The sequence below is a fragment of the Nicotiana tabacum genome, chromosome 22 (genome assembly GCF_000715075.1).
Source record: "Nicotiana tabacum cultivar K326 chromosome 22, ASM71507v2, whole genome shotgun sequence".
Taxonomy (NCBI): Eukaryota; Viridiplantae; Streptophyta; class Magnoliopsida; order Solanales; family Solanaceae; genus Nicotiana; species Nicotiana tabacum.
Genome location: NC_134101.1, coordinates 160,733,867 through 160,805,955, shown reverse-complemented (window position 1 = coordinate 160,805,955; position 72,089 = coordinate 160,733,867). Strand labels below are relative to the sequence as shown.

The following is a 72,089-nucleotide window of genomic DNA, read 5'->3' as shown; positions in this document are numbered from 1 at the left end:
ACTCCGTTCCCAGGCCTCGCTTATCCGTCGTCGTGGTTACCAAATTTGGACCAATACATATATATATTGTACAGTTTTACACGGAAATGCAAATACTAGAATTGTTGAACTCTAGGTTTCAATAGTTTCCAAGGATTTAAACGCAATAGTGTTGAAAGTAATTGGACACCAAAAATGTGAAATGGAGAATTTTTGGTGGGACTCTTAAACACTCTAATCCACTCTTACATGATAATTTCGTATTATGTCCATCTACAATTTTCGTTAGCGACTCTAATTATCTAATCCACTAACTATTCTACTAATAAAGATGGTTTAAGCATTAATTTTTTTAATAAAATTAGGCAGACCCGTAATTCTCCGTGACTTACCTGTGATGGTATTCTCGTAAACTAAAATATTATGCTTCCTGATTTATTCACTTCACTCTTTGATCTTTCATTCTATCCCATGACTAATAAGTTTAGTAAATCCAACCCACCAACTCTTAAGGAATTTTAACTTGTTATAGTAATTTTTTTTTACTTTTTTAAGTTATCAAATTAGGCTTTCTATAAAAATACGTGTTACTATAGATTACCTCAAGCTGGCGATGTTAAAAATACATTATCAATGTAAATTATTTATTTAATAAGATGTAAAATAGTTAATTAAAAGTTAAAAAAACTAATACATTTTAAGTGATGATTACGGTAGTCGGCGTGGTGTGTATTAACTATTAAGTATTAACCAATGGAAAGTAAGAGCAAATATTGTGGCGTGGGAACAAAATGGAGTGGTTTGTGTACTGTACGAGACTTTTAGGGGCTAAATAAAGTCAAATCTCCATTAACTTTAATTAACTTTTCATTAAATTGAAAAAAAGCTACTCTGTATTAACATTATAAAATACAGATGATAATGAGAGTGTATGCCACTATAATTTGTATCCACAGTACAAAGTAGAGTTGATTTATATTGGCAAAGAAAACAGAAAAAAGAAGAAATAATAATTTAACCATATAATGGGTCCTATTAAACAGTTTACATTTCATTTCAGCCGCCTGTTTTGTCGTTTCTCTCACCTCCGTCCACAACGCCGTCAGTTTGCGTTTAACTCCACGCCTCCTTTCTCCACTTTATTCTTTTGCCTTGTCATATATGATATCATCATATATTTATACTCAGTCCTTTCAATCATAATAATGGAGTATTATTTTAAAAGAAATTAACAATTTTTATGACTGCAAATTTCTTTCATATATTTTTTTAAATACTTCTAATAAATTTTTTTGTATTAATAGTAATACTATTATATTGTTTTCAATTATGTAATTTAAAAAAAATTAGACTAAGAAATTGATTCTGAATTTGAGACCGTCTCACCCTTGTGTTGCATTCTCATAAACTGAAATTTATTCTTTCAAAGATGAAAATGTTTAACCAAAAAGTGAAATTTCGGTTAAAGACTTAATTTAGAAGAACTCAGGTTACTGATAAATAAAGAATGAATAAAAGAAAGTGATTTTTCAACAATAAGATAATCAGAAGAAAACAAATTAAACCAATGTATTCAGGTAGTATTTCATGTCTTTACAAATGATCCATTTTCTTCCTTTTATAGCTATCTCCAAGTTATACGTTATGCCTTTGTCATAATAAGGCCATTATAAATAATTAAATACATTAAATGCTACGTTACATAATCATTGGGATTCAATACAGATTCCTTAACGTTTTTAGTAGTTAATGCTTATTAAATACTGTATCTGTACTCTCTTGTGTTGTCAGATTCATTCTCCTTGATTTTTGGATTAAATAGGTACGAGCGTTGAGTCTTCTGAATAATCGTTCGTGCCTCTTCATGTGCCTCTGCTCGTATCTGTTGCAACTCGTGCCTCCGCTCGTATCTGTTGCAACTCGTGCCTCTTTGCTAATCATCATCCTTTGACCAGCCTCCATGTCATGACACGTCATCTTTCAATCACTTCAATATGTAAGCTCAATTTTTTCCAATACAGAAAAGTTCAACATACTTGAGTTGTTTTCCGATATAAAATGCAAACTTCATTCTCCATGGAGAATTTTTATGAAAGCTCTTAATTTGGTTCTCGTGGATGGAAATTTGATTTTTCATAATGTATATTTTCTTTTACCCTAATTCTTCTTATGAAGATCGATTCTAACCTCTAATAAAAAGATATATTTTGTTTGTACTTTATCCCTTTAATAAATTTAGAATGAGCATAACAATTCTATTGTTTTGATGAAATAAGAACCTATAGTTAATTTGTCGAGAAATGTTCAGACGAAATATTTGAATGTTTAAAACAGTAGGAGTAATATTTTTCTAATGTAAATAAGGAATGTTAGTTCCCTTAACCAGAGGTCTCGGGTTCGAGCCCGGAGTATGGAAAAATCCTTGGTAGGGAGCGCTTCTTCCCGAATGGGACCCTACGTGGCACGAATTCGGATATAATCGGACTTCAATGCGGGTACCGGACACCGGGTGGGAAACCAAAAAATAAAGGAATGTTAGTATATAATGATATTTAACACTAAGGGGTAGTTTGGTACGTATGATGCATTAGATAAAATAATGCATGCATTAGCTTTGTATATTAATAGTACCTTATTTGTTACATATTTTGAACCTATGCAAATATTATTTATACACCCTATTTGGTATTATCCTATGCATAACTAATGCATAGAAAACCATGTTTTTAACAATGCAATGTATTTTAATGCATGCATTTAACTTAGTTGAAGACAAAATTGTCCTTCAAAATTTATGCTTAATTAAAATATGCTATTATATTAAGGCAAGTTTGAAATAATCCAAATAGTGAGAAATAAAATTATATTCCTAGTAAATAAATAAATACTTAGCATATCTTTTTTATATAAATAAATATTCAGTTATATACTGCAATATAGGTAGACAAATTAAATAATTCTTTTAAAACTTTTTTTCATATAAAAACAATCCTCAACATATTTTCTTTTAAAAAGATAGAGTGATGGGCTGATTTTGAGGGTATTTTTGTAAACAAATAATTCTTTTAGAAATTATGCAATGATTTAATATATCAAACCAAATAATAGATAAAAAATATGTCACCGTAACTAATGCAACTATAATTAATACTAGCATTATAAATACACTCTATTCAATATTATTATTGTGCACCCTACCAAATGACCCCGAAGTAATATGAGTTGACATACTTTAATACACATCAATAAGGTCAATGTGAGTGGTAGGATTAAAACATAACCTCACACATTAATAGAATTAAACATTATGCTACATTTTAATAAGGTTGAAACTATGGCCTCATAGTCTTATGTAGCGTTTGATCGAGTTTTTAAACGTTCTAGTGATTTGTTTTATTTTTCATTTATTCTTTTGCAAAAATAGCCTTAAAATTGTTAATGACGCTGGCTGGCTCTTTCTCTCTCATCCCACTTTTTCTTCTGTTTCTTCACTGTTCTTGTCGTCTTTTTATTTCCTCTCTCTATTTCCCTTTTGGTCTTCACCTATTCCCCCCACCCCTCTCTCTTTCTCTGCGTGTATGTGCGCTTTCCACGCTTTAAGTTTTAATTTTGGGGCTAATATTTTCTCTCCCTCTCTATAGTCTTTGCCTTCCTAGTTGCTGTGTTTTCTGGGGAAGACTCTTGTTATTTCAGAAGTGTCTGTTCTGGTTTTAGTTAACACAAAACGAGGAATCAAAACTCCCTTCACTTACATACAAACTCCTAAACTAGTCAAACACCCCCCTCCCCCAAACACACCCCAACTCCGTTCTTTGGATCACTGCTCTCTATTGAGTCATTATGAACTAATGAACGATTATACACTCATATTTCTGAAGATCAGTGCACCCTTTTAAGCTTCTAGTACAAAGTTTGAGTCTTTAGCAATAGTGATGGCAGGCAGTAACGAGATCAACGCTAACGAATCTAAGGTACTTTTCTTTTTTGAACTTCTTTGGTTTCTTCTTCATCTTTGAGTTGAGCCTTTTCCCTTCGTGATATTTTATTAAGCTTAGCTGGTAATGATTCTGTTAATTGCCAGTTTTTCTTAATTAGATGATCATTTTATGTCTGAAAGTATCTCTTTTTTCTGGTTTGACCTTTTTGTGTCTAAGAAAATTTGAATCCTTTTTTTGAGGAAAAAAGGATGAAACTTTATGATTGATTTTTGTGGATGAGCTTTGATTAGGTAGATGGTCTGTCATTCTTATGTTTCTTTGGCCTGTCTGTACAAAATTTAACCTCCTTTTTACAGAATCACTTTTTGCTTTCCTATTTGCTCTTTTGGGGTTTGATTCTTTCTTTTCCGTTTGCTACTTTCTCTTTCTGGCTATGCATAAAAATTTTGCCAGATATTTCCTTTATTTGTTGTGGCTATTTTTGGATTGTCACAAGCTGCATATTGCTATGATCAATTTGCTGTTAGCACCTCAGAATGGGGAGTGGATATTGGTTCTACTATTTGTACATGTTACTTTTTTAATGACTAGGCCTTATTATGTCCATTTTGGCAGAGAGTGGTTCCACTTAATACATGGATTCTTATATCCAATTTCAAGCTGGCTTACAACATGCTTCGTCGGTCTGATGGCACGTTTAATCGCGATTTGGCAGAGTTCTTGGAAAGGAAAGTCGCTGCAAACTCGATTCCAGTTGATGGAGTTTACTCTTTTGACGTCATTGATCGTGCTACAAGTCTGCTTAACCGCGTCTATAGACCAGCCCCAAAAAATGAGGCTGATTGGGGTAAAGTTGAGCTTGAGAAACCTTTGAGCACCACAGAAATAGTACCTGTCATTATTTTCTTCCATGGTGGAAGTTTTACTCATTCTTCAGCCAATAGTGCTATTTATGATACATTTTGCCGTCGCCTTGTTAGCATTTGCAAGGCTGTTGTTGTTTCTGTGAATTATCGACGATCACCTGAGCATCGCTATCCTTGTGCTTACGATGACGGATGGGCTGCTCTTCAATGGGTGCAATCGAGGCCATGGCTTCAGAGTGGAAAGGATTTGAAAGTTCATGTTTACTTGGCCGGTGATAGTTCTGGTGGTAATATTGCTCATCATGTTGCTGTGAGGGCTGCTGAAGCTGATATTAAGGTATTGGGTAATATTCTACTTCATCCAATGTTTGGTGGCCAAAAGAGGACCGAATCCGAGAAGAGATTGGATGGTAAATACTTTGTAACAGTTCAAGATAGGGATTGGTACTGGAGAGCTTATCTACCAGAAGGGGAAGATAGGGATCATCCTGCTTGTAATATATTTGGCCCGAGGGGTAGAAGCCTCGAAGGACTTAACTTTACAAAGAGTTTAGTCGTCGTAGCTGGTTTGGATGTTGTTCAGGATTGGCAATTAACTTATGTTGAAGGTTTGCAAAAATCAGGGCACGAGGTGAATCTCCTATATCTAAAGGAGGCAACAATAGGTTTCTACTTCTTGCCCAATAACGATCATTTCCGTTGCCTAATGGAGGAGATAACTAGCTTCATCCATCCTAACCATTCATAGAAATACTTAACTTCAACTAAAGGCAGCTATATATAACAGAAGCTTGACATCTCACTCGGGTTTTGTTCCCCCTCCTCTGTAGTGAATATAATGGTGTGTAGTTATATGATTTTGTGTAGAATTACTTCTAATTATTACTTGTCAACTTAATCACATTGGTGATAAGAGTGTCTACTACACCTTCTGGTGGCCGTTGCGGTTGTCATTCTGCATTTGAAGACTACTGTTATTTCTTCTTGTTAAGTTGTGGTGAAGGTGTTTTCTGATGGAGTGTCGGCCTCTCGGCTGGGTGCCTGAGAAATGTGACTTGTGGAAGCATCTTGTTTTGAGCTTACCTTGGGATGTTTTCTAGCAATGGAAGGTGGATGTAGAGTATTTGATAAGGAGAGTAATTTCTGGTGGTTTCTCAGTTGTTTACTACCACTTAAATGTACTAATTTCAGAACATGGATTGGAAAATTCATGATGTTGTGGTCTTACTTTGTAATGTTATAGTTGTGGTTTAGAAAATATATATGTATGTATGTATGTATGTATGTATGTATGTATGTATGTATGTATGTATGTATATAAGATTTTGTTTGTTAATTTCTCCCAACCATTGAACCTCATTTTATTTTTGTTATTTTTCTTATGACGCTGCGCCTGCTATTCTTTCTACCCTTAGATATGAGCTCATAGTTTGATGTTTCTGTTCTCTTTAAAATCAACTCAAGGTACTTTTTACACTAAGAGCGTATTGAATTCGTTGGAAATTGAAAAAAGGAGTAAGTAATATGTTACTACAATTAATTAAACTACGTCGATAGTATAATTAAAGTTCATAATGTACAGGGTTATTTCATTTTCTACAAAGACGGATAGTATAATACAAATTTATAATGTAAAGGGTCATTTGATTTTCTAAAAACGATCTCAGCGTACAACATTTGCTACATAAAAAGTTTACGTTACTAATGTGTTCTCTCATAACTAATACGGCGTTTGATATATAATGTAGAACTTTGCATAAACTGGCGTAGCGTTTGGCTTTTTGGTGTTAAACTTTGCATTACTAAATAATGTAGGATAATACATACATATTATTTTATACAGAATATAATAGGTATATGTATCTTTCAGTTAAAACTTCCACAAACAATTATCGTATTTTGATAGTTTTCCCGCTTATCGCAGCTGCTCTAACCACACATTTCCGACTATCTTGTGCCAAATTGTCACCCTTTTCCTTATTTCGGCATACGAACCATAGTTAGAGAATATTGTATGGGGTCGTTTGGTTAGGAAACAAGTTATATCGAGATTAATTATCCTGTAATTAGCTATCCCGTGATTATTTGTCCCATTCTCATAGGGATAAAAATAATACTACAATTTCGGGATTAGTTATATCGTGATTTTATTCCAATCAAATGTGGAATAAACTCATCTAAAATTTAATTATAAGATTAATTATCCCTTATTCCTCGTACCAATTGAGCCCGATAAGTTAAAAGGCAACGGAGGTGTGGATGGGGGAAGCTTCCTATGTATGCCATGCCATTACTATTAAATATGAAGTGGTTATCGTGCAGCTTAAAGAGGGCAACTAGTGAGTAACTTGGTTTGCCTTTTGGTACCCAAAAATGTAAAGAAAAAAGTCATCTGCTAAAATTAGATGTCATAACAATGCCCTATTGTAACATTATTTGCAATTTTTGTAGTAAGAGTTGGGGATGGGGGGACCATAAAAGGAATCCCTGTTGTCATCTTAGCCTTTGAACCAAAAGGCCAAAGCAAAACCCTATCCATCCAAAGTGAAGGGTACAATTTTCATAGTTGCATGATTGGACATAGATTCAATGCTTTCCCCTCCTTTCTTGATGTTGATTTTTATTCATTTCCTCTTCTTGTTCTATATTGGTATATATTGGCCTTTTTGGAAAATTAGGATACTTATTGAGCATTCAAGAGATTTGCTTTCATTTCTTTGTCATTTGAGAAGTGAGAGGCAGAGCTTATTCACTATTGGCTGGGAATTTTGGATTTAGCACTTGTACTATTACAAAGTACACTTTGTACTATTACACTAGGGACCATCTGTTTTCCGAGTACTCATTGGGAGATGTTTCTGAAATTACTACTTCAGAAATTCCCCATATTTATCATAAATTTCAATGTGTTAAATTTGACTTCATAAACCCTTTTATTTATTTATTTCCCTTTCTTTTATGTAGGATGATGCCAGGATTTTAAAAAGACTTGGTGAGAATCGTTATCAATGATCCAACCGTATATATTTATATGTAATTGACACTTGGTACTAATTAGAACAAGTCTTAGATGAAAATAATGGACAAGATATTTCTATACAAAAAATTTAATGGTCCAGAAGCCTCAAATATCAAACCTTAACAATAAAAGCTTTTAGCTTGAATTAAAACTAGAAATGGAATAATATTAGCAATGGCTGGACGAAGAAAAATTGTCATCTATTTCTTCACATTGACTTGATCTTTTCTATGTGAATGCTTCCTTAGAAGTTACTGTTAGTGACGAAAAATTATACAAGTAGGCACACAGATCCAAACTCAAAACCGTGCAACCCCAATTTAATTTTCTAACAGAAAATCGACGAGGGTTGCGGTGAAATTACACGTACTACTTTATTCTAAATCAGGCATCTCAAGTTCGAGTAATGAGTATGAAGTCGTCTTTATTATGGAGCACTACACACTCTAATATAAGACTTCTCAATTTGAATTTGAATTCGAATTTAATCGGGCGCACTAGGAATACCTTGAGGAAACTAAAATGATAATAGAGATATATAATCATAGCACTACTAAAAAAATAAGGTTTTAGCAATGGACAAATTTTGTAGCTAAATAGAAAATTCAGTCGCTGACAGAATAACGACAAAGTTCGTAGCTAATTCTAATTATTTTTTTTTGGTGGTTGTAGGTGGTTGTTCTCCTATGTCAAATAATTGTAGTTTCTAAGCAATATTTTGGCTTATAGCTAGAGGACCACTCGTTTGTATTATACGTGCTAGTAAATGTCGTATTATGGGGAGAATTTTGTCGCTTTATATGGGATTAACAGCTGTATACTAGAAGGACTTTGTTGAATAAAACGTGGTTTAGGGAGACAAGATGTAGTCGTTGTCATCAAATTGCTGATTTCTTTATAGTTTAGAAAACCCCACGATAATAGACAAAACATATTGCTGTTAAATTAATTACTATTGTCAGCATCTTTCTCTCTAATTTAACTGTTTGGAATTTATCTATTCTGGTCGGTCGTCCGCGGCGCCCTGCCTTTTTCACACCCCTTTGCCTCTTCTTATTTTCTATTTCTAAACCCTAAAAAATTTCTGCAAAGTTATATCAAGAAATTTAAGGAAAATCATCACAAGAGTTCTTGGCAATAATTTTATAGTGATCTTTACACAAATAGCTATCCGGATTTACTGTTTATTTTTTCTAACTGGTATTCATATAACATATATATATATATATATATATATATATATATATATATATATATATATATATATATATATATATATATATATATATATATATATATATATATATATATATATATATATATATATATATATATATATATATATATATATATATATATATATATATATATATATATATATATATATATATATATATATATATATATATATATATATATATTCAGATATTCCAAAATTTGTCCATTGCTAGCCTAATAGTGGATAAGTGGATTATTGGCAAGGGGTGATGGGTTTGTGATTTGATTGGTTGATTGTATTTGATCAATTAGTGAAAATATAAATCTGGTATAAAATTATATATTGGTTAGTCGTATAAGAAAAGATAATCGTTGCATAACTCATGCAGTGTTTTATATATATATTTGTACATCATGCCCTATTTTATGCGAATACTTCACATATTAAGTTATGCGAATATCTATATACTATTTTATGCGGAGTAAAATGTAAAATATATTTTAAATACCACAAAAGTTAATTACAAAATAAATGTAAAGAAATTGTTTTTTTTTAATAAAACTTGTGAGTACAACTCTGTGTATCCCCTGATTCTTGTCTCTAATTTGTTTTCCTTGATTCGAGGGCTGAAGCAGCGTATTTCTCGAGCGCAGGATGATGTGGACCTCCTTGTAATTTACTTGATCGTCAAGAAGAGTTAGTAGCGCTTCAGATTGATCACGAGGGACAACTTCTCTTGATCACTCCTTGTTTTCTTCAATTCGAGGGACAATGTAGTGTATTTCTCGAACGAAACGAGTTCCTTGCATACATATTTTATTCTAGTATCCAACTCTTCTACAATACTAGCCAAAATATGGTGGGGTATTATCACTTTTAGCTCGCGCTAAAAATAATGTATAATCAACTAATTACACTAAACTAATTCTAAGTTTCAAGTTTTATTTGTTATACAGGAATAATAATCTTTGTTTTCCAAATGGAAACACTTAAACTGAATACTGAGATTCAACATTTAATAACTTAAATATAATGTGCTAATATTTGGATGAGTTACACAGATAGATTTTGAATATAGATATAAAACTTACTGTAGAAAAATAAATTTTGAAAAATAACAATTAAATATACATTTGCGAATTACTTCTTAAACTAGCCTGTATTTTGGGCGGTCATAACAAGAAGAGAGGAGATTGTGTGAGCTGGTCTTCTTGGCTCTCTTTCATTAGGGCCTAAAGCTTACATAGTCGGGAGAAATTCAAAAATAGTCAGATTTACAATTGGTCGTTCAAAAATAGCCCAATTTTAAAAGTAATCGAAATTTAGCCACTTTTCATGTAAAGATAAATCTGAGCAAAAACACTATTCAAAACCCGGAAAATACACCAGTATATTATACTGGAGTTCCAGCATAAGTATGCTTGAACTCCAGCATATTATACTGGAGTTCCAAGATAAGTATGCTGGAACTCCAGCATAATATGATGGAGTTCCAGCATAAGTACACTAGAACTCCAGCATAATATACTGGAGTTCCAGCAAGTATAATTGTCCAGTATAATATACTGGTGTTTGGAGCATCGGTGCTCCAGTCTCTAGTATATTATACTGGAGTCAGCAAAGTATACCGGTCCAGCATAATATGTTGGAGTTCATACACAGGTGCACTGAACTCCAGTATATTATGCTAGACCGGTCTCTGTTGCAGCAAAATAGTGGTTATTTTTCATTGACTTCGAAAACCTGGCTATTTTTGAATGACCAGTCCGAAAACTGGCTATACCGTGCTATTTTCCTGACCAAGTTGGGTCGTAGGCCCTTTTCTGGTAATTGATTGGAAGGATTGATATTGAGAAATTTTCATAAAGCACTATCTTTTAGTGGTAATTAGCTATCTATAGATACCATTTAATATATTATGGATTGTAGATACGTTTTCTGTTGTTATAAGATGTATTAGATGTATTTAAGTTACTGTATTCATGAATACAATAGCAAAAATAGGCATGAATCAGGGAAGTCCAGCTAATCAGTTGTTGTATTTGAGTATATTCGACTGTATTCATGGCGTGAAACATGGGATTACAGCTGGATAAATTATTGTATTCGACTGTATTTACGGCGTGAAACAAGGGATTGCACTGTTTTTAAACGGAAAGTGTATCAATTAACATAATAGACTCCTAATATAACTCAACAAACTCAATTATAACACACAAAATTTGTATTTCCGGTTATTAAAAAGATTCTCAACCGAAAAATACTCCAAAAATATAGCAATTTTCAGAGAAATTATATAATACATCTGAATACATAAATTTTATTAATTAAAAAAATATATGAATACATTCATGGTATATAGCGAGACAGTGAATACAATGAAATACATAAAATACAGCGGGATACATTGAAATACAATGAAAAAATAGATAGTGAATACAATGAAATACATGGAATACAACGAGATACATTGAATTACAATGAAATACATGAAAATATAACGTGATACGTTGAAAATACATTGAAATATATTAACAGAAAATCAAGTTGCTCAGCCCCAAACTCCATCGTCTTTGTTCAAGAACAAACCCTAATTTCCGGCAAATCCGCCGTCGAGCAATGGTGGCAGAATAAGGAGCTGTTAATCACAATTAACGAGCAGATGATTAACAACTTTTGAAGCAGCAACAACATAATCTTCATATAAATCAAACCTGATGAGGATATGCCTTCTCGCTAACCACCCAATCAAGCTACGACCTTGAGTTCCAAGTAGTTTTGGCAAGAACTTTCGAAGTTCATTCATCTCCAATCTCTCAAACGAAAATTTTAATACTAGAGCCTGATGTAGGCCTTCTTCAACAGTGAACTTTCCAAGTTCCTCAATAGTAAACACAACAGTAGATTCTCCATGAACTATTTCATTAGGTTTAAGAATTGTTTTTGATGGATTTTGAGCAGGTTTGTTTGTGAGCACTCTCGAGTCTCGTAGCGTATGTAATGGATGGGTTAGGGTTTAAATTCGTCTCTCCCACAACGGCATGTATCAAAGTAGAGAGAGAAAGAAAATAGTGTAACTGAATAGCGTATTTAGTGGCTTAGGGGTAGGAGGTAACCAAGATTAGATATTTTGCTATAAATATTAAAAGGTATCTATAGAATATAATTTTTTTAAATGGTATTTATTTAAAATAAATAAGGTGTTAACCTTTGCTATAAGAGGTAAAAATTCCATTGATATTTGAAGAAGGAAATTTTACCTCCTATAGCAAAGGTATACACCCTATTTGTTATAAATTAAAATTATTTTAAAATATTATTTTCTATAGCTACTTTTTATATTTTATAGCAAAATAAGTATTTATGGTATATACTACCATTGAGGCATGAAAATAAGACATGAAATGCGCCATTATATTTTTCCTATCTCTTAGAAAGTTGGACATACCTATTTTTAAGGTGATTGCCGTTACTGTATTCATGAATACATGTCGCGAATACATATGAATACATGCGCGTACAACTGGACTGCCCTGAATTTAGTCGCTTTATATTATTGTATTCATGAATACAACAACGCGAATACATTTAAATACATGCGCGTACAGCTGGACTGCCATGATTTTAGGCGTTTTTTACTGATGTATTCATGAATACAGCAACGCGAATACATGTGAATACATACGCGTACAACTGGACTTCCTTGATTTTAGGCACTTTTTGCTGCTGTATTCATGAATACATGGCGCGAATACATGTGAATACATACGCGTGCAGCTCGACTACCTTGCTTTTTAGGCGCTTTTTACTCCTGTATTCATGAATACAACAACCCGTATACAGCGAATACACTACCGTAACAAATGAATAATAGCTATAGAAAGTAATTTTATATATGGTACCTGTAGGAAGTTAATACCCACTAAACAATACTAGTTTCTGAAAATTCCTCTTTGAAGAAGTAGGGTAAAGTGCACCCAATAGCCATTTTTAAGCCCATTGTTTAAAATACATCCACAATTTGTAATGTATTTAAAGAATAACCAATTCACCTATAACTAAGAATCCTGAATTTCTGAACTACTAATTTAAAATTCAGGACATAAGATTCGAACTTCTGGACACAATTTTCAAACTTTAGGACACGATATCCTGAAGTTTGAACTTTGAGGTTTAAACTCTAGGACGCCCTATCCTGAAATTTGAGCTACTTGGTAAATATTTAAATATATTGTAAGGTGGATATATTTAAATAGCATGCTTAAAAGTGGATACCTGGTGTCATTTCCACGAAGAAGTAATAGTGTAAAAATAGCATGGTATAACCAGTTTTCGAACTGATCATTCAAAAATATCTAGCGTTTGTCAATGAAAAATAGCCACTATTTTGCCGCAACAGAGATCGGTCCAGCATAATATATTGGAGTTGGTGCACCTGTGTATGTACTTCCAGCATATTATGCTGGACCGGTATACTTTGCTGGTTCCAGTATAATATACTAGAGACTGGAGCACCGGTGCTCCAAACTCCAGTATATTATGCTGGACCGGTATATTATACTGGATCTCTAGTATATTAGACTGAAGTATTTTTTCGGATTTTGAACAGTGCTTTCGTTCAGATTTATCTTTATATGAAAAGTGGCTAAATTTCGATTACTTTTGAATCTGGGCTATTTTTGAACGACCACTTGTAAATCTGGATATTTTTGAATTTCTCTCAGTAATAGTAGAAAGCATGTTTACATAAATAGCCATCCATATTCACTATTTACTTTTTCTAGCCGGTATACATATATATTATATAATAATTATATACGATTATACACATATAATATATAGTTTGTACATATATATTATACATCCGCCAATTTTTTTATAAATTTAAGCGGTTAGAGAAGCGGCTATATTTAAGTTAATTCTTCATAAAAGTTCATAGTCTATGACCTAAAATGGGTCAGTGAGCCCAATTACTGAAATTGTTCTCAACACATTTTTGGGCCGCTGGGATTTGGACCTACACAACCTAACAACCAAGTTAAACAAGTAACTACTCCGTTTCGATATGATTGACATTTTCGTTTATCGAGCATCTTGACTGCCTTTTAGAATTAATGCGGCATAAGTTAATTAAATTTTGTAGAGGAAATAACACTTTTAGTCCCTGTAATATAACTATATTCTGATTTTAGTCCTTGTGTTATCCAACTTACCACTACTAACCTTCAATTATATTATGTGAGTGATTTTGATCTTTCAACTAACAGACCTAAATATTTTTAACGGAGAGTTTACTACTAAAAGGGGCAATTCAGATATTTCAAAAATTGTTGTTTTGAGAAATAAAAAACATAAAGAAAAATCAGTCTCTTGTCCTGGACATGACGTACCCTAGTTGAACCCTAGTTCTGTAATATTTAGACGTTTCTTCATTGCAAAGAAGTCCTCGATCTATTTGATCTGGAAGCAACGATGGAATTGCGCTCTAAAAGTGGGTTACAATCCACCTCATCATGTGAGTACTCTTTGAGTTAATTAGTTTAAGATTTCATGTGACAATCACAGCATACATACTGGAATACTTATAATTATTGGCTTGATGATGTGCAAATTATTTGCATATGTGAAAAATGAGATTCTATATAAACTACTTATATACTTCAAGCGACAAGACGAACTCGATTTTAAACACTTTAAGGAAACCGTATGCTAACACAAATATATTCAATTTCTATTAGAAATTGAAAAAGTTTCAACGAAACATATTTGATGCATTTGCCAAAAATACCACATACATTTAATGCTCTCAATTGTATCTTAGAATCTGCATATGTCCAGTTTATCTTAAATAATTCGACCTCGATTGCTACCACTTTTTTTTCAATTTCTCTAGCCAAATTGTTTCTCCTTATTATATGTTTGTGTGAAAGAATGGATTACTGATTACCAGTGCGCTCTTTTTTAAATGGTTGTTGTGTACAAGTGACCATCTCCATGTATGTCTATGCAATTGTTGAGTTGTCTGCTTGCCAAACTCATGGAATCATCATAATTTTCTTCAGATCCTTTTCTTTTCATTTTCTGTCTAAATAAAAGGGAGATGGAAAATGAGTTTTCCCTTGAGATATGAACAATAAATTGAAGGTTAATAGAATGTCTTTAGAAATTTCTTTGTTGAAACTATTACTAAACAGAAAAATTACATCAGATAATAGGAATTTAGTTCAGATAATGGATTATGTTGGTGGACAAATAGGTTATTATGACTACTATAAGGGAGATGAAAACTCTATCATCCAAATGAGACAATGTATGAAGAAGTTGAATGTTGATGATAGAAAAGTAAAATTTTGGTTTAAGTTTGGACCTCATTTTGAGACAAGTATAAGATTGTTAACAAATGACTCATATATATATATATAATCTTGTTAGTGAAATACCTGTGAATAGAGAGGTTGAGATATTTGTTGAGCAAACAAATAAGGATCAATGGAGCTATGATGTTGTGACTGATTTAGAGGGCCAACTTCATAATGAAGAAGGCTTCATAGGTGTGAATATAACAGAGGGAGGTAATGATAGTGATGCTACATGTGAAGATTGTGAGTCATTCCATGACTCTGACTATCCTGAAGAATATGATGACATGATTTTAGATAAAATTAATAATTCTATTACAGAGTCAGCTAGTGTCACAGGAAAAAATAAGGATAACTAGATTTGTGGAACTAGGAAAAATATTGAGTTTGGGTTTGTCTCAAATATGCTAGCAGACTTTCCTAGTCAGACTCACGAAGAAGATTGTGTTCTATCAGACGATGAATTAATGAGTTTGCATGGAGATTCAGATGATGATAGCCCTAAAAGATCCATTGTTTTTAATCCAGGCAAGGACTTAGAGGACCCAACATTTGAATTTATGATTAATATGATTTTCAGTAATAGTAAAGAATTTAAGTGGGCAGTTGAGGGACATGCCGTGATGAAGAAGAAAGACATTAAATTTCTAAATAATAAAACTAGGAGGTCAAGAGCAGTTTGCAAGGTGCCAGAATGCAAATGGTTCATCTTTGCATCAAAGGCCAATCGGGATGAACCTTTCAGGATCAAGACAATAGGCCCTGATCATTCACGTGGCAACCAAAGAGACAATATGACTATTGATTCTGGGTTTTTGGCTAAGAAGTAGATAGAAGATTTTAGAATTAATCCTAGCTGGGGTGTGAAGGAATTTCAAGCTCATGTAATGAGCATGTAATGAGAACTCACAAGTGCACACTTAGTAGATACCAATCTTATAGGCAAAGAGAAAGGCATTGAAATTGATTACAGGAACTAAAGAAGAACAATTTAACATATTGTGTGACTATTGCACTGAGTTGCATAAGAGTTGATGTTTTAAGCGTCAATACCACACAAGAGGGGGGTGATTTGTGTGGTACCCAATTTTCGATCTAGAAGAACCAGGTTCTTCTAGGTGTTCTAACTACTACTATTTGCGGAATTAAAAGTACATAAAATAAAGAACACAAAGATTTTTACATGGAAAACACCCAGCTCAAAAGGTGAAAAAACCATGACCTACTACTTAGTAAGATTTTTCCCAACACTTCACTAAATTACTGAGCCAAAACAATATTTACAAAACTCTTTGTAAACCTAAGGATTACCTCTAATCCCATTGTAGCAACCAACCTCTAACTATTGCGACAACTTCAAGTTAACTCTAACTTGAATACTCAAAGTACCTATTACAATTGCTTCTAGATAAATCTGAAAGGTACAACTTTAAACCACCTACTACAATTGAACTAGAATAAGAAAAAACACAATAGAACTGGTTCTTCTATCTCGTTCAAGTAGCTTCAGGAGTGCACACTCAAATCTCACATAAATTGCTTGCAAAATCGCCTTGCTCTTTTACTTTCAATTTAGTTTAACTTCTACATATGTGCAATATTTGTAAAAGAGATCAATCACTGTCATTTAATAGGTTAGTAATCAGATTTTGATGGGGATCCAATTTCTGATCTTCTATCGTAGTTGAGTCCTTGACGATATCAAACTCTAACACTCTCTTTATCCGGATTGTGTTCTCTTCATATAAGGAGACTTTCTCCCCTTATCCAATATGCAACCTTTTCGATCAGATCAGGAGATATTGCTGCTTGATCAATGAGACTTATCTCTTTCACGTGCATCTCACATGTATAGGTTGATCATGATTCATGATTGTGCTTCATATGATGGACCTGATCCATGACTGAGTTCATTTGTCATTCTTCAAAACTTCACATGTTCTTGGGCAACAAATTCTCCCTTTTTGATGCTGACAAACTCTGTACTTTTTAATGATTAAAAGACCTGTAAGAACTCAGCTTAACCATCAACACTAGACTTAGAAAATTTACTTCTCATCAAGGACCAGGTTAATTAAGTTATAAATATCACTTATTCAGAATAATGGGTAAAGCATTATATCTTTTCCCTTTTGGCATCATCGAAAAGTTGCATACTTAATGTGAATTCCAGATTTTAATAAGTACTCATGGCCACTGGGATAACTGCAAGTGAAAACATGGTGTAATTATCAATAATCAACAAATATATTTAAACTATTAAGGTCAGAATCATCATAGAACAAGAGAAAATAGTAGTTGTCATTGATCATGCTATGTTTCCATTAATAGTCCACAAAAAGAAAGAAAAACTTTCAAAACATGATCAAAAACAGAAAAATCCCTAATCCGGGTCACTGGGGTTCACTGGGGGTGCTAGACAGGTTCAGAAGACAAGTGCTAGGAGACCTAAGGCTTGGAAGAACTAGAGGGTTGAGTCTGGAGAAGGTTCAGTATATTCTGAAGGATTTCATTACTCTTCTCCTTTTCTTTTGCTAGCTCAATTCTAAGGCCATCCCTCTTAGTTTCCAATTCAGCCACACGAGCCTTGAGCCTAGCAATTTCAGCATCCTTAGTTCCACATTCCTGAACCAAAGTCCTAACCTTGCTGTTGATGGGTGTCTTCAGAGATGAACCAGGTTCAACTGGGATGGCATTGACTAGATAGTCACAAGCCAAAAGAGGTTTAATGCCAAGATGTTCCTTGCTTGATGCCATTTCCCATTTCTTCAAAGGCACATTCAGCCTGTCCAGAACAGTGGTCAGTATGAAGCCATATGGAGTAGCATGAGCCTTGGAGCCATTGATGACCCTGTCTAGAAATTTTATAATAAGAGCAGGCCAATTGATCTGCCTTCCTCTCTCAAGGCACTCCATAAGAACTAGGTCCATGTAATTTGTAGTATGTCTTCTCTCTTGTCTGGGCAGTAGGCACTTGTTGACAAACTCAAACACAACCTTGTGCTCAGCCCTCATCTCAAACACAACCTTTTGCTCAGATGAACTAACCCCTCAACAGCCTCCCCAGACCCACATCCCCCTGACTTCATGCCACTCTCTTCTAATCTCTCTTGTGCAACCCCACATATAGCAATGACTGATCCCTTCCCATTTCCCCTCTCTTCACCACATGCACCCTCTCTCTTTTTTTCTTTTTCAGATTTCTTTTTACCTCCACTCCTACTTGTCTCAGCCAACTTAACATCCCTAATGGGTCCAACCAGAACAAACCTAGTTTCTAAGTTTTCAATAATAGATGAACTTACCTCAGTAAGGAATTCTTGAGTCTTCTCAGAGTCAAAAGACCATTGTCCTTCCCCCTCAGTCGCAGATTGAAAGGATTCAGACTCAGAACTGGAATCAGAATTTGGAGCTGGGCTTTCCTTCACTTAGCTAGCTTTCAACTTTTCATTTAAAACCTTTCTTAGAGCCCTAGATGCTACAGATTTTGAGTCAACATTTTTTGCCTTCGAAACCTAGGTTTTGGGGATTCACTAGGAGGAGTAGATGAGGATGAATTTGAGGGGGATGGTGGTGGAGGAGAACCAGGATGATATTGTGGGTTAGACATTTTTGTTCGTTTCTTGAGTTAATTTGGGAATTTTAGAGAAGAGAGCAATTAGAGTTGAAGAAGAGAATTTTTGACGGTTTTAGAATAATGAAGAAGATTAGAGATGTGGTGTGTATTTAAATAGAATTTGACATTAATTCAGTAACGACAGCTTTTCAGGGGTCAAATAGAAGTCTAATCAAACTGTAATTCCAAACTTTTAATGATTATTTGGCTTCCCTAGATATTAGGTAAAAATCACGGTTTTAGAGTTCTAAATAGACAAAACTAGTTCAATGCTTTAACGGATAGAATTTTCTAGGAATTTGGCAAGTATAGGACTTCTGCTCATGATTGAATTTTTAATCTTTCTAATTGTGTAAAGTATTGAAAACATACCTGAGCTTTCATATGAACTCATATTAATGAACCAGGTTCTTCATTTAGAATTCTCTTGAACATGCCTTAAATGCCATAATAGAAAAAACTTTTTAAGAGATCAGTGAGTCATATATACACATGTCACAGGAGTATACTAATTAAAGTATGAGACTAAGTAAGAATTAATCTAGATATTTACACAAAGTTAGAATTCCTAGCCAAATTTTTTTTTGTATTCTGAGCTGGACCTATTACGTGATCTTAATCATCCCTAATTCCAACATGTTTCTCTCAAAGTTTTCTCTACTCAGTGCTTTAGTGAAGATGTCAGCAATTTGCTTATTAGTAGCACAAAATTCTATGGAGATCAGACCTTTCTCATAGTTGTCTCTTAAGAAATGGTGCCTAACATCTATGTGCTTAGTCCTTTTATGATGAACAAGGTTCTTTGTCATACTTATAGCACTAGTGTTATCACAGAATATAGGAATGCAACCTACTTCTATACCAAAATCTACCAGCTGCTATTTGATCCATAGCAATTGAGCACAACAAGAAGCAGCAACAATATATTCAGTTTCAACAGTTGACAAGGCCACGAAGTTTTGCTTTTTAGTATCCCATGACACAAGACATGAACCAAGGAAGTGTGCCATACCTGAGGTGCTCTTCCTATCCACTAGAAAACCTGCATAATCAGCATCAGCATATCCTACTAGATTGAAATTGCTACCTTTGGGATACTAAAGACACATATCAGTGGTGCCTTTCAAGTATCTTAGTATCCTTTTGACATCAGTCGGGTGGGACTCTTTAGGATTTGCCTGAAAGCGAGCACAAAGCCCTACACTGAAAACAATGTCAGGTCTGCTAGCAGTAAGATACAAGAGTGAACCAATCATACCCCTATACAACTTTTGATCAACTGATGAACCAGGTTCATCAACATCTAATTTAGTGGCAGTTGAAATGGGTGTGTCTATTTCTTTAGATTCTTCCATTTTAAACTTTTTGATTAGCTCCTTTGCATACTTCTACTGATGGATCATGGTTCCATTTGAACTTTGTTTGATCTATAAGCCTAAGAAGAAGTTAAGCTCACCCATCATGCTCATTTCAAACTCACTCCCCATTAATTTTGCAAAGTCCTTACTTAGCTTATCAGTAGTGGCCCCAAAGATTATGTCATCAACATATATTTGTACAACAAGGAGATCCTTACCTTTTTCCCTTAAGAATAAGGTACTATCAATTTTACCTCTTTTGTAACCATGCTCCAGCAGGAATTTGGACAATCGTTCATACCATGCTCTTGGGGCCTGCTTGAGTCCATAGAGAGCCTTGTCTAACTTGTACACATGCTCAGGATATTCCTTGCTCTCAAACCCTGGAGGTTGTTTCACAAACACTTCTTCTTTTAGGTAGCTATTCTGTAAAGCACTTTTGACATCCATTTGATGAAGAGTGAATTCCATGTGTGTTGCAAAGGCTATGAGGAGTCTGATTGCCTCTAGTCTTACAACTGGAGCAAAGGTCTCATCATAGTCTATGCCCTCCTCTTGGATATAACCTTGGACCACCAGTCTTGCCTTGTTTCTTGTAACTGTTCCATCTTCATCGGGTTTGTTTCTGAAGACCCACTTTGTACCAATGACTGATCTGCCCTTGGGTCTTGGAACTAGATGCCAAACTTGCCTTCTCTCAAACTGATTGAGTTCATCTTGTATTGCAATCACCCAGTCTGCATCCTGCAAAGCCTCAACAACATTTTTAGGCTCAATAAGAGATAAAAAGGCATAAAAAACACACAGATTCTTTAATTGTGATCTAGTTTTGACTCCAGATGTTGGATCAATGATAATGTTCTCAATAAAATGAGAACTTTGATACTTGTGAGGTCTCACAACCAACTGGTTTCTGCTAGATGTTTCTCCCATGTTCTGTTGCTGAGGAACAGGGTCATGAACAAGTTCTTTTAGGGGACTTATTTCAATTCCTCCTTGATTATTCCTCCTATCAGGTTGCCCTGGATGGAAGAACCCATTCCATCACCTGTTCCTTCTTTTGGTGACACTTTGACTTATGCTGAGGCTTCAGTCAGATCCTTTACCAATCCAATGGCTTCATCTTCGTGTTCGTGTCTCTCAGACATAATGTTAGTTTCATCAAATACTATATATACACTTTTTTCTGCACACAAATTTCTTTTATTGAACACTTTATATGCTTTACTATGTGAAGAATATCCCAAGAATACTCCCTCATCACTTCTGGGATCAAACTTACCTAGGAAATCTTTTCCATTATTGTGCACAAAACACTTTCTACCAAATGCCCTAAGATGGGATATATTTAGTTTTATCCCTTTAAGTAACTCATATGGAGTCTTCTCTATAAGAGGTCTAGTCATGCATCTATTGATAATGTAACATGCAGTGTTTACAGTCTCTGCCCAGAAGCTATAGGGCAATTTACTAGAAAGAAGCATAGTCCTAGCCATGTCTTCAAGAGTCCTATTCTTTCTTTCAACTACTCTATTTTGTTGAGGTGTCCTAGGGGTAGAGAAGTTATGATCTATAAAATTTTCATCACAACATTCAGCAAACTTAGCATTCTCAAATTCAGTTTCATGATCAGACCTAATTGATGCAAGTTGATTTCCTAATTGTTTCTGAGTTTTTCGAACAAAGGCAGTAAACATGTCAAATGCTTCATCTTTAGATGTTAGAAACAGTACCCAGGTAAATCTAGAATAGTCATCAACAAGTAGCATTACATACTTCTTTCCACCTCTGCTCATGGTTCTCATTGGACCACATAGATCCATATGGACCAGTTCCAACGACTTAGTTGTGCTTACCATTTTCTTGCTTTTGAAGGATGATCTTACCTGTTTCCCCTTTGCACAAGCCTCACAAACTTTGTCTTCCTTGAACTTGATGTTAGGTAACCCTATCACCAAGTCCTTAGAGACCAATTTGTTTAGCTGATTCAGACTGGCATGACCTAGTCTTTTGCGCCACAGGAGGGGATCATTATCCAGCACACTTAGGCCGGTTAGTTCATTTTCTGAGAAAGTGGACGAATCTATAATGTAAATATTTGTTAACTCTTATTCCCTGCAAAACAATCTTGTCAATGGTAAGATTAATCACAAAGTATTTAGTAGAGGTGAATGCTACAAGGTTATCTCGGTCACACAGTTGTGACACACTGATAAGGCTGTATTTCAAGCCATCTATCAAGTAGACATTCTCAATGGAGTGAGAGTCTGTCTTACCGACCTTTCCAACCCCAATGATCTCACCTTTCTTTCCATTTCCATAAGAGACATTGCCTCCCTTTAAGTCCTTAAGTGAAAGGAACTGGTTCTTGCTTCCAGTCATATATTTTGAGCAGCCACTATCCACGTACCGTATTTGGCTGCTTCCCTTTACTTGGACCTACAAAAAGAAATCAGGGGTTAGTCTTAGGAATCCAAACTAGTTTGGGTCCCTTTCTATGGGCAAAGGGATAAATCAGATTCCTTCTAGCCCACCCAGGCAGCCTATTTTTTTCTTGAATAAAGGTTTTGTTCTTGACTGGCCTTTTCTTTTGCATTACATTCATTTTTGTAATGGCCAGTCTTGCCACAATGTGTGCAAATTTTGTTTTTAGGAAGAGTGAGGTACTTGCTTTTAGGATCCCACTTAGGTGCTTGAGTTCCATAACCAAGTCCTTTTTTTTTGCTACTGTGATGTTCGTGTAGACATGAGAGTGCATCAGAAGCCTTGTTCCATTTGCAAGTTCTGTCTAGTTCATGTTTTACCTTCCCTAGATCTTCTTTTAGTACTCTTATCTGCTCATCTTTCCTGTATAGCTCATCCTTCATTTTTCCTAAGTTTTCTTCTAGGGTGAGATCAGTATGATCAGCTTTCTTCTTTCCCGTTCCTAGTTTCAGTTTTAAGTTCTCAGACCTAAGTTCTAGGACACTAGTGTCAAGTTCAAGAACCTGGTTCTTCAACTCAGTATTTTCACTTTCACTCTCATTAGCCCTAGACTCTAGATTTTTGCATTTGTCTTTTAGGATCATACATTCCCTAGACAGCTCTTCCTTTTCATTGTTAATTATCTCAAACTCATCAATGAAATCCTGCAATAGCTCAGACAACCTTTCTTTAGACATGAATTTAATTTTGTCTTTAAGATGAAGAATATTTACCTCTTGTTCATCATCTGATTCTCCTATGACCATAAGAGTTTATTCATCTCCAGCTTCATCTTCTGATTCCTCATCTGATGTTTCTCCCCAGGTAGCAACCATAGCCTTTGTTGATCCTTTGTTCCTTTTTGGTTGAACCTGTTCCTTCTTCCTGCTCCTTCGTTCAGCCCTTTCCTTCTTCCACTCAATTTCCCATTGAGGGCAGTTATTGATCATGTGATCAGTCTTACCACACTTGTAGCAGCCCTCATTGGTCTGTTTCTCAGGAGCCCTAAGTTTGTTGAAGGTTGTACCTCTTGAAGACCCCTTTCCTCTCATCAAGTAATTTTTGAAATGTCTAGTGATCATAGCCATTTAATCATCCTCCAGATCTTAACCTTCAACAATTTTGAGAGCCAGACTTCTTTCCTTCTTGGGTACATCCATTTTCATGGTCTGCCTTCTCAGTTCATAGGCAGTAAGGTTTCCTATTAGTTCATCCAGCTTGAGAGTAGCAATGTTCTTTGATTCTTGAATAGCAGTGATTTTGCTTTCCCAAGAGACTGGCAGAACCCTGGTCAAAATCTTCTCAACTTTGTCTTCTTCGAGAATAATCCTTCCAAGAGATTTAAGTTCATTTATCAGTGTGGTGAACCTTGTATACATCTCTTGGATGGTTTCTCCTTCCTTCATGGTGAAGTTCTCATACTGGGAGTATAATAGTGTTCCTCTGGAACTCTTCACTTGAGGTGTTCCTTCATGAGCCACTTGCAAAGTGTCCCAGATTTTCTTAGCAGTGGTACAACTTTGAATTCTACTGTACTCATCTGGACCTAGTCCACACACAAGCCATTTCTTGGCCTTAGCATTCTTCTTCCGCTTCTTCAGGTCTTCAGCAGTGCAGTCAGCTCTAGTCTTTGGCACATCCACTCCTTCAGCATTCTTCTTTGTAGTTGCTAGAGGGCCATTAGTGACTATGTCCCAGAGTTCATAGTCTTCTCCTATGATGTGATTTCTCATCCTGTTTTTCCACCAAGAATAGTACTGACCGTTGAAAAGTGAAGGCCTAGTAGTGGATTGCCCTTCCTAGTTTCCAGGTGGTGCACTCATGTTGATCTTTTCCTAAGGTGTTAGCCTCTTCAAGGATAACCTGCTCTGATACCAATTGATGTTTTAAGCGTCAATACCACACAAGAGGGGGAGGTGATTTATGTGGTACCCAATTTTCAATCTAGAAGAACCAAATTCTTCTAGGTGTTCTAACTGCTACTGTTTGCGGAATTAAAAGTACATAAAATAAAGAATACAAAGATTTTTACATGGAAAACAACCCGCTCAAAAGGTGAAAAAACCACGACCTACTACTCAGTAGGATTTTCCCTAACACTTCACTAAATCATTGAGCCAAAACAGCATTTACAAAACTCTTTGTAAACCTAAGGATTACCTCTAATCCCGTTGTAGCAACCAACCTCTAACTGTTGCGACAACTTCAAGTTAGCCTATAACTTGAACTCTCAAAGTACCTAATACAATTGCTTCTATGAAAGCTGGAAAGGTACAACTTTAAACCACCTACTACAATTGAACTAGAATAAGAAAAAAACACAATAGATTTGGTTCTTCTATCTCGTTCAAGTAGCTTCAGGAGTGCATACTAAAATCTCACATAAATTGCTTGCAAAATCGCCTTGCTTTTTTTCTTTTAATTTAGTTTAACTTCTGCGTATGTGCAATACCTGTAAAAGAGATCAATCACTGTCATTTAATAGGTTAATAATCAGAGTTTGATTGGGATCCAATTTCTGATCTTCTATCGTAGTTGAGTCCTTGACGATATCAAACTCTAACACTCTCTTTATCCGGATTGTGTTCTCTTCATATAAGGAGACTTTCTCCCCTTATCCAATATGCAACCTTTTCGATCAGATTTGGAGATATTGCTGCTTGATCAGTGAGACTTATCTCCTTCACGTGCATCTCACATGTATAGGTTGATCATGACTGTGCTTCACATAATGAACCTGATCCATGACTGAGTTCATTTGTCATTCTTCAAAACTTCACCTGTTCTTGGGCCAACATGAGTAATCCTGGTACTACATGTATTTTGAAGCTAGATGATAATCCAAACACAATGGTCAAAGGCAAAAAATGATTCTTAAGGCTCTATATTTGCTATGCAGCTTGTAAACAAGGGTTCTTTGCAAGATGTAGACCAATTATAGGGGTTGATGGATGTCACTTGAAAGGACATCAAAAAAGTGGGCTACTATTGACTATTGTAGGTGTTGATGGAAATAAAAACATGTATCCAATTGCATATATTGTAGTAGAAGGTGAGTTAAAAGAAAAATGGTGTTGGTTTCTCACTCTTCTTGATGAAGACCTAGAAATCTCACAAAACCCTTTTGCATGAACTTTTATATCTGATAAGCAAAAGGGTCTACTTCCAGCTTTTGATGAGGTACTTCCAGATGTTGCACACAGTTTTTGTGCAAGCTTTTGATGAGGTACTTCCAGATGTTGCACACAGTTTTTGTGTGAGTCACCTGCACGACAACTTTAAAATTGAAGGTTTTGGGGGACAAACACTGAAGGACGTCCTATGGAAAGCTGCAAGGGCAACTACTGAAGCTCAATTCCACAATTATATGGAAGAAATGGAAAAGTTGAATTCAGAAGCCCCTCAATGATTCAATAATAAGCCTCCTATTCACTGGTCCAGAGCTTTTTTCTCTTTCTTTCACAAAGTGTGATATGCTATTGAACAATTTATGTGAATCGTTCGATACCGTATTATTGATTGCTAGAGACAAGCACATTTTGACAATGCTCGAGTCAATTAGGTTGTACATGATGTCAAGATTTCAGAAGAATAGAGATAACATGATGAAGCATAAGCACAAAATCTGTCCAAAAATCTTGCTGAAGTTAGAGCAAAATAAATCTAAGGCTGCTGAATGTATTGCCACTAAAGCTGACCAGTTCCATTACCAAATTGAGGACATTTATCTTAGACTATTCTCTGTTGATCTTAAGGAGATAACATGTTCTTGTAGGAGATGAGAGTTAATTGGAATACCTTGTCATCATGCAATTGTAGCTGTATGGGTTAAAAAGGACGAACCAGAAATGTATGTCCATGAATGCTACATAACTGAGCTGTATATGAAGAGTTATGGACCCTCAATCCTGCCAATTAATAGCTATGAAGAGTGGCCTAAGACAGGAGTAGAACCAGCGCTGCCACCTATTTACAAAACTCAGCCTGGTAGACCAAAAAAATTAAGAAAGAAAGGATCCGATGAAACATCTTCAAAAGAATCAGATCATAAAAAGCATAACTCGTTAAAAGCATCCAGAAAAGGAAAAAAAGAAGAATTGTGGTACATGTGGAAAAATAGGACATAATAGTAGAAGATGTCCTATTATCATGCAGAACCACCAAGAAGATGTTCAACAACGACTTGGAAGAGAAGACCCTTCTAGTGAACCAAGCAATATAACAGAAGTAAGTACTCCAAATGTATTCTTTTATTTTATTTTTGTATTCTTTTCATATGAGTTGGTTAAATTTATTAAGACTGAAACCACGAAATATTTTGTTTGCTGTAGGTTACAAGTATTATCGATGAGAGTCAAGCATCAATGCAGTCTAGTTCCTCATTTGTGACTAAACAACCAGTAATTACACTTCTTTAATATTTATATTTAGGAATGATATTTTTTAATATCTATGTGATAAATATTGAATCTTTTTTGATTATTAAGTGGTAAATATTAAAACTTACCAGCTGCCTTATGTTCTTTAATACATATGTCAGATCAATTAACTTAGCCAGCACATGGCACAACCTAGAGAGCAATGAAAGAGTTCGATATTCATTTTACTAGAAATTGGCGAGGACTCTAGGAAAGGTACAAGCTCACTCTTCATCACGAGGGGGGAAAGACAATATGTTCCACCATCAAAATTACAGGAAGTACTTTCTCAAACTAGCAAGAGAGGAAGAAAGGGACACCTTAAGAAGAGAGCTACTGGCTCATCATAAATATAAGAAATCAAGAAAATGATGAACAAGGAATGTGTGATTTCAGATCTATTTCTTCTGCGATGACTTTAAAGTTAGTTATATTCTTGGTGATGGATATGTATTTTAAACCAAAAATCTTTACCAACTCTTATGAGAGCAACGATGGAGGATACTGCATCAGCACAATGATGCCAAGCATTGACTTTTATTAGTCCACTGCCAATCTTATCCCACTCTCTTTGTTATCCAGTATAATCTACAAGAAAAAATTATATAGAAAGCATATGTAGAGGGACAGAATAGCAGAAAAAGAACTATTTTTCCTAGAAAAGATATATTAAAGAAATTATTAGACGCATATTATACAATAGCTAGTACTATCCCTGCATCTGAAAACAAGTATGGCGACTTCATTGTTCACTTTTATAATCACTACAAAGCAATTGTTTTTCATAATAATAAAATTACTTCACAACACAGGATCCCAGTTGTACACAATATAACTCAGCAAATATATGTGCGTGTACGTGTGTGTATATACACGATAGACAAACTTCTCTAAATATAGGAGTACAATGAAAATATGTGCTCAGAACAAATGGCAACAAAGTTAATTGTCCCTTTTTTTTACATATATTGGGGTTCTAGCGGAAAGTCCAATATAAGTTTTCTAATGCTAAAGGGAAACAGAGATCTCCCCCTACAGTATCTTGCAACAATCACTAAACGGGAAGCTTGAGAGAATCTCACAATCACCACTTTTTGCGCTGGTATAAGATGAAAGTAATGCTCAGTGAGTATTTTGGAAGAACTCTGCTTATCTTCTTTTTTTTTAATAATAAACTAATACAAATATATATACTTTTTTTATAATATTAACCTACCAATTGCTATGTCCTTAACAATCTTAGAAAAAGATAGAAAAGGGAACAAGTTATCTTTTTTTTTTTGGTTGAAGGTGAAAATGACTATACCCTTCTTTAACAGCTAAGAGTATAGTCACATTCAAAGCAAGAATAGGGTGATCCATATCAATTCTATGGTAATGTCCACCATGATGTTGCTCATTCACGTGCAAATGGCTCAATGACCGATTAACAACTTCAGGCGCGGTAGACCATAATCTCCAAAACATAGATGCATAGAGATATTGAATACTAGAAGTAGTACAATATCATAAAAAAATCTAAAGCATGCCATCCAATACCTCCAACAGTAGCCAAGAGTACACCAGAAATTCTAAGAGCTCCAAAAGTACCGCTGCATACAACTTGATCTTTTCAGCTACTGCTTTTGTAGCTTATGTGGCTAGCACTACTTTCACTTCTAATCTTCATTAATCAAGCTATACCCCTATTTTCTAATGAATTTTACAGGCTTGTTCCAATTTTTTATTCTAGAAATTCCTAGAATCTAAAGTTCTAAAAAACACGAGAAAGCCCAGAAATCAGACAAGATATCCAGGCAGCAACTTAGATTTTGCAAATTAAATGATGTTGGAACCAAGAGAGTAGTGTATTCACCCAACCTAGCTCAAAATTGCGAAAATCGAGAAGTGACAACGAGAGTTAAATAAAATCAGAGAAATATACACAGAATCACGAGTACACTATAAAATCTTCGCAAGAACAGATGGGTTTTGTTCAAATGTAGCTTAGATGAGCTCGCGTTCGTCGGATAGAGAGAGAAAAAGTACATAGATAGAAATAGAAACAGGCATCAGATCTAGCTCAAATGAGCTTGTTCTACGAAGAGAGAGAAAGATAGAGATAGAGAGAGGGAGAGAGAGCTCTAGCAGAGGATAGAAGCAAACGAAAAGTGTAATACCAGATCTATCTCTCGATTAAGCGATCCCCGTTAAAAATATTTAGGTCTGTTAGTTGAAGGATCAAAATCACTCACATAATATAATTGAAGGTTAGTAGTGGTAAGTTGGATAACACAAGGACTAAAATCAAAATATAGTTATAATACAGGGACTAAGAGTGTTATTTCCTCAATTTTGTAATATTAAACTTTATATATCGACAAACTATAGGAAAAGTACAACTAGGTTATGTTAGCAGCATTTGTCATCTTTTAAAATGGTTATTTTTGCTCCTCTCATGGAAATGCATTTTAAGTAAAGAAGTTGCTATAACTTTTTGTATTATTCAATAAACTAAAGATCCAGTTATTTGCATTAAGTAGGATGTCACAGGTTATCGAATCAAACCGAACTGATTATTAAAATTTTCTTAATAAAATTATAGGTTTCGATATTTTACACACACACCAAATAATTAGAATAAGTGTTTATTTTTCGAAAAAGGAATGTAAAATATACCAACCCGAATCTATACCTATATCTATACTATATTAAAAGTGGAAAGACCTTAAGTGAAAAGTTAAATTACTAAAATGCCCATCTTATTAACCTAAATACCATAATTAATAGAACAAAAAAAAACTAACGTCTACAAAGTCTAGGTACCCCTTCACAACAATCACAACCATTTAGAAAAGTAGCAACCACGTGACAATCTTTGACTAGAACAAATGGATATTATTTCAACCCATTTACCTTATCCGATCCATTTACAAAAATGGGTAGTATCTATCACACCCATTCCCACTCATCTGATCTCCCCCTTTCTTCTTCTCCAATTGGGATACTGCATAAACACAATAACAAATTAATTAAAGAATAGATAAAACCCAAAATCAAATAACCCGAAATTCAAACCAGATTCTGAAATTTCTCCAATCAAACTCAGGATAAGTATTGAAACTCTTAAATGGAAAATCAACGGATACATTTGGGTTGTTAAGTAAGAAGACAAAGATCAAAACAACCAAAAATCTGAAACAAAAAAATTGAGCCCAAATCCTAAAATTGTCCAAATATATCAATCAAATGTAGGAGAAATATTGAAACTTTGAAAGGGACAAGTAGTGAAAATCTTTGGATTGTTCATAAGAAGATAAAAGAGCCACAAAATAACAGAGAAAAAATAACTACATATAACTGATACAAGCACACAAGGAAATTGAAACCAAGGTGCTAAAAACTTGAAATTATCACATTCTAGGATAAAGATTGAATCTATAAAAGGTAAAAAAAGAAAAAGTAAAGGGTTACCTTTGGGATGTTCATAAGAAGAAGAAGAAGAGGACAAAGAGCCATGAATTGCAGATGAAATGAAAGCCAAAGCCATATTTTCAAACACAAAGATAGATTTGTTTCAACAAAGAAACGCTAAAAATTCTTTGTGAGAAGAGAGTGCGTGAGAGTGGGTGTGCTGGGTGATAAGAAAAAAGAAAAGAAAAAAAGCAAAGAAAAAGAAAGAAAATAATTAGGCGGGTCAAATAAATAGGGTCAGACCAGGTAAATGGGTAAAAATAAGACCTATATTTGATTCTTGGTCCAGTCAAAGATTGCCACGTGGCCCAATTAAAAATCACCACGTCATTAAATGAAAGAACCACCAGTTCTGCCGTTAGTCGCGGAAGTATTTTTGTTAATAGAATTAACTTCGTGTATATTTTTGAACGGATAGATAGACGGAGTGTATTTTTTTGAACGGATAAATGCAGAGGCGGATTTATATGGAAGGGGGTGGGGTACGTGCACCCATGCTCCCCTCCCTAGCCTATGTATAAACAGTACCAATTTTAAATTTTTCTATATAAATATGTTTGTGACCACCCATGCTCAAATGACTACCTTGGTGCATTGGTAAGCTGGTGCCCCTGCATGACTGTCTGTGTTGTCCCTCAGGTAAAGGGTTCAATCCCTGTCAGTTACACCTTTTTTTTTGTAATTATATTATTTTTTTTAAGTTCCTATTGGCTAAAAATATAGCCCACATCTTTTATGGGGAATTTGGGTATATATAATCAATAATCAAATCCCTAAAAATAAAATACACTGTCTCTCCCTCTCAACTCTCTCTCTCTATCGGCTGGAATACTGGATTCTTCAAGAAGACAAGAAGGCAACAATTTCTTCTCCATGTTCCTTTAAAATTCTCAGGTATGTAACTACTCTCTCTCCTTGCTCTGTATTTTAATTCACTAGCTGCAACTTTCTTCTCCTCTTGCTATTCCCCGTTTTCTCTTTTCCCGTTCTGCTCAGACACTCAGTGCTTAATGTTTGAATCACTTGCCGAGATTTTTTCTTGTTGATGCCTTGATGGTGATTCTGATGTTTATTTCTGAAATGAGAAGTTGTTGCTATTTCTAGTGCGAATTTGGGAGAGCTAGGGCTTGAAGGTCTTGAATTTTGATAGTTTATAGAATTTGTGCACATATTATGTTTGGGAAAATGCTTAGCTGAGTCAAAGATTGAAATCCATAGGAAAAAACTATATTGTGATACTTCCTCTGAGAAGTGAGAAGCTAATGTCAAATTCCATATGCATTGTGTAATTTGACAGAGGAGAAAATAAAATTCTAATAGCCTATTAAATGAACAAGTGAGCATCTACCCCCAGAATATATCATCTAAAAAGAAAAATTAAAGTTCCTTTCCTTTAGGTGGGGAAAGAATTCACGCCCAGTGAACCTCTTTTAGGATAAAGTACAGTTATTGATATTAATCTCAACTTCGAGGAACTGCATATACTATTTGAACGAGGAACTGCATATACTATATTGTATATCTATGATAACAGTTCTTCGTTTAATTTTGTAGGAATGATCCATAAGATTATAATGGATAAATTTCTCACCAAGCCAAAAAATGGTGAATCGAGTTCTAGTGCTAGTTGGTCATCCAAGAGTTCACAAATCGCTCCGGAAGTTCAAAAGGATACAAATCCTTCTCTGCTTTCAAATGTAGATAAAGTGCTTGATTTGAAATCTTTTGAACCGTATCCCAAAGAAAGAATGCCAATTTCGGATTATGGTCCTAATATTCGAGATGAAGTGAGGAGATATTATATAAACAAAGGGCCTTATCAACCGATTGGTCATGCCTTTCCTAAAACTAAGATTGGAAGTAAAATGCGTCAATTTAGTCCCACTTGGTTTAGGGGACCATATTCTCAATGGTTGGAGTATAGCATAAAAGGAGATGCGGCATTTTGTTTGTGTTGTTATTTGTTCAAGAATGAACTTGAAAGCCGTGGAAATGCAGGGGATGCATTTACAAAAGATGGTTTTAGGGGTTGGAACAAGGGTGTGGAAAGATTCAAAGCACATGTTGGTGAAGTAAATAATATTCATCACAAATGCTTCAATAGGATGTTAGATTTGAAAAATCAACGTCAATCGATTCAATCTTCTTTTGATAAGAAAAGTGAAAAAGTAAAAAGTGATTACCAGATGCGCTTAAATGCCTCAATTGATGTGGCAAGGTTTCTTTTAATTTCGAGATTTCCATTTCGTGGACATGATGAAAGTGAAGAATCTGAATATAAAGGTGGCTTTCTTGAACTTTTAGAATGGCACGGAGATCGACATCCGGATCTAGGAAGAGTAATATTACGTCATGCTCCACAAAATGATATGATGATTTGTCCAACAATTCAAAAGGAGATTGTGGAGGCTTGTGCTAAAGAAACAACTAAAGCTATCATTGAAGATTTGGATGGTGATTATTTTGCAATATTGGTTGATGAATCAAAGGACGTCTCGCATAAGGAGCAAATGGCCTTAATTTTGCGATATGTCAACAAAAGTGGAGTGGTGATAGAGCGATTCTTGGGTATTGTCCACGTGGGTGATACTTCTTCCTCATCATTACAAAAAGCAATTTATTCTTTGCTTTTGGATCATTCATTAAGTAGATCCAAGATACGTGGACAAGGCTATGATGGAGCTAGTAATATGCAAGAAAAAATAAGTGGTCTCACGTCTTTAATTTTGCAAGATACTCCCTTTGCATATTGTATTCACTATTTTGCCCATCAATTGCAACTAGCACTTGTAGCTCTTTCTAAAAAGCATTTGGATGTGGATAATTTCTTTTATGTTGTTACTAATGTTTTGAATACTATTGGATCTTCATTTAAGCGCATGGAGTCACTTCGTCAACATCAAGCAGATAAGTTGGAAGAGTTGCTTAAATTTGGAGAAGCCTATACGGGGCAAGGTTTGAATCAAGAACGTGGCCTCCAACGACCGGGTGATACTCGTTGGGGGTCTCATTTTAAAACTTTAGACAATTTGGTGGTTTTATTTCCTTCCATTGTTAATGTGCTTAAAGATATGAAGCGTGACTGTCCATATCATCTTGATAGATTTGCAGCGGGAAATCTTTTAAACCAGATTCAAGAATTTGGATTTATTTTTATGTTGCACTTGATGTTTAAGGTGTTGTTATTTACAAATGAATTGAACAAAGCCTTACAAAATAAAAATTAAGATATTGTTAATGCTATGGGAATGCTTGACCTTGCAAAGAAAAGATTGCAAATGATGAGAGAAACTGAATGGAACTCTTTGTTGGAAGAGGTGTGCTCATTTTGTAGTAAACATGATATTCCAGTTCCCAAAATGGATGAAGACTATACTCTAGGAAAGTCGAAGCGTAAGAGTTTCGGAGTTTCATATTTACATCACTTTCGTGTGGAAGTGTTTCATACGGTTATTGATTTGGAATTTCAAGAGCTTAATGATCGTTTTGATGTTGTGACTACTGACTTACTACTTGGTATGGCCAGTTTGAGTCCGGTTGATTCATTTTCTAATTTTGATAAGGACAAGATAATGAAGTTAGCAGGGTATTATTCAAGTGAATTTGGTGATAACAAGCTTCGAGAACTCGATTTCCAACTTGATAGTTTCATTGTCTATGCTCAAAAGTGTGATAGCAGATTTCTTAACCTGAAGGGGATTAAGGATTTTGCTAGAGTGATGATAGAGACAAAACTGGATCTTACTTGGCCACTTATTTATTTGCTTGTGAAGTTGACTTTGCTTATACCTGTTGCTACCGCAAGCGTGGAAAGAGCATTCTCATCAATAAAGTACATCAAAAATGATCTACGAAATAGGATGGATGATGATTTTCTAAATGATTGTTTAGTTTGCTATATAGAACGTAAGATATTTAAAACTGTAAGTAATAATGCTATTATCGACCGTTTTCAAAGTATGAAAACTCGTCGAGGACAATTGTAAAGTGAATGATGTTTTTTGTGAATATAATATTAATATAATTGAAGTAAATTTTCGGTTCCCCCATTCCATTTTGGACTCTAACATTTCATTTTGCTTCAGTGCCTTAGCCAGGTTGCTTCAGTGCCTTAGCTAGGTTAAACTTTAACATTTTATTTTGCTTATTGTAGTGAAATTATCAAATCTCAATAGTTTTTGCTTTTCAATATTTCCCCCCCACTCTTAATTAATGGGTATGTTGCTTTTCTTTTCCTGTATTGGGTATCAAGAACATTTCATTGTATAGTTTCCAGACAAGTTTATTTGGAGTTTGTTTGTTTTTCTGCTTATCTAAAATATTTATGTCACTGCTTGTAATTTCCAATAGTTCAACCTTGAATCTTTATTGGATTAAAAAAAATATATTAATATAGTTTGCTCGTCAACTCGTTATCACCACAAATTTTATATAATCGAATCACACATTTGTCTTAAAGATAATGGTGCACCCATGTTATTAAAATCCTGGATACGCCTCTGTGCAAGACACGTTTCATATCTATAAGCACATTAACAATGGAAGGAAATAAAACCACCAAATTGTCTAAAGTTTTAAAATGAGACCCCCAACGAGTATCACCCGGTCGTTGGAGGCCACGTTCTTGATTCAAACCTTGCCCCGTATAGGCTTCTCCAAATTTAAGCAACTCTTCCAACTTATCTGCTTGATGTTGACGAAGTGACTCCATGCGCTTAAATGAAGATCCAATAGTATTCAAAATATTAGTAACAACATAAAAGAAATTATACACATCCGAATGCTTTTTAGAAAGAGCTACAAGTGCAAGTTGCAATTGATGGGCAAAACAGTGAATACAATATGCGGAGGGAGTATCTTGCAAAATTAAAAACTTGATACCACTTATTTTTCCTTGCATATTACTAGCTCCATCATAGCCTTGTCCACGTATCTTGGATCTACTTAATGAATGATCCAAAAGTAAAGAATAAATTGCTTTTTGTAATGATGAGGAAGAAGTATCACCCACGTGGACAATACCCAAGAATCGCTCTATCACCACTCCACTTTTGTTGACATATCGCAAAATTAAGGCCATTTGCTCCTTATGCGAGACGTCCTTTGATTCATCAACCAATATTGCAAAATAATCACCATCCAAATCTTCAATGATAACTTTAGTTGTTTCTTTAGCACAAGCCTCCACAATCTCCTTTTGAATTGTTGGACAAATCATCATATCATTTTGTGGAGCATGACGTAATATTACTCTTCCTAGATCCGGATGTCGATCTCCGTGCCATTCTAAAAGTTCAAGAAAGCCACCTTTATATTCAGATTCTTCACTTTCATCATGTCCACGAAATGGAAATCCCGAAACTAAAAGAAACCTTGCCACATCAATTGAGGCATTTAAGCGCATCCGGTAATCACTTTTGACTTTTTCACTTTGCTTATCAAAAGAAGATTGAATCGATTGACGTTGATTTTTCAAATCTAACATCCTATTGAAGCATTTGTGATGAATATTATTTACTTCACCAACATGTGCTTTGAATCTTTCCACACCCTTGTTCAACAACAACCACAACAACAATTCAGTATAATCCCACTTAGTAGGGTTTGAGGAGGGTAGTGTGTATGCAGACCTTACCCCTACCCTGGGGTAGAGAGGCTGTTTCCAAATAGACCCCGGCATCCTTCCCTCCAAGAACTTCCCACCTTGCTCTTGGGGAGACTCGAACTCACAGCCTCTTGGTTGGAAGTGGAGGTTGCTTACCATCAGAGCAACCCCTCTGTTTCCACACCCTTGTTCCAACCCCTAAAACCATCTTTTGTAAATGCATCCCCTGCATTTCCACGGCTTTCAAGTTCATTCTTGAACAAATAACAACACAAACAAAATGCCGCATCTCCTTTTATGCTATACTCCAACCATTGAGAATATGGTCCCCTAAACTAAGTGGGACTAAATTGACGCATTTTACTTCCAATCTTAGTTTAAGGAAAGGCATGACCACTTGGTTGACAAGGCCCTTTGTTTATATAATATCTCGTCACTTCATCTCGAATATTAGGACCATAATCCGAAATTGGCATTCTTTCTTTGGGATCCGGTTCAAAAGATTTCAAATCAAGCACTTTATCTACATTTGAAAGCAGAGAAGGATTTGTATCCCTTTGAACTTCCGGAGCGATTTGTGAACTCTTGGATGACCAACTAGCACTAGAACTCGATTCACCATTTTTTGGCTTGGTGAGAAATTTATCCATTATAATCTTATGGATCATTCCTCCAAAATTAAACGAAGAACTGTTATCATAGATATACAATATAGTATATGCAGTTCCTCGTTCAAATAGTATATGCAGTTCCTCGAAGTTGAGATTAATATCAATAACTGTACTTTATCCTAAAAGAGGTTCACTGGGCGTGAATTCTTTCCCCACCTAAAGGAAAGGAGCTTTACTTTTTCTTTTTAGATGATATATTCTAGGGGTAGATGCTCACTTGTTCATTTAATAGGCTATTAGAATTTTATTTTCTCCTCTGTCAAATTACACAATGCATATGGAATTTGACATTAGCTTCTCACTTCTTAGAGGAAGTATCACAATATAGTTTTTTCCTATGGATTTCAAGGATTTCAATCTTTGACTCAGCTAAGCATTTTCCCAAACATAATATGTGCACAAATTCTATAAACTATCAAAATTCAAGACCTTCAAGCCCTAGCTCTCCCAAATTCGCACTAGAAATAGCAACAACTTCTCATTTAAGAAATAAACATCAGAATCACCATCAAGGCATCAACAAGAAAAAATCTCGGCAAAAGATTCAAACATTGAGCACTGAGTGTCTGAGCAGAACGGGAAAAGAGAGAACGGGGAATAGCAAGAGGAGAAGAAAGCTGCAGCGAGTGAATTAAAATACAGAGCAAGGAGAGAGAGTAGTTACATACCTAAGAATTTTAAAGGAACATGGAGAAGAAATTGTTGCCTTCTTGTCTTCTCGAAGAATCCAGTATTCCAGCCGATAGAGAGAGAGAGTTGAGAGGGAGAGACGGTGTATTTTATTTTTAGGGATTTGATTATTGATTGTATATACCCAAATTTTCCATAAAAGATGTGGGCTATGTTTTTAGCCAATAGGAACTTAAAAAAAAATAATATAATTACAAAAAAAAGGTGTAACTGACAGGGATTGAACCCTTTACCTGAGAGACAACACACACAGTCATACAGGGGCACCAGCTTACCAATGCACCAAGGTAGTCATTTGAGCATGGGTGGTCACAAACATATTTATATAGAAAAAATTTAAAATTGGTACTGTTTATACATAGGCTAGGGAGGGGAGCATGGGTTCACGTACCCCACCCCCTCCACATAAATCCGCCTCTGGTCTTGCATGCACGATATGGCTTGGAATACCTAAGGTTATTATAGTAATAATCTCTATAACCAAATAAAATTAGTTTGTTAATATTTTTTTTGGAAAAAATATGCAAAATATTATTTTTAAGGTTATAAGACATGAATAAAACTTACAATAATACTTAATAATTATCTTGAGATATAAAATAATATATATGAAGTACTTTATTGTGGATTGTATATATACCTGAAAACTATTATAACTATTTGAGATAAAGATGCTTTAACTTGGGCATAAAATATTACTAATGATTTGGGCATTATAATTGCCAACAATATGATTTAGAGTTGCCCGTATATAGCATTTAAAATATTTAAAGTATGGGATATTAGGCTTATGATTAAAAGTCAATATTAAAATTAGTGGCTAATATTATTTTGAAGAAGTAGAAGCAAAACAAGATTAATGAAAATCTAAAATAGATTATCTGTTTTGTAAATTTTTTCATGGCGCTCAAGTTTTCTCAATTATAGCTTAAAGTGGAGTAATGGAGCAGTTGTGGGACACTCTGGATGAGATTATTTATACATGCAGTAAAAACAGAGGTTACTTTCAATGAATTTGATGATTAATCCCAATGTATTTGCTAAAACATGATAGAGTACAAGTCCCATATTGAACGACGCCTCATTACAAAACGAGAATCAGGTTCCGAAGTTTCAAGGCTTGGTTAGCTACTTTTAGGGGCATTTGCATCTAAACTCGCTTTTTGGGTCACGTTTTAACTTGTGCCCGCTTTGCAAAAAAATTTACAAGCGTACCCACTTTTTCGCGTAACTTCAGCATACGGGGCTGAAGTAGCAAAGGCAATCACGCAAAACTTCAGCATTCTAGTAGACGAGACTGAAGTAGCATTTTTGTTTTTGTAACCGGCGAACTTCAGCTCTAGAGCTGAAGTTTTTGTTTTGTAAATGGGTTTTTGTTTTGTAAATGTCGAACTTTAGCTCTAGAGCTGAAGTTTTTGTTTGTAACTGACGAACTTTAGCCTTCTTAGAGTTAAACTTAAGCCTACTACATTGTGAATGCTCCATATATCTTTCAGCTTGCTGGAAGGTTTGTCTCTTATTTATATCTTTTTCTTTTTCTGTATACTCTTTTATCAATTATTTCTTGCAAATTTAGTAGAGATTACATGTGTTGAATGACTAAATTCTCTAATCTGATGTAACATATGAATTCATTAGGTCGTCAAGCCTCTGTTGTAGGAGAGGACAAGAAAAAAGCTGAAAAACTTTGAATTAAGGGCGGATATAACTTTGAGAAGGGGAAGGAGGAGGAGAAAAGGAGCTGAAGTTGTTTAAAAAGTGGGTACAAGTTAAAACTTTTTTAAAAAATAGGTATAGGTTAAATGGGGGCGACCAAATAAGACGCCCCGTGCAATTTTTACCTCCTTGTTTTATGCATTATACAAATACTCAATATCTTCCTGCCTTTAGTTTGATTTAATATATTAATTATTATTAAATAATGAGTGGGCAATTGTCATATAATATATAATAGTAATATTTATAAAGGAGTATTTAATTATGATAAAAATACTAAAAAAGAAGGTGTCTTTTCTGAGGGTTGCGATGCTTCCGTTTTAACCAATTTTTTAAATTTCCCTTTAACCATTGGCTACCTTTAAAATAAAAAGACACATTTATATAAAGGCTTTTTCCTCTATTAAGTCAATACTGAGAAAAGTCATTGTTCTGAGCTAATACTATGACGAAATTTTCGTAAAAATTGCACGGGGCGTCCTATTTGATCGCCTCCATAATTTTCGTAAAAATTGCATGAGCTATTTGGTCGCCTCCATTTAACCTATATCCATTTTTTTAATTTTTTTTTAATTTGTACCCACTTTTTAAACAACTTCAGCCACATTTCTTCTTCTTCTTCTTCTTCTTCTTCTTCTTCTTCTTCTTCTTCTTCTTCTTCTGCTGCTGCTGCTGTTGCTGTTGGTGCTGCTATGAAACTTCAGTTCATGGGATGATTGCCATAAATATATTTATCAGATTATTAAAAAATAAATTATAAATAATTACGTAAGTTAGTAGACAATAATTTGTGAATATTTTCACGTACGTAAGTTAGTAGATAATGATAATTCTGTTCTTTTCAGGTTTATTATTTCCAAAATTTATGATTTAGATACTGTTGACAATTTGATTATTTATCTAGTATGTTAGAAAGTTTTTTCAAAAACTTCAACTTATATAGTGCTGAAGTTTTTACAAATGAACTAAATAACTTCATTATATTCTGCTGAAGTTTTTGAAAAAGCTTTATGACAAAACTAATGAATCCAGGACAAAAAAACTTGAGCTTTTAGTACTGAAATTTTTACAAATGAACTAAATAACTTCAACATCTTTTGCTGAAGTTATTGAAAAAGCATATCCAGGACAAAAAAACTTCAGCTTATTTAGTGCTGAAGTTTTTATAAATGAACTAAATAACTTCAGCATCTTCTGCTGAAGTTTTTGAAAAAGCTTAATGACAAAACTAATGAATTCAGGACAAAAAAATTCAGCTTATTTAGTGCAATTACAAACAAAAACTTCAGCAAATAGAGAACAAAACTTCAGCTACTATGCTTAAGTTTAGCAATTACAAACAAAAACTTCAGCACATTTGGTTCAGCACACTTGCTACTTCAGGCCCGTCTACTAGAATGTTGAAGTTTTGCGTGATTGCCTTTGCTACTTCAGCCCCGTATACTGAAGTTACGTGAAAAAGTGGGTACGCTTGCAATTTTTTTTCCAAAGTGACCATAAGTTAAAACGTAACCCAAAAAACGGGTATATATACAAATGCCCGAAATCTTCTTGTCATTCCTACAAACGTTGAAAATATATTGACGTTTCCTTTTCCTTCAATCTTCTATTCCAACTTCTAATTTTTGTTTATTAGGTTGAGTTTTGTATTAGAAGAAATTTAAAAGGACAATTTTAATTTTTGAGTAGGCACTATACTTGAGGGTAGAATTTTTATTTAACTACTTACACCATGTGGGGAAATTACTATCCTAAATATAATAGTGCACATTCATTTTGTTTGTTTTCTAAAATAAAAATCTCTTTCATCATGTCACATATATATTCAATCGTCTTGACCTCGACAAACAAGTTAATATTAGACGATTCATATTGATTATTCACATAAACTTGTGCTTTATTCTTTCATGTATAATCGATTACTCAAGAGCTTTATCTTAATAATATTATTGATATTATTTTACAAAAATATATAATACATGACTTGACACACATGTGCAACGCATATGTCGAAAAACTAGTATATACAAATATATGATGGGCAATATATTTTTATCGTAGCTAGACAGAGACTACTTAACGTGAAATTGCATAAATATGAGACAAAAGCAAAGCGTTAGAACCTATATAGCCCCCTGGAGATCTGCCTCCGCCGCTGCCCACATACAAGCTAATTTGTAATAATGGGTAGAGATTACTTATTACACAAAATCTTGCGCACGTAACTGAGTTTGCCTTGCGTTGTTACTTTCCTTGAATGATCTCAAGACCTCGTCTACGGAAATTGAGGGCTTCGTAATGTTCAATCAAACATCACATGTGTGTACTCATCATTTCAGCTTACTGCTTAGGCCACTTCACTGAAATGTGATACCATCGGTAATTTTCATGTATTGAGTAAGGGGAAATGTGAGTGTTAACTTTAGTTAGATAACATCATATATAAAACGCATTTATTGGGAAATTAAATTCCAGATAAATATGTAGTATAGAGAAGTTGAAACTCAATAGTAGATCCAATTCATGTCCTAACTTCTTCACATTCCTTTATAGAAACCCTCAGTTTAGGCTTTGCATGTGGTTTTGAATGGGGATTGTGGAAGAAGATTCATTGCGTTTGCACCTTGTTAGTATATAGTCGGTACAGTTTTTTACACCATTACTTTCAAACAAGTTAATATATATACTAGGTTAATTTATTGTTAATTTATTTTCAAAGTTAGAAACTTTAAAACATTTTACCAATTTTTATACTAAGTTCAATCTTATTGTTATAAACAAATAATTTGATACATGTTTACCCGTAAAATAGTATAGTTGAATCTGTAACATGATTTATATAGACACGTAGATTAGATTGATCCGAAAGTATAAAGTAACAAAGAATAAAGTAAATAAAAAATAAAGACAGTTAAAGAAAAAACAAGCTTGGATTTTAGAATGTTTTCCACGGGATCAAGAATAATTGAAAAATCTCGACAACACTTGAATAAAGCTTGAGAGAAAGAATATTAGTCTTTTGCTATCAGTATTTCTTGATGTCTTACATTAAAATGAAAGCCTCTATTTTTACTAGAGCTATGGGGTGTATAATCTACAAATTATGCCCCATTAATTATCAATAATAATGCTACAATAAAAGGTAATAAAAATGATGATAAAAAATAATAAAGCTTAATAAAGGTCGGAGGAATCTTGGGGTCTTCTATAACGTTTCTGTAACAGTTATATCTTGAATTGCTTCTTATCCGATGACAGATTTGTATCCGTGTCAACATCTTATCCGGCCATAGGTTTGTAATCGGTGTCATATGGGATTGAATCACTGCTAACTGGTAATCCTTGATACGTGTTGCTTCCTAATTCACCCAACTTCTAAGACCGATTTTTATCGTATACTGACTGCATTTCGGTTACTCACTACTTTTCGGTTACTCACTGCATTGTGACCTAAAAGTTGAAGGTTTTATCCTTTCCAACCTTGCCACTGCTTATTAATAACCTTGCCGGAAAAATTCAATCGGGACAAAAAACGGGTGAAGGGAAAAAGAGTACAGAACTTAGGGATTCAGATGACAATTTCGCTACTTATTTTTCTTTCGTCAATGATCGATTGGTGATGAAAAAGTACCACCATCACATAAATCTTGATCTCGAGTTTTTAGTATTCACCCGAAACTTTTAATCTTTAAATTTTGACATTTGAGTTTCTAGTTGTACCCGAAACTTTTCTTTGAGTTTTGACTCTTATGTTTTTAGTTGTACCCAAATCTTTTATAACCTCATTGCCTTAAAGACTAGAGATATTAATGACCAGGAATTTTGTACTTCTAATTTTGATACAATCAGATATTCAATGATTCCGATTAACTTTATGACCGGAAAACAAGACATTCGACCTTTAGCCATTTGATTGGATGACTTCATAAGAGAGGACCCTTATGTTTACGGTCCTTATGAAGAGGACGTCTCATGTTCATCTGTGCACAATTGTTCAGATTTTTAATCGTGTTTTTAAATGTGAGCAAATTTTAAGAACAATTTTGTTCATTCAGACATACGAGAATATTTTTGAAGTGAAAGTTTTGCTTTATTACATTCCTTGAACGTACACAAGTATTTACAATTTGCATATATGACAAGTTACAGGAAATGAGCAGAAATTCATTTCAAGAGAATTGCGGCACGACTGGCATTTATTGGGTCTAGCCGGTTCTTTATTATGATTTTTTTCTTTCCGATGCTGATATTGTCATGATCCTAAACTCAGAACCGGTCGTGATTGTAAGCACGTAATTTTTGACCTGCGCAAATTTTAAAGTTAGTTTTAGTATTTTAATATTTTTAAAATATTTACTTGACTTTATTTTAATATAATTTTAATCTTTTTACTTTTAGTCCTAAGACATAAAAAAAACATAAAATAGTTTTATTTATTGTGTTTATCGCTTTTCTATATTTTTATCTTTAGTTTAAGATCAATTAGTATATTTTTATTCATGGTATCTTAATTTTATCATGACTTTAGTCTATTTTCTTTACTTTTTACTTTATTGTTATAACATTTAAAAATACAAAAAAAAGTAGTTTCATTTTTAATTTTTTTTATTTACTTAACTAAGTTTAATTAATATTTTGGTAGGATTTTTGAGTTTGTCTTTGTCCAACAAGAAAATTTATAGGCCAAAATGTGTGAGTCCATTTTCTTTTAACTTAAACCCAATTATTCTTAGCCCATTCTTCCCAACCCATTAGCCAATTTATGTGCAAGATTTAGTTCTAGCCATCTATTTCCTTCTAATCTAATGGTTAGCATCTCTTCCCACCTTCATATAAAAGACCCAATTATAGAAATCCTAACCCAAGTTTTCAATTCCTAGTCTTGAACTAAAAAAGGGGAACCCAAAAAATCAGCTGGTAAACATCACAAAATCCATCGTCGATGAAGGTCTGTTCAAGCTTTTGTTGAGTCCCCATCGCCGGCATCAAGGTTCCAATCCTTGGTCCCTGTTCGCGTTGCTGTTTGGTTTGGGGAATGGTCAAATTCGGAAATCTACGACCTTATTTTGCTGTACTGAAAGCTGTTAATTATTAACACAGTCAAAAGGATTATTACACCTCCCTTAAGGTCCATTCTAACCCCTTCTTAGTTGCTTCAGTGCTTTTGACATTTTCCAAATTGAATCTCGAATTTCCCTTGCTGGCTTGTTTTGTTTCGTTGCCTTTTTTTGTTTTGTTTTGTTTCGGTTTAGACAATTTAGTAATGTTTGTCTCTTCGTTTAGTTTTGTTCTTTTCTTCGTTAATTCTGCTCTTCACCATGTGGTGTTCCTTTGAATATCACAAATAGTTGATGCAAGTTAAATAATCAAAATAGTTAAGTCATATTGATTTAATTTGTATCGTCCAAATTAAGAAGAGTTATAGATCATGGGGTTTGTGGGTAAAAATGAAGTATATTTGGCCGAAATGATATTGGGTTCGGTGAAAATTTCAATTGGATTTTGTTTGGTACGTGACATTTTGGGTTGCATATGGTTTAGATCTTGTTTATTGATAGGATTTTATGACGCCAATAGCATGATTGTTGAAGTTTGGCAAAATGCCAAAGTCCCACATTGGTTGGGAGTTAAGTTTGGGGGGGATTTTTCCCCTATAAAAGAAGGCATAATGTTTAGGATTGAAACACACCTCTCATTTGCCTTCTCATCTGTTTAAGGCATTTGTATCTTCTCTCTTTAGTATTATTTCACTTATATTTTTGAGTGGAATAAAATATTGGTTGTGTCCGAGGAGTAGGCAAAATTAGCCGAACCTCGTAAATTCTGGTGTTCCCTTTATTATTGCTTTATTGTCTTATTTATTATTTGGTGGTTGTCATAATTTTTGGTATAGTAGTTGTGACTTATTCACACTCTATACATTTGGCTTCCGCAACAATTGGTATCAGAGCCAAGGTACTGTCTAAGTATGCTCTGTGGTTGCAGCATAGTCTGATCTTCCACATCAGAAAAGATTTATCTTGGTAACTGAGTCAAAGTTCTGTCTGAGTATGCTCTGTGGTTGCAGCTTAGTCTGATCTTCCACACCAGAAAGGAAATAATCTTGATTTGTGTCGTCAGCTATTAAATAATATTTGTGTCAAAGATGGGAGACAATAAACAAGAAGAATCTACATCAAGTGTCAACAATACGTCATCATTGGCATCTTCGCTTATGACAAGAATTGTGTCAAATGCGAAATTTGCGGTCGAAATATTTGACGGGTCCGGACATTTTGGGATGTGGCAAGGCGAGGTTCTAGATGTCCTTTTTCAACAAGGGCTAGATCTGGCCATTGAAGAAAAGAAACCAGATGTTATTGGAGAAGAAGATTGGAGAATTATCAACCGTGTTGCTTGCGGTACCATTCGATCCTACCTTGCTAGAGAGCAGAAATATCCATACACAAAGGAAACTTCTGCAAGTAAATTATGGAAAGCACTGGAGGATAAATTTTTGAAGAAAAACAGTCAAAATAAATTGTACATGAAGAAGAGACTGTTTCACTTCACCTATGTTCCTGGTACCACGATGAATGAACATATCACCAGTTTCAATAAGTTGGTTACAGATTTGCAAAATATGGATACAACTTATGATGATGGTGACTTGGCCTTGATGTTGTTGGCGTCACTTCCTGATGAGTACGAGCACCTTGAAACTACTCTACTCCATGGAAATGACGAAGTTTCTCTCAGAGAAGTTTGTTCGGCTTTGTACAGCTATGAACAAAGAAAGCGAGAAAAACAGAAGGGCGGAGAAGGAGAAGCACTATTTGTGAGGGGTCATCCTCAAAATCAAACGAGGACAAAGAAGGGAAGATCCAAGTCAAGATCCAGACCCAGCAAAGATGAATGTGCCTTTTGTCGAGAAAAAGGGCACTGGAAGAAAGACTGTCCGAAGTTGAAGAATAAGGCCAAACATAACAATGGAAAGGCTATTATGGATTCAAATGTAGCTGATTGTGATGATTCAGACTTCTCATTAGTTACAACAGAGTCATCAACATCATCAGACATATGGTTGATGGACTCGGCTTGTAGCTATCATATGTGTCCCAACAGGGACTGGTTCGTGGAATTTCAAGAAGGAGAATATGGAGTCATCCACACAGCGGATAACAGCCCTCTTACCTCATATGGCATTGGTTCAATACGATTAAGGAACCATGATGGAATGATCAGAACATTGATAGATGTTCGATATGTACCGGATTTGAAGAAGAATCTCATCTCTGTGGGAGCCCTAGAATCAAAAGGGTTCAAAATCATTGCAGAAAATGGAGTGATGAGAGTATGCTCCGGTGCACTAGTGGTAATGAAGGCTAATCGGAATAATAATAATATGTACCGCTATCGTGGCAGTACAGTTATTGGGACAGCGACAGTAACATCCAGTGACGACAAAGAGGCAGAAGCAACCAAGCTATGACACATGCGCTTGGGACATGCTGGAGGAAAATCCTTGAAAACTCTATCAGATCAAGGATTGTTAAAAGGAGTAAAGGCTTGCAACTTGGAGTTTTGTGAGCATTGTGTTAAAGGGAAACAGACAAGGGTTAAATTTGGTACAGCGATCCATAATACTAAAGGCATTTTGGATTATGTACACTCTGATGTTTGGGGTCCTTCCAAAACACCTTCATTGGGTGGGAAGCACTATTTTGTAACCTTTGTTGATGATTTTTCTCGAAGAGTGTGGGTGTATACAATGAAAAACAAAGATGAAGTGCTGGGAATTTTTCTCAAATGGAAGACGATGGTGGAGAATCAAACAGGCAGGAGGATCAAGTGTATTCGCACAGACAATGGAGGTGAATACAAAAATGATCATTTCAATAAGGTCTGTGAAAATGATGGCATCGTCCGACACTTCACTGTTAGACATACACCACAACAGAATGGAGTGGCAGAACGTATGAACCGGACCTTGCTGGAGAAGGTACGGTGTATGTTGTCCAATGCTGGCTTGGACAAAGAATTTTGGGCTGAGGCAATTACATATGCATGCCACCTCATTAATCGTCTACCATCTGCTGCTATTGATGGCAAAACACCATTTGAAAAATGGTATGGAAAACCTGCTGTAGATTATAACTCTTTGCACGTGTTTGGCTCAACTGCATATTATCATGTGACGGAGTCAAAATTGGATCCAAGGGCAAAGAAGGCTATTTTTATGGGAATTACTTCTGGAGTCAAAGGATATCGCTTATGGTGTCCTATGACAAAGAAAGTAATATTCAGCAGAGATGTTACCTTTGATGAATTTGCTATGGTAAATAAGGTAACAGAAGATACCAAACAAAATGAAGGTGCTTCTAAGCAGGTGGAGTTTGAGGGAAAATTTATTTTTCCTACACAAGAAGCAGAGGAGGAAACAAATGAAGATTACCCTCTGGAAGGAGAGCCAGTAGAGGAGATTCCAACTCAGGAATCTCAACAACAACTTGAATCAATAGCAACCAGCAGGCCAAAAAGAACAATAACGAAACCTGTTCGTCTCATAGAGACGGTTGCTTGTGCAACCTCAATTGTAGCTGATGATGTTCCTACTACTTATAAAGACGTTGTTCAAAGTTCAGAAGAAGATAAGTGGAGGATTGCCATGAATGATGAGATACAGTCCCTTCATCAGAATCATACATGGAGATTGGCCAATCTCCCGAAGGGAAAGAAAGCAATTGGGTGCAAATGGGTATTTGCAAAGAAGGAAGGATTTCCTAACCAAGTAGATGTTCGCTACAAAGCAAGATTGGTGGCCAAAGGATATGCTCAAAAGGAGGGAATTGATTACAATGAAGTGTTTTCTCCAGTTGTAAAACATTCCTCCATTAGAATTATGTTGGCTTTGGTAGCACAATTGGATTTGGAACTAGTTCAGATGGATGTAAAATTGCGTTTTTACATGGAAACTTGGAGGAGGAAATCTACATGACTCAGCCAGAAGGATTCAAAGTTGCTGGAAAAGAAAATATGGTGTGCAAACTTGAAAAATCGTTGTACGGATTGAAACAATCTTCTAGACAATGGTACAAGCGATTTGACGAGTTTATGTTGCGGCAAGGGTACAAGAGAAGCAAATACGATCATTGTGTGTATTTGCACAAGCTTAAAGATGGTTCCTTTGTATATCTTCTCCTATATGTTGATGATATGTTGATTGCTTCCAAGAATTCGGAAGAAATTGATAAGTTGAAGATTCAACTGAAGGAGTTCGAGATGAAGGATTTGGGTGAGGCAAAGAAAATTCTTGGCATGGAGATAATTAGAGATAGACGTTCAAAGAAACTCTGTTTATCTCAAAAGGAATATTTGAAGAGAGTACTTCAACGTTTTGGCATAGATGACAAGACTAAGCCAGTTAGTACTCCACTTGCTTCCCATTTTAAGCTAAGTACTACTATGTCGCCAATGGATGAAGCTGAACGAGAGTATATGTCAAAGGTACCATACGCAAATGTTGTTGGTAGCTTGATGTATGCAATGGTTTGCACAAGGCCTGACATTTCACAAGCTGTTGGAGTTATTAGCAGATATATGCACAATCCAGGGAAGGAGCATTGGCAAGCTGTGAAGTGGATTCTACGGTATATTCATAATACTGTAAATGTCGGGTTAGTTTTTGAGCAGGAAGACAATCAGTTTGTAGTTGGATATTGTGACTCAGATTTTGCGGGTGATATGGACAAACGAAGATCAACTACTGGTTATGTGTTTACTTTTGCAAAGGCACCAGTTAGTTGGAAGTCTACTTTGCAGTCAACAGTTGCTTTGTCTACAACAGAGGCAGAGTACATGGCTATTACAGATGCTGTGAAAGAGGCAATTTGGCTTCAAGGATTGCTAAAGGAACTTGGTGTTGAACAAAAAGGTATCACAATTTTTTGTGATAGTCAAAGTGCTATTCAATTAGCGAAGAACCAAGTTTATCATGCAAGGACGAAGCACATTGATGTTCGATATCATTTCGTACGAGAAATCATAGAAGAAGGTGGAGTCACGGTGAAGAAAATTCATACTACAGAGAATCCTGCTGATATGCTGACAAAGGTGGTGACTGCGGTCAAGTTTCAACATTGTTTGGATTTTGATCAACATTGTTGAACACTGAAGATTGAAGATGAAGACACAACCAAAATTTGTTATTGAGAGAGAATTGAAAATGTGGAATTTTGCCAAGGTGGAGATTTGTTGAAGTTTGGCAAAATGCCAAAGTCCCACATTGGTTGGGAGTTAAGTTTGGGGGGATTTTTCCCCTATAAAAGAAGGCCTAATGTTTAGGATTGAAACACACCTCTCATTTGCCTTCTCATCTGTTTAAGGCATTTGTATCTTCTCTCTTTAGTATTATTTCACTTGTATTTTTGAGTGGAATAAAATATTGGTTGTGTCCGAGGAGTAGGCAAAATTAGCCGAACCTCGTAAATTCTGGTGTTCCCTTTATTATTGCTTTATTGTCTTATTTATTATTTGGTGGTTGTCATAATTTTTGGTATAGTAGTTGTGACTTATTCACACTCTATACATTTGGCTTCCGCAACAATGATGAGGCCGAAACATTTGGGTAAGCAAGTCTTAGGATTTTTATTAGTTTTTGTGGCGAGAGGTCGTTCCCTTAGTTAAATTTATCCAGGGAATGCCTCGAGGGATTTGTATATATTTATCCGGGATATGCCCCGTAGTATTTGTATTCAGAGACCGAAAAATAGAACTTGTAGTATTTTGTTTTATTTTCATTTTTCTTTTCTTTTATTAGGTGGGGACGACCTCGAGCCTTTTGTGTGTTTATTTTTCTGTGTTTATTTTACCTCAATTCGAATATTCTAAAAGCCGATTAGATCAAGTGTGCAACCGTACTAGTTACGGGACTTGGGAAGTGCCTAACACCTTCTCCCCGAGTCAAATGAACCCCCTTATTCGAAATCTGGTGCGGACTTAGTTTTGAAGTCCAAGTGTTTTAAAGGAAAAATTATTTTTTTAAAAAAAACGGTGACCTGACACACCGAAATCAAGGTCAGGTGGCGACTCTGAGTTATTTCCTTTTGAACACAATTTTGTCACTTTTTAATTAAAAACCCTTTTGGGCTTTACTAAATCTTTTTATTTATTTAAGAGGGTTTAGTGAAGTTTGGTTAAAAATTGGTGTGATATCTCTAGCGACTCTGCTGGGGAAATGCAGGTTCGAGCTAGTACTTGATCTTGTTGGCTTTTTAGGATATTCGGTTGAGAGTTTTATGTGTTTTGTTTGCTTTATTTGATTTTTATTTTGTTTATGTCATTTTATTATTTGCTAGTTGCTTATTTGCTTACACTTTTTCCTTTATGTGTTACTGCTTTATAAACTGTCATCATATTCATTACCCAGTCAATTCTTTCTGCAACAAGTCTCGGAGCATGTGTCGCGTGCACGAACTCTTTGTTGAGTCACCCTTGATTTATGAGGGGGCCATCGGACGTATGGAGTGAGTGGAAAGCTTGAGCAGCCACCATCGACCATACGCTCCCCCGAATTGCCTTGTTAGTGAACTCCAAACTTAGGTCAGCCTTTAGGTCATTTTTATTTGCATCATGTCATTTAGACCTAGTAGGGCTCGGTCCCAGGTACCGTGTCCCTTTGTAGGAAGCCTGTCCAAATTTTGTCAAAATGGGCTCGTGGCCCAAAATGACATTTAATCATCCGATATGCTAAATGTTGCATCTGTGAGGGTAAAAAGGTCATTTAGCGGACCGATGCTTGGGAAAAAAGGGTGAAAATGAAGAAAGTAGGGCCCATTCACATTTTTTTTCTCATAGTTTTCCAAAAATCACAATGAAAATGAAAAATCCAAAAAAAAAAAATATTTTTCAATTTTCATCAAAAATACAAAAAAAAAAAATGATTTTTCCAAATTAGTTGCATTTTTTTTAAAAAGGCTTCCTCCCATGTTCAATCTTCCCGAACTACGCGAACCTGATTCTCGTCTTCCGGGGCGGGATACATAGGCAACCCACATAGGGTCCGGTCTTCCTAATAGGTCCTAGGTTCTTGGCTTCTGGGGTCGTAGCCCAATCTTGCATGTATAGCCATATTTGGCCACATTGGCCATTTTTGCAAAAATAGAAGTATTTTCTCAATGTAGTTTGTTATCTCTTGTCTTAGGATCTTGAGTCTACAATAAAGTGTCCTCTTAATTCTAAGGTTTATTCCTGTCAAATTTGCATGTCTAGCCACTTTTGGCCACATCAACCATTTTTGCAAAAAGGGTCCATTTCTGCAAAGTAATTTTTAAGACCATGATTGTCGGGATATTAGAGTCATGTAAGCTTTGAATGGAGTATTTCTCATGCATTAGGGGGTCAACTTTGTCAAGTTTGCGCTAATAGCCACTTTCAGCCACTTAGGCCATTTTGCAAATATAGACAAGTTGTGTCCTGCATTTGTCGACTAGGAAATGTGGTTGGGTCACGTAGTGTCCCGAGTCGCTAACCATGTTTGCTTCATTCAGGTATGGACCCGCTGATTCGATCCAAAGTGCTGATGGTAGTAAAGATTCCTAGGAAGTTGATCAAGTGGTGGAAAATGTTTTCATCGTTAGAGCAGCATGAGTTAATGCAGAAATTGGGCACCTTAACTTCCCTTCTTGATATCACACCCCGCCCAGACTTAGTGGAGGCGATGCTGACTTATTGGGATCCGCAAAATTTGATTTTCAAATTTGGAGATTGTGAGATGACTCCTACCTTGGCGGAAATGTCTGGTCTCACTCGTTTAAGCTATATAGGCAAGGACATGATACATCCCCGAGACCACTCTAGGACAAAATTCCTCAGCGACCTGGGCCTGAAAGATAATAGGCATTTAAAATGTCTTGAGCAGTCCTGGATATCCTTGGATTATTTGTTTGCTAGATTTGGACCACATGATAGTTTTGATATCTTTTGGGATGAGTTCTGCACGACCAAGGCAAAGTGGCAAAGACGTCGCCTCGAAGCTTTCAGCCTTGCTTTGTTGGGATTATTGATTTTTCCATTAGATGAGAGGCACATTAGTACCCGTCTACAGTCAGTGGTAATGGCACTATTTCATGAGAAGCAACGCAAAACCGTTACCGTTGTGCCTATGATCTTAGCAGAGTTGTACCGAGCCCTGAGTGAGGTTAGGGGAGGTGTCAGCTATTTTGAGGGAAGTAACCTTTTGCTACAGCTGTGGATGATGGAGCATTTGCACACCGCTTCCTTACTTTGTCCCATCGACCGTGCCTTGAGGGATCGGGTGGTATGCATCGAACACAGGATGAAATCTCCTAAGTTTACGTACCCAATAGGCGTCATGGCTTGGATTGAGTTCCTTGGTTTGAGGACAAATGGGAATGTTTTGTGGGCTTGCCTTTGGCTACCTTTGGATGATATCTTGGTAGCGTGCCTCATGCAGCCTTTCCTGATGCTGATAGGACTCAAGTGTGTCAGACCGTACACTCCCGATAGGGTAATGCGACAATTGGGCAGAAGACAAGAGGAGCCTCTAACTTTGAATCTTCGGAGGCTCATAAATTTTAGCAAAAAGGCGGCTGATGAAATCAAGTATGTACAATACTGGAACAATGCAAAGAGGATGAAGAAAAATACATTAGTAGAGGACGTCGGCAGGCCCGAGTGTACTCAGGAGTACTTGAATTGGTTACAGTCCGTCCCGCCAGGGGTCAGCACCCCATTGCCAGCATAACTTAGGGGTCGGGCAGTTCAGACAGATGATTTTGAGGAGGCATCAGACCAAGATCCTTGGGATAAGCTTGAGTTGATAAAGTTTCAGTTAGCGGGATTGGCAGAAAACGTGGAGCAACATGGCCAGTATTTGTTTGGGGTCAACCTTCAGGATACGGGGGCACACGCCAGGGCCTTTATTCCCAGTATCGGTGTTTCTTTACGAGGCATGTTACAGAGTTTGAGCATGACGGACAACCCAGGATTATCCCAGCTAGGACCGTCGCATTCAGGAGCAGCTTGAGGAGTCATTCTATTTAGGTGTTTGGAGATTGTCGTATGTTGTCTTTTACTTTCGTGTCTTATCTAGAAGTACTGAGTCCTTTAGGTAGTGTCAGAGTCTGTCGTAGTGTAGTTGAGTCTGTCGTGTCTTTCATTATCGTATTTCCTTTTGCATTTTAATATAGAAAAGTTTTAAATGAAAAATCCCAAAAAGATTTTGTTTTCAGTTTATTTTCCACCACTTCTACAGAACTACGCTTGGTCTGATTCATGAGGGACATGATACGTAGGCAACCTACATCGGCTTCGATCAAATCATTTTTGGTTCAAAATAAAAAGAGAAAAAAAGAAGAAAAAAATGATAAGAGGTGTCAGAAAAGAAAGAGAAGAAAGGATTGAAATGAGCAAATTGGGATGATGCCATATGACCCTGCGACCCTCAAAGCCATTTTAGAACCGTTGATTGTTGCTAGGTGCATTGCACACAATGTGATATTATTATTTGATAAATGCTCTAATGCTAACATGGTGGTTTTGTGTTGTTGTCCTCTGTTATCTCTATTAAGTTTCAGGAAGGTGGTTAGTTTGTTGGCATCCTGGCAAGTCATCCATATAACACCCGATCAAAGCGTCAAACAGTCATGGCTAGCAGAGAAACAGACACTGGAGTTGTAGACCCACCAAGGGAGATTGTTGAGTCAAAATCAGAACTGCAAGAGGAGGTCCGGAGGTTGAGGTAGCAGATGACAGAGATGTATCAAGCTTGGATTAAGGGACACCCTCCGCCCTCGTTCCCCACTAACTACACAGAAAACCCTGCTTCCATTCCACCACTCTCTCAATCCCAGATGCCCAATATGTAACGACCCGACCGGTCGTTTTGAGCTCCGACGCGTCATTCAGTAGTTTGAGGCCATGAGCGACTTCATCTCAGGTATATTGACTTGTGTGTATGGTCAGAATTAAAATTCAGGAAGTTTGGAGTCAAATCTAAATGGAAATTCTCATTTTGAAAGCTTAAAATTGAAGAAATGAACTAGGATTGGAATTTTGAGTAAACGACCTCGGAATTGGGATCCGAAGGTTCCAGCAGGTTCATATGATGATTTCGGATTGGGCGTATGCTCGGATTGGGTTTTGGATAACCCGGGAGTGTTTTGGCGCCTATTGTGGAAGATAACATTTTAGAAGAAATTGCATCAGTTTGGTTTAAAATGCATTTCAGTGTTATTGATGTCCGTTTGGGATTCCGAGACTGGGAGTAGCTCCGTATGGTGATTCTGGATTTGGGAGCGCGATCGGAAGTGAATTCGGAGGTCCGTAGGTCATTTTGGAGTCGTTCGGCTAAAGATGGAAAATTGAAGGTTTTTGAGAAAATTTGGCCGGAAGTGGAAATTTTGATATCGGATTCGAAATGCGAATTTTATGGTTTGGATAGCTTCGTTAGGTTATTTGGGACTTAGAAGTGTGTCCGGAATATCTTTGTGTTGAAATATATGAATTATGGGAAAAATTTGAAATTTTTTGATATTTAATATTGTTAAAGTTGACTTTGGTCAACATTTTTGGTAAACGGATCCGGACCTGTGATTTTTCGGTCTCGAAAGGTCCATAGAAAAATATGGGAGTTGAACGTGTTTTCGGAATCGAATTCCGAGGTCCCAGGCCCGAGAAATGAATTTTTTCGTGAAATTGTTTTCTAAAAATGTTTAAGGAAAATGAAAATGAAATTTGATCAGAAAGTAATGGTATCAGGCTCGTATTTTGGTTCCGGCGCCCGGTATAAGTCATATATGTTGGTTAAGCGCTTCCTGTAAAGTTTGGTTACAAACGGACGTTGTTTGACGGGTTTCAGCCTTAAATTGGAAAATTTGAAAGTTTATGAAATTTGAAAGAATTCTTGGATTTAAGGCTCAAATCATTGATTTTGATGTTATTTTGGCGATTTGATCGCTCGAGTAAGTTCGTGTAATGTTTTAGAGTCAGTGTTCATATTTGGTTTGGAGCCCCGAGGGCTCGGGAGTGTTTCGGAGGTATCTCGGAGTGATTTCGGACTTAGGAAAAATTGCAGAAAATTCTGCTGTGCCCAGAAAATTTTAGGTGCGAGTAGTCCAGTTTGGAAGCTCATATCTTGTAATCTATAAGAAATCAGAAAAAGTGCAAAACACGAAAGTTGTAGCCCATACATTCTAGTTTCCGGAAAGTTAAACCATTTGCGATTTGGATATCATTTCAGAAGGTTACGATGGATCGAAAAGGGCTGCTGGAGCAATTTCGGCAGAATTTACGATGCACTTTAGAAGCTCATATCTCGGGATATATAAAGAGTTATATGGTGTACAACCTATAAAATTAAAGATCTTTGACTCTAGTTTCTAAATCTTCAAACCGTTTGTCATTTGGATATTTATACAAGACGTTATGGGTGTTTAAACAAAAGGTGTCCGACAAGGAACAATTTTAATAGGATGTACAACTTGTAAAGCACAAGTGCAAGGTACAACTCGACGAAGCACAGACAGATTCTTTTATACACGGATTTAACTCACTTTTCTTCATTTCTTCAAAGTATGGACGATTTTTGGGGAGCTTCAAGAGAGGATTTTCATCATTAATGTGAAGGTAAGTTATCCCCACCTATTTTGAGTTAAGTACATCAATTATGTATAGATTTGAGCATGAAAATTGTAGAAAAATTGAGGATTTAGGCCTAGGGATTTGAAAATAAGATTTGGTGATTTGAGGGGCCAAATGAACTTCAATTTTGGTAAATTTTATATGTACGGACTCGTGGCGAGACGAGGAATCCGGTGATGTGACTTTCGTAATTTTTCGAGAAGTGGGCCCGGGGCCCAGGTTTTGCAAATTTCGTGATTTTCGATATTTTTCGAGTCTTTTCGATTGGGTTATATTCCCTTAGCCTATTGTAATATATTCCTTGTGGTTTTGGCAAGATTCGACGCGCGAGGAGGTTGATTCGAAAGGAAAGGGCATCGCGGAGTAGACTTTTGGCCATCTTGAGGTGAGTAATAGATGTAAATGTTGTTCTGAGAGTTTGAAACCCCGGACTTTCACATCGTAACGCTATATTGAGGCGTGACACACACTCCATGGCGAGTGCGGGGTCGAATACTATTGGGGATTGTGACTTGGTCCATTCCGTGTGATGTTTATCCTATACTAGTGATTGATACATATACTTCATTGATATTACTGGGCTTGATGCCATGTTTGGGGCCTTGTGCCAATTTGTAAAATCCTTCGAGGATAGATATTACTGCTTAGCATGATTTGCATATCATTTAATTTCAGTCCAAGGTTTTAAATGCTGTTTTGCAAACTCAGCCATAATTCTAAGTGTTGAAAACTTAAATGATATTTTTAAATATATTCCGGGCTGGGAACTTCTGTTTTGTAAATGCCCAAGGGGCTTATTATATTATTTTCTGGACTGATTATAAAGTGACTTGAAATAGTGGTAACAATGACACTGTGTGATATACTTGAAACAGTGGTAACAATGACATTGTGTGATATACTTGAAACAGTGGTAACAATGACACTGTGTGATATACTTGAAATAGTGGTAACAATGACACTGGATGATATACTTGAACAGTGGTAACAATGGCACTGTATGATATAAATTGGTCAGGTAACAATGGCTGACCGGTCAGGTAACAATGACTGACCAAGATATTGTGCTTGGGCTGTAGGAGACCCTCCGGAGTCTGTACACACCCCCAGTGAGCGCCGTCGACGATAAATAAATATGGATAGCTCGGGCTGCACGCCGTAGTGGGTACTGGAATGTACCATCATATGCATTGCATTGCATTCATGTATTTGTATTTATACTGGTGTTTAGCTGCTCAGTTCCAAATGTTGGTGTATATTCGGATTGTAGCTTACTTTGTGTATTTACTGGATTTTCTTATCTTCGGACTGTAGTTACTTTTATTACTCACTGGGTCGGAGTACTCACTTTACTCCCTGCACCTTGTGTGCAGATCCAGGGCAGTCTCAGGCTCAATAGATCTAGTTGATCAACAGATCCAGCCTCTGGGAGTATCGAGGTAGCTGCACGGCGTTCGCAGCCATTGATCTTCTCCCTCCTATCCTATCTCTTTATTTCCGCAGTATCGAACTTTGGATATACCGTGTATTAGGATGATATTCTATATTCTAGAGGCTCAGATTCGTGACACCGGGTCCTAGTGAGATTATATTGTGTATTTTGTTAAAATCTTCAGTATTTTAATCTTGCTTAATTGATATTTGTTTCTGCTATTTTTGATAAATTGGGTTAAGTGTTGAATAATGGTCGGGCTTGCCTAGTTGTGTGCTGGGCGCCATCACGACCGGGATTTGGGTCGCGACAAGTTGGTATCAGAGCCTAGGTTACTTGGTATCGCGAGTCATGAGCCAGTTTAGTAGAGTCTCGCGGATCGGTACAGAGACGTCTGTACTTATCCTCGAGAGGCTGCCGAACCTTTAGGAAAACTTCACATTCTTGAATTCTTATCATGCGTCCTTGATTCATCTTGAAAAGAAACTTTTGAAATTCCTTCCGCGTGATTGTATGCACCAACGGGCGCTCAGTATCAGATGTGTCTCGATGGCTTTTGATTCCCCGATCGAGGGGCGAGGTGTAATCTCTGTGAGTTTGAAGTTAGACTAGTCTGGAGGACTTGAGGCCAAATCTTTGCCAATGGCTTGAGCACCGAGGTGCTGATTTTGTGAGCAAGTGTTTTGAACTCATATGTTCATTATTGTCCTTGTTAGCTGGAATGGCGGTTGGATATCCACGTGATGAGTATGTTAGTGTTGCGAGGTATATTTATACGACTTGGTAGTGGCGAAGAAGCCTACTGGATAGTAGATGAACTGTTAAGTGATTCGTTTCTTATTGTGATTTGTTGAGTAGCCCGAGTTATGGGCGCGTGAAGAATATTTTTCGTGTCTCCTAGTTAGATAAGTCTGGGAGCTGAGATCGCTTCCGTAAATGTATTATGACAAAATCGTTGAGTCAAGGAGACCACCTTGAAGGTCGAAAATATTAAAGGAAGAATATGTTCCTACTTGGTTGAATAGCCCAATAATGGAGGGTTGAAGGGTATTTTCTATGTGTTATGATTCAAATAGGTGCAACGCATGTCCATGTATCAATTTAGATTTATGTAATTGATATGCATTGTGATGCTTTGTCAAGTTGTGGATGTGTTGTTAGGATGGTTTTGGTGATTCTCTGGAAGGTGGATAGGACCAATTACAAAGGAGGCTCTGCCAAAATTTTTGAAAAATTTAGGACTTAAAAAAAATTGGTCGCCTAGAGAGTGGGCTTAACTGTTGTGTGAGTAAATGCAAGAATTGCAGAAGAGTTAAAATTCCAAATGATTCGTGTTTCCACGAGCTTATGATGGAGTGAGTTTAATCTCACCATGATATTACGACAACAATAGAGTATATGTGTTGTGATCTATGGCTTCGAGCCAAGTTGGGGAGCTTACTGTTGATTAGCTGATAGCACGGTTTATTACCTGCGTGAATTCTGGTTATTGGAGTATTGATGGGTTATTGCAGCTACGGAAAAGGACCATGAGTGGTAATTTGAGTAAATGAATTGTTGGATGCATGCTATGGTTAGCCTTATTGGCTCATGTTCAGACTTGAGGGAAGATTCATGATTTATGCCTCGTATAGGTGCAGGCTTCGAGGAAAGTGATCCCTCTAGGTGCTTTATCGAGAGGGTATTCATATGTTATAAAATTCAGTAGAGTTGGTTGCATTCTGGGCCAAGTCAGAGCTGAGTGGCTCTCAATAGCGGTCCTAGTTAATTCAAGAGGTAAAGTGTGGTGCCTAATGATTTTGAGTCTATAAGTACGGTTAAGAGTCAAGCTTTTGAAGCAACTTATGAAGAAAGGCACAGAATGTTCTATGATGTTTTGACTTGCGGTGTAGCATTTGAGAGACATGAAATGGTCATGGTATTTGAGACAGCATGGTCTCATGATTTAAGGTCACTCGGGGTGAGTTTGGTTGAAATAAGTTAGGTGTTAAAGGGAGATATTATTATTTCTAAGGCAATCAAGGATAAATTGGAAGGAAGTAGATTGATTAGCCATAGTTGAGTTGGTATACTGGTGTCAGTGATCGGTTCGTTTAGCGTGATCAAGTTATGCATGTGAGGCTTGTCGGCCGCAGTGATTGATGTTATTCTGAAGCATTCTTTTGTTAGGGCCTATTATGAGTAGGCGGTTCCCAGAAAGTATTATGGTGGCTTGGACAACTACTTAGAGATTGACATATTCGACGATTATGAGGATTCGCCTATATGCTGCTATAGTTCTCCTGAAGTGAGTTAAATGGAAAGTCTTATGTGATGAAGTATTAGCCTATCGGCGGTTCCAGAGTTGTGATGGAAATTGCGTCTATCGTATATTGGCACGTGAGGTGCAGTGAGTGGTATGGAATTTGAAGTAAGGACCAAGGTTGCAGTTTGGTCAATGACTGTGATGTCACGATCTCGGATGAGCAGTATATGAGTTTCAGTGTTTTGAGTAAGATGGGTATTGACGTTAGTATCACCTGAGGTCGGTGTTCTGTGAGAAAGGCTTTGCATCCTGGTTAGGGATTCTTGATCGCTTTTCAGCGTTAGTGCAGCCGGTGGTTTGGATGTGCAGACCCGTTAATTATTTCGGAAGATGGTGGGAGCTTGTCCCACAGGAATATTGTATAAGTGTGACATGTAGTCACTTGATTAATTAGAAATTTAAACCAAGTATGAGGATTTTGGTAATATCATCCATTTGAGAATTTATGCCTGGAGGGCACTCTGTTTATTGGGTTATGGACCTGTGAAATATTATTGGCCTAGCTTGGCACGATCAGGATCAACTTGAGGTCGGTGGATAAATTTAAATGTGGAAGTGAGCCTTACGTCAGGCAAGTTGTGTTTATTTCAGCAATGCACTCTTTATGGAAGGATAGTCGCGGTCTTATTTCGTGGTCAGTTAATTCATGTAAAGATATATTGCACCGTATGAGTTGTGAGACGGCTTTGTAAATTCCTTATGTGTTGAGGTTCCGCTTAGCGGTGATGTTATATGAGCAGGATGAGCCTTGGATCATGTATCGCACCTCAATTGTGCTTGAGTTTGTAGCCTATAGCGCTATATGTTTCCTTGGGAATGATATTATGCACCTTAGTGTGTTTATGACCGATATTCGGTATTTTGATGTGATGAGCTATTCAGCTCGACGTATATCTCCTTATGTGAGTTCTATATGTGGATCGGGTGGCACACCGCCATGGGTATGTTGTTTGGATCGGGTTGCACGCCGCAACAATGTGATGTTCAATTCAGTGCCCATATTTGCTTTTGTGTGTTCTGTTTCCCTGTTTTCTGAGGAAGTCTATGTTAGTGTGCGAGTTGAGTAGTTCCTTCTAGAGTTCGCCTTCCTTTTGTATCGCGTTCGAATTGATAGCATACTGGCACATTGTGGCGTCTTGTGGGATTTTTGATTATGTCTGAGGTGGCTTATTGCCTGAGCAGTTCGTACTGGGTGAGACGAGGTTACTAGATTTAGGGTCAGTGCAAACTGATTATATGAAGTATATTATAGAGCAAAGATCATTCTTTGGTTTGGGACAAGGTAATGGAACTTGTCAGGAGTGTAGATCCAATGAATTGTTGATTCAGCAGTTGGTTGTGAATTTCGGCACATCTCTTCAGTCGTATCGGTGTTGAAAAAAAAAACTAGAGCAAGACCTGTGTAGATCATGAGATGCAATGGGAGCATCAGATTCGTGGAATTTCGACTATTATGTTTAAAGAATGTTATTGTGGTTCTATGAGTAAAGTGATGCAAAGTGTGAATTCAGCAAAGTTATGCAGTCATGTTTGGGTACAGCGTGTGGAGATTGATATGGTGGTCGTATGATGGAAACAGGCTTGGCAGGGAAATTCAAGATGTTGGAATTGGGCCTAATGGCTTATTTGCTTGAATAAATAAGTATATCTACAGAATTATCGAGCTAATGTGCTCAACGGAGTAGTGGTAGCATGGGAAGGTGCATGATGTGTTAAACAAGTGATTTCAGACTACTTCAGTGTAGTTCTTAGGACGTTCGAGGACGAACGTATGTTTAAGCGGGGGAGATTGTAACGACCCGACCGGTCGTTTTGAGCTCCGGCGCATCATTCAGCAGTTTGAGGCCATGAGCGGCTTCATCTTAGGTATATTGACTTGTGTGTATGGTCAGAATTAAAATTCAGGAAGTTTGGAGTCAAATCTAAATGGAAATTCTCATTTTGAAAGCTTAAAATTGAAGAAATGAACTAGGATTGGAATTTTGAGTAAACGACCTCAGAATTGGGATCCAAAGGTTCCAGCAGGTTCGTATGATGATTTCGGACTTGGGCGTATGCCCGGATCGGGTTTTGGATAACCCTGGAGCGTTTTGGCGCCTATTGTGGAAGATAGCATTTTAGAAGAAATTGCATCAGTTTGGTTTAAAATGCATTTCAGTGTTATTGATGTCCGTTTGGGATTCCGAGACTAAGAGTAGCTCCGTATTGTGATTCTGGATTTGGGAGCACGATCGGAAGTGAATTCGGAGGTCCGTAGGTCATTTTGGAGTCGTTCGGCTAAAGATGGAAAATTGAAGGTTTTTGAGAAAATTTGGCCGGAAGTGGAAATTTTGATATCGGATTCGAAATGCGAATTTTATGGTTTGGATAGCTTCGTTAGGTTATTTGGGACTTAGAAGTGTGTCCGGAATATCTTTGTGTTGAAATATATGAATTATGGGAAAAATTTGAATTTTTTTGATATTTAATATTGTTAAAATTGACTTTGGTCAATATTTTTGGTAAACGGACCCGGACTCGTGATTTTTCGGTCTCGAAAGGTCCATGGAAAAATATGGGAGTTGAACGTGTTTCCGAAATCGAATTCCGAGGTCCCAGGTCCGAGAAATAAATTTTTTCGTGAAATTGTTTTCTGAAAATATTTAAGGAAAATGAAAATGAAATTTGATCAGAAAGTAATGGTATCGGGCTTGTATTTTGGTTTCGACGCCCGGTACAGGTCATATATGTTGGTTAAGCGCTTCCTGTAAAGTTTGGTTACAAACGGACGTTGTTTGACTGGTTTCGGCCTTAAATTGAAAAATTTGAAAGTTTATGAAATTTGAAAGAATTCTTGGATTTAAGTGATTTTGATGTTATTTTGGCAATTTGATCGCTCAAGCAAGTTCGTGTGATGTTTTAGAGTCAGTGTTCATATTTGGTTTGGAGCCCCGAGGGCTCGGGAGTGTTTCGGAGGTGTCTCGGAGTGATTTCGGACTTAGGAAAAATTACAGAAAATTGCAGAAAATTCTGCTGTGCCCCGAAAATTTTAGGTGCGAGTAGTCCAGTTTAAAAGCTCATATCTTGTAATCTATAAGAAATCAGAAAATGTGCAAAACACGAAAATTGTAGCCCATACATTCTAGTTTTCGGAAAGTTAAACCATTCGCGATTTGGATATCATTTCAAAAATTTACGATGGATCGAAAAGGGCTGCTGGAGCAATTTCGGCAGAATTTACGATGTACTTTAGAAGCTCATATCTCGGGATATATAAAGATTTATATGGTGTACAACCTATCAAATTAAAGATCTTTGAGTCCAGTTTCTAAATCTTCAAACCGTTTGTCATTTGGATATTTATATAAGACGTTATAGGTGTTTAAACAGAAGGTGTCCGACAAGGAACAATTTTAATAGGATGTACAACTTGTAGTAGCACAAGTGCAAGGTACAACTCGATGAAGCACATGCAGATTCTTTTATACACGGATTTAGCTCACTTTTCTTCATTTCTTCAAAGTATGGACGATTTTTGGGGAGCTTAAAGAGGGGATTTTCATAATCAATGTGAAGGTAAGTTATCCCCACCTATTTTGAGTTAAGTACATCAATTATGTATGGATTTGAGCATGAAAATTGTAGAAAAATTGAGGATTTAGGCATAGGGATTTGAAAATAAGATTTGGTGATTTGAGGGGTCAAATGAACTCCGATTTTGGTAAATTTTATATGTATGGACTCGTGGCGAGACGAGGAATCCGGTGATGTGACTTTCGTAATTTTTCGATAAGTGGGCCGGGGCTCGGGTTTTGCAAATTTCGTGATTTTCGATATTTTTTTAGTCTTTTCGATTGGGTTATATTTCCTTAGCCTATTGTAATATATTCCTTGTGGTTTTGGCAAGATTCGACGCGCGAGGAGGTCGATTCGAAAGGAAAGGGCATCGTGGAGTAGACTTTTGGCCATCTTGAGGTGAGTAATAGATGTAAATGCTGTTCTGAGGGTTTGAAACCCCGGACTTTCACATCGTAATGCTATATTGAGGCGTGACACGCACTCCATGGCGAGTGCGGGGTCGGATACTATTGGGGATTGTGACTTGGTCCATCCCGTATGATGTTTATACTATACTGGTGATTGATACACATACTTCATTGATATTACTGGGCTTGATGCCATGTTTGGGGCCTTGTGCCGATTTGTAAAATCCTTCGAGGATTGATATTACTGCTTAGCATGATTTGCATATCATTTAATTTCAGTCCAAGGTTTTAAATGTTGTTTTGCAAACTCAGCCATAATTCTAAGTGTTGAAAACTTAAATGATATTTTTAAATGTATTCCGGGCTGGGAACTTCTGTTTTGTAAATGCCCAAGGGGCTTATTATATTATTTTCTAGACTGATTATAAAGTGACTTGAAACAGTGGTAACAATGACATTATGTGATATACTTGAAACAGTGGTAACAATGACATTGTGTGATATACTTGAAACAGTGGTAACAATGACACTATGTGATACACTTGAAATAGTGGTAACAATGACACTGGATGATATACTTGAACAGTGGTAACAATGGCACTGTATGATATAAATTGGTCAGGTAACAATTACTGATCGGTCAGGTAACAATGACTGACCAAGATATTGCGCTTGGGCTGTAGGAGCCCCTCCGGAGTCTGTACACACCCCCAGTGAGCGCCGTCGACGATAAATAAATATGGATGGCTCGGGCTGCACGCCGCTGTGGTTACTGGAATGTACCATCATATGCATTGCATTGCATTTATGTATTTGTATTTATACTGGTGTTTAGCTGCTCAATTCCATATGTTGGTGTATATTCGGATTGTAGCTTACTTTGTGTATTTACTGGATTTTCTTATCTTCGGACTGTAGTTACTTTTATTACTCACTGGATCGGAGTACTCACTTTACTCCCTGCACCTCGCGTGCAGATCCAGGGCAGTCTCAGGCTCAGTAGATCCAGTTGATCAGCAAATCCTGCCTCTGGGAGTATCGAGGTAGCTGCACGGCGTTCGCAGCCATTGATCTTCTCCCTCCTATCTTATCTCTTTATTTACGCATTATCGAACTTTGGATATACCGTGTATTAGGATGATATTCTGTATTCTAGAAGCTCAGATTCGTGACACCGGGTCCTAGTGAGATTATATTATGTATTTTATTAAAATCTTCAGTACTTTAATCTTGCTTAATTGATATTTCTTTCCACTATTTTTGATAAATTGGGTTAAGTGTTGAATAATGGTCGGGCTTGCCTAGTAGTGTGCTAGGCGCCATCACTACCGGGATTTAGGTCGCGACACAATACCATTGATCTTTCCCCACAACACGCACCTGGCTTTACCCCTTACCACAACCACCCTGACACTTTAGCCCAAACTGTTCATGCTCCGCCAACCAAAACAACCTTATACCCTGCTCCGACATCTTCTCCTATTTTTGTACCCCCTCCATAAGCTACCCTGCACCGATCCTCTAGTGAGCCCGCATTCCCCGCTACAGATGCCCACTACTATGCACCGGAGCCCACCTTCAAAGTCCCAGATCCTTACTCTTACAATCCCCAATTTGAGCCTCATGTTGAAACTGACAAACCACACAAGAACGCAGAGCAAGAAGAGATGTTTAGGAAGGTACAGAGTCTGGAGCAATCATTGAGAAGTATGCAAGGGTTGGGAAACCAAGTGAGTGTGGCCTATAAGGATTTGTGTTTGTTCCCCGATGTCCAATTGCCTACCGGGTTCAAGGTGCCCAAGTTTGACTTGTATGACGGCCATGGGGATCCTGTAGCTCATCTGAGGGGTTATTGCAGTAAAATGAGAGGCTCCGGGGGGAAAAGATGAATTACTGATGGCATACTTCATCCAAAGTCTGAGTGGGGTAGCTTTGGAATGGTACACCCGCTAGGACGCCAGTAGGTGGTACACCTGGGACGATATGGCTCAGGCCTTTGCCCGACACTTTCAGTACAATATAGACATTGTTCCAGACCGCCTATATCTGACCAAGGTGGAGAAGAAACCCAGTGAAAGCTTTAGAAAATATGGGTTCCGATGGAGGGAGCAAGCTGCACGGTCAATCCTCCGATGGAAGAAGACGAGATGGTTAAATACTTTCTTCAAGACTTGGAGCCCACTTACTATGGCCACTTGATCTCAGCCATTGGTAAGTCTTTAAATGATGTGGTAAAGATGGGAGAAATGGTGGAAGAGGGCTCAAGTCGAGTAAGATCATGAGCTATTCTGCTATAAAAGCAACCATCCAGGCAATCCAGAGTGGTACCGGAAGTTTTCTAGGCAAAAAGAAGAAGGAAGATGTTGCTATGGTTGTCTCCGGATCATGGCATGGCCAGAGGGGTTCATCTTATCAATACACCCATCCTCGACCCCGACCTCAAACCTACACCCAAGCTCCATATAATCCACCTCAACATTACTTTTCCCCACAAAACCCCCATTACTCAGCCATGCCATCCCAATACTTTGTTCACCATGCACAGTCTTATGCTCAACCCCCTCCTTACCCGCAATGGCGTGCTCCAGCTCCGTAGAATATCTATCCAGCTCCACAAAATACCTATCCACCCTTACAACCATATCAAAACCCCACTGGTTCAAACTTTCGACCAATGCCGGAGTATAGAAAAGAGAGGCAACAACGAAAGCAAACTTTTACCCCGCTTGGAGAGACTTATGCTAGTTTGATTCAAAGGTTAAGGCAGTTGGACGTCTTGAGGCCGATAGAGCCAAGGATACCGAATCCCCCTCCAAAGAACCTCAACTATTCCTTAAGATGTGCCTATTGTTCTGATGCTCCAGGGCATGACATAGAAAAGTGCTAGCATTTGAAAACGGCAATCCAGGAGCTTATTGATACCAACTAAATTGTAGTCCAAAGCCTAGACACGCCAAACATCAACCAAAACCCTTTACCAGCCCATGCAGAGACGCACATGATTGAAATAGTTCACAAGGATGGGGAGCCCAAAAAGTCTTCTAAGTCCGTCATGATGATTCAGGTCAGTGAAAGCAATTGGGTTAAAGCTCCAGACTCTACCAAAGCAACGCCCTTGACAGTTGAAAGGATGACAGAAAAGTTGAGCTCACTCAATTTGAAACCACCAGTGTTGGTCGTGAAAGGGCTGTCAAAAGATATCGGGGCAAGTCCGGAAAGTTCAAAAGTGGTAGTACTAAGGATTTCAAGTAAGCCTGTCATAGTTGTGAAGGGGGCTCCTACTACCCCTATCATCATTAAACTAGTAACCCAGCTGCCAGTGGTGGATGCCAAGGCTGTTCCATGGAATTATAAACAAGTGATAGTGACATACAAAGGAAAGGAAATAGAGGAAGAAGTCAATAAAACTGGAGGATTGACTCGTTCTGGGAGATGTTTCACCCTAGAAGAATTAAGGAAAGCCAAGCCATTCAAGGATAGCCCAATGCCAGTAAAGAAATTGGTCACCGAGGAAGAGGCTGAGGAGTTCCTAAAAAAGATGAAAGTGCAGGATTATTCCATTGTGTAGAAGTTAAGGAAAACACCAGCTCAGATTTCTCTTTTGTCTTTGTTGATACATTCAGATGAACATCGCAGGGTTTTGATGAAGATTTTAAATGAGGCACACGTTCCTGATAAGATCACAGTGAACCACTTGGAAACGATAGCTGGCAAGATCTTCAAAGCAAATAGGATCACTTTCTCGGACGATGAACTTCCTATGGAGGGTACAGAACACAACCGAGCTCTTTATCTCACGGTGAAGTGTGAAGATTCTGTTGTCTCAAGGGTTTTGGTTGATAATGGCTCTAGTGCGAATATTTGTCCCCTGTCTACTCTGCAAAAGCTGAAGATTGGCACCGAAAGAATCCACTTGAACAGTGTGTGTGTCCGAGGCTTTGATGGGGGAGGTAAAGATTCTGTTGGAGATATAATGCTCGAATTGTCAATAGGACTTGTTGAGTTTACCATGGAATTCCAAGTGTTAGATGTGGCTGTCTCCTACAATCTGTTGTTGGGCAGGCCCTGGATACATGCTGCTAAGGCAGTCCCGTCTTCTCTACACCAAATGGTGAAGTTTAAATGGGACACGCAGGAAATAGTTGTGCCCGGTGATGAGGACTTGTCAGATTGTAATGATACAATTGTTCCATTCATCGAAACTGAAGATGATATGGGACCTTGGGTCTATCAGACTTTCGAAACAGTGTCTGTTGAGAAAATTCCTGAAGGAAAATGCATTCGGGTCCTAAGCTATCCTCCGCTTCCATCATGGTTGCGAATGAAATGTTAAAGAATGGTTTTGTACCGGGAAAGGGTTTGGGATCATCTCTGCAGGGTATTGTGCATCCAGTGCGCCCCAGTGGGAATCCTAACACATTTGGTTTGGGATTCATGCCCACAAAGAAGGACGTGAAAAGGGTTAAAAATCTGAAACAGAAGGTATGGTCGCTCCCCAAGCCCGTCCCACACATCTCTAAGTCTTTTGTCAAGCCAGGGACCGAAAAACCTCCAACCTCCTCAATCCCAAAACCTGTGGTCGATGTTGATGAAGAGCTGATCAAGAGGTTCCAAAGTCTGTTCGAAGAAGTCAATATGGTAGAAGTTGGTGAAGGCTCTAGTAAAGCAAATGTGTAGCTCGTTGGCCCAAACGTGAAGCTTAGCAATTGGGAAGCTACTCCTCTCCCCACCAGGAAGGAGTTTTGGTAGTTTGCTTTGTTTTCCTTTCTGTTATCTGGGTTATTCCAGGGTTGTAATCCAGATTTTTAGTTTTGCTTGTTTTGATGTTCAAACCCTCTATCCTTTTATTTTCAATGAAATGCAATTTTCCGTTTTCCATTATTCTTAATAGTGTTTTATTTTGTTCTTTTTTCTTTTGTACAGTTCTTTTTACGCTGGTTGCAGTGACATGACATGCATGAAGAGTTTTCAGCCGAGTCTTAAAAGCCAATCTAATTCTGAAATAACAATCCAAGAAGTAGAATATGATGATGAAATAGAATATGATGAAGAAGCAACATTTGAGGAAATCAGTAAAGAGCTAAAACAATTTAAAGAAAAACCAAAGCCTAATTTGAGTGAGACCGAAGCAATCAATTTAGGGGACCAGGATGATGTTAGGGAAACCAAGATAAGTGTGCATTTAGAGCCGCAAGTTAAGGAGGCAATAATCAAAACATTGTTTGAGTACAAAGATGTCTTTACATGGTCATATGACGATATGTCGGGCCTGAGCACTGATCTAGTAGTTCATAAATTGCCAACTGATCCAGCATTCCCTCTTGTCAAGCAAAAGTTGCGAAAGTTCAAGACTGATATGAGTGTGAAGATCAAAGAAGAAATCACAAAGCAGCTTACTACAAAGGTCATTCGGGTCACTCGATATCCCACTTGGTTGGCCAATGTTGTGCCAGTACCAAAGAAGGATGGTAAGACCAGGGCCTGTGTTGATTACCGTGATCTTAACAAAGCAAGCCCAAAGGATGATTTTCCATTGCCGAACATTCATATTCTGATCGATAATTGTGCCAAGCATGAGATTGGGTCTTTTGTGGACTATTATGCGGGATATCACCAGATCTTGATGGATGAGGAATATGCAGAAAAGACAGCATTCATCACGCCATGGGGAACATACTGTTATCGGGGTAATGCCATTTGGTTTGAAAAATGCTGGGGCAACTTACATGAGGGCGATGACCACAATATTTCATGACATGATACATAGGGAGATTGAGGTTTATGTAGATGATGTGATCATAAAGTCAAAGAAGCAATTTGACTATGTCAAGGACCTGAGGAAGTTTTTCCAAAGGCTCCGCAGGTACAACCTCAAGCTCAATCCAGCGAAATGTGCATTTGGTGTCCCGTCTGGGAAACTGCTAGGATTTGTGGTCAGTCGACGCGGTATTGAGTTAGACCCGTCGAAGATCAAAGGCATTCAAGAGTTACCACTGCCAAAGAACAAAACAGAGGTGATGAGTTTGCTTGGAAGGTTCAATTACATCAGCAGGTTCATTGCTCAACCCACGACAACCTGTGAGCCCATCTTTAAGCTGCTGAAGAAGAATGCTGCGGTCAAGTGGACTGACGAATGTCAAGAAGCATTTGATAAGATTAAGAGGTACCTGTCGAATCCACCTATGCTGGTCCCACCAGAGCCTGGAAGACCTTTAATTCTCTATTTGACAGTCTTGGATAATTCTTTTGGCTATGTATTGGGTCAACATGACATCACGGAAAAGAAAGAGCAAGCAATCTATTATCTCAGTAAGAAGTTCACTCCCTATGAGGTTAAGTACACTCTGCTTGAGAGGACATGTTGCGCCCTGACTTGGATTGCACAAAAGTTCAAGCATTATCTGTCGTCCTACACTACTTACCTCATTTCCCGCATGGATCCTCTAAAGTATATCTTTCAGAAGCCTATGCCCACAGGAAGACTGGCGAAGTGGCAGATTTTACTTACTGAGTTTGACATCATCTATGTGACTTGTACCGCGATGAAGGCCCAAGCCTTGGCCGACCACTTGGTCGAGAATCCGGTGGATGATGAATATGAGCCACTGAAGACTTATTTTCCTGGTGAAGAGGTCATGTGTGTTGACGAGGTTGATCGAGATGAAAAGCCAGGTTGGAAACTCTTCTTTGATGGAGCTTCTAACATGGAGGGTGTCGGAGTAGGGGCTGTACTTATATCTGAAACATGGCAACTCTACCCTGTAACAACCCAGCTTCGATTTCATTGCACCAACAATATGGCCGAGTACGAAGCATGCATTCTAGGTTTGAGGTTAGCTGTAGACATGGGAGTCCAGGAAATACTGGTTCTGGGAGATTCGAATTTGTTGGTTCATCAGAATCAAGGAGAATGAGAGACTCGAGATTTGAAGCTCATACCGTACCGATAGTGCCTGCATGATCTTTGTCAACGGTTCAGGTCGGTTGAATTTAGACATATTCCCAGGATTCATAATGAGATTGCTGATGCCTTGGCCACTCTGGCGTCAATGTTACATCATCCGGACAAGGCTTATGTCGACCCCGTGCACATCCAAGTTCATGATCAACATGCTTATTGTAATGTGGTGGAAGAGGAAATCGATGGCGAACCTTGGTTCCACTATGTCAAAGAATACATCAAGTCGGGGGTATATCTAGTACATGCTACAGGTGACCAAAAGAGAACCATTCGATGTCTGGCTAGTGGATTTTTCTTGAGTGGAGGAATCTTGTACAAGAGGACTCCGGATTTAGGACTGCTGAGGTGCATAGACTCTAAAGAAGCTTCAACTATCATGGCCGAAGTGCATTCTGGAGTTTGCGGGCCGCACATGAACGAGTATGTCTTGGCAAAGAAGATACTTCGAGCAGGTTATTATTGGTTCACCATGGGACTGTATCAATTTTGTTCGCAAGTGTCATCAATGCCAGGTACATGGTGATTTGATTCATTCTCCCCCATATGAGTTACACACAATGTATGCACCTTGGCCCTTTGTTGCTTGGGGCATAGATGTCATTGGACCAATTGAACCGATAGCGTCAAACGGGCATAGGTTTATTCTGGTAGCCATTGATTACTTTACCAAGTGGGTCGAAGCTGTAACTTTCAAGTTCGTGACCAAGAAGGCGGTGGTGGATTTTGTTCATTCAAATATCATTTGTCGGTTTGGAATTCCCAAGGTGATCATCACAGACAAAGCCGCTAATCTCAATAGTCATTTGATGAAAGAGGTATGCCAACAATTCAAGATCATGCATCGGAACTCCACTCCATATCGCCCCAAGGCAAATGGAGCTGTTGAGGCTGCTAACAAGAACATAAAGAAGATACTTCGTAAGATGGTTCAAGGTTCTAGGCAGTGGCATGAAAGGTTGCCTTTCGCCTTACTAAGTTATAGCACTACTGTTCGCACTTCAGTAGGTGCAACTCCTCATCTGCTGGTATATGGAACTGAGGCAATTATACCTGCGAAAGTTGAGATTCCATCCCTTTGGATCGTTGCAGAAGCTGAAATTGATGATGATGAGTGGGTCAAAACCCGGCTAGAGCAGTTGAGTTTGATTGATGAGAAAATGTTAGCTGCAGTATGTCATGGTCAATTGTATCAGAAGAGAATGGCAAGAGTATACAACAAAAAGGTGCGTCCTCGGAAATTTGAAGTGGGCCAGATGGTATTGAAACGCATCCTTCCTCATCAGGCTGAAGCTAAAGGCAAGTTCGCCCCAAACTGGCAGGGGCCGTTCATAGTGACAAGAGTGTTGCCCGATGGCGCTTTGTATTTAACAGACATAGAAGGCAAATGTGTAGATATGGCTATCAATTCTGATGCA

General features: G+C 37.0%; 5 protein-coding genes and 1 long non-coding RNA gene across 9 annotated transcripts; 5 read left to right on the top strand and 1 right to left on the bottom strand.

Moving 5' to 3' along the window:
- The first annotated feature begins 3,447 nt into the window (after positions 1-3,447).
- LOC107809791 (gibberellin receptor GID1B-like) lies at positions 3,448-6,129 on the top strand. The gene is made up of 2 exons (XM_016634484.2): positions 3,448-3,950; positions 4,533-6,129. Exons 1-2 carry the CDS (start codon positions 3,912-3,914, stop codon positions 5,529-5,531), a joined length of 1,038 nt encoding a protein of 345 aa, XP_016489970.1. The 5' UTR covers positions 3,448-3,911; the 3' UTR covers positions 5,532-6,129.
- Positions 6,130-14,355: 8,226 nt separating this feature from the next.
- On the top strand, positions 14,356-27,852 carry LOC107802874 (uncharacterized). Of its 4 annotated transcripts, XR_012705045.1 has the most exons (5): positions 14,356-14,536; positions 25,524-25,626; positions 25,717-27,044; positions 27,149-27,217; positions 27,358-27,851. It is a non-coding gene; the product is annotated as an uncharacterized LOC107802874 (long non-coding RNA). The 4 variants fall into 4 exon arrangements; XR_012705043.1 differs by having other exon boundaries at positions 25,418-27,044; positions 27,358-27,852; XR_012705044.1 differs by having other exon boundaries at positions 25,460-27,044.
- A 4,410-nt stretch (positions 27,853-32,262) lies between these two features.
- On the top strand, positions 32,263-33,915 carry LOC107802873 (uncharacterized). Its single transcript, XM_075243216.1, has one exon. It carries the CDS (start codon positions 32,263-32,265, stop codon positions 33,913-33,915), a length of 1,653 nt encoding a protein of 550 aa, XP_075099317.1.
- A 15-nt stretch (positions 33,916-33,930) lies between these two features.
- Positions 33,931-34,674, top strand: LOC107802872 (uncharacterized). Its single transcript, XM_016626450.2, has one exon. The coding sequence runs from the start codon at positions 33,931-33,933 to the stop codon at positions 34,672-34,674; it is 744 nt and encodes a 247-aa protein (XP_016481936.2).
- A 467-nt stretch (positions 34,675-35,141) lies between these two features.
- LOC142176136 (uncharacterized) lies at positions 35,142-36,173 on the bottom strand. The gene has a single exon (XM_075243215.1). It carries the CDS (start codon positions 36,171-36,173, stop codon positions 35,142-35,144), a length of 1,032 nt encoding a protein of 343 aa, XP_075099316.1.
- Positions 36,174-44,257: 8,084 nt separating this feature from the next.
- Positions 44,258-53,542, top strand: LOC107793753 (uncharacterized). The gene is made up of 2 exons (XM_075244536.1): positions 44,258-44,498; positions 51,898-53,542. Exon 2 carries the CDS (start codon positions 51,900-51,902, stop codon positions 53,112-53,114), a length of 1,215 nt encoding a protein of 404 aa, XP_075100637.1. The 5' UTR covers positions 44,258-44,498; positions 51,898-51,899; the 3' UTR covers positions 53,115-53,542.
- Positions 53,543-72,089: the final 18,547 nt, after the last annotated feature.

Excerpts from the sequence above, each read along its gene's own strand:
- LOC142176136 (XM_075243215.1), bottom strand. The coding sequence starts at position 36,173 with ATGTTAGATTTGAAAAATCAACGTCAATCGATTCAATCTTCTTTTGAT.
- LOC107802872 (XM_016626450.2), top strand. The coding sequence starts at position 33,931 with ATGGGAATGCTTGACCTTGCAAAGAAAAGATTGCAAATGATGAGAGAA.
- LOC107802873 (XM_075243216.1), top strand. The coding sequence starts at position 32,263 with ATGGATAAATTTCTCACCAAGCCAAAAAATGGTGAATCGAGTTCTAGT.
- LOC107809791 (XM_016634484.2), top strand. The coding sequence starts at position 3,912 with ATGGCAGGCAGTAACGAGATCAACGCTAACGAATCTAAG. Across the intron at positions 3,951-4,532 it reads TCAACGCTAACGAATCTAAG|AGAGTGGTTCCACTTAATAC; the intron begins GTACTTTTCTTT and ends CCATTTTGGCAG.
- LOC107793753 (XM_075244536.1), top strand. The coding sequence starts at position 51,900 with ATGGACCCGCTGATTCGATCCAAAGTGCTGATGGTAGTAAAGATTCCT.